The sequence below is a fragment of the Oncorhynchus keta genome, chromosome 11, assembly GCF_023373465.1.
Source record: "Oncorhynchus keta strain PuntledgeMale-10-30-2019 chromosome 11, Oket_V2, whole genome shotgun sequence".
In the NCBI taxonomy this organism is placed as follows: domain Eukaryota; kingdom Metazoa; phylum Chordata; class Actinopteri; order Salmoniformes; family Salmonidae; genus Oncorhynchus; species Oncorhynchus keta.
In genome coordinates, this window is record NC_068431.1 from 14,378,680 (window position 1) to 14,430,163 (window position 51,484).

Consider the following 51,484-nt stretch of genomic DNA (forward strand, 5'->3'; position numbering starts at 1 on the left):
CTTGCTGCTGTTCAAATGGACTTCATCCCTTCTCTCACTTCCTTGGCTTCTCTCTCAAGAACCTCAAGGGGGGCCAGACCCCTGCTTGTTTTATGTTTGTATACACAAGGCATGATGATGTTTGCTCTGTAACAATACAAATGCACTATCTAGAGTTCATATACATGACAGACAGCAACAGTACTATGCATAGAACTGACAAAATGTAATCATAATTTGTGTATGGGGTATGGTGGCCAAAACCTCAACCTACCACATGACCATTGGCTCAACTTACCCAAAGGCAAACATTTTGACTATTAGCCCACAAAGCTTCAAGGATGCACTTTCATGCTAGGTTTAGGACCTCATTGTGAAGCTTATAGAGACCCCAACTGATGTATAAAACAATCTTAAAACAATCTACTTTGGTTGAGATACACGCATCATGAAACCTATAACACAATCAATTCATTTGACATTGTGAAAATCTCTTCTTTTTTTTACCAAACTTGCTTAACACTTTTCCATGGGTTGTCATCCATCAGAGACTCCATAAAATGACCTCTTCCTAAATATTTGGTCACATGATACATTTTGTGTATGGTTTCCTAGAAAAAGGGTTGGCTCAACTCACCCTTTGGCTCAACTTACCCCATTCTCCCATATGTTCAGAGTATCGTGGCTGGGGATCAGGTCTGTCTGACATAGAAATGCCAGATTGACCAGAGTTGCTGGGGTATAGCCATTAGACACCTCCCTGGAATACATGAATACATGAAGAGGGAAAAGCATTAAATCACATTTAGACAAAGGTACACATCCATTACCTACATCTAGTGATGACTGACATTGTTTCTTCCCTGACACACCATGTGAATCTTTCATGGCAGGTCCCCTTCTTCATAACATATTTTCTTGGATCAATCCTATTCTTTACTAACTTTATTGATTTTTATTCCTGAAATGTGTGTTCTTCCTGGGAATGTGCCTTTTTTGGTGCAAAAATAGCAGAGGGAATAAAGTGGGAATGTTGCTTGTTACCTTTGGATTATCCTCAAACACACACAAAGGGTAATGCTCCCTGAAACGCAATGTCACTGGTGCAATTATCTGCAATACGGAATATATATTTTTTTTTTAACTTGCACTGATTGAATTTCTAGTCTATGCCCTATGAGCAGCTTTCCCACAAAATAGAGAACTTCAAAGGGAACCTCCTTATAATAGGATATGATTGAATGAAAATGTGTGACTGAGCAGAACGAAGTGAGCATTATACCCTTTTGAACTGCGCTGCTTGTTAGAGATGTACACTGCAACAATTGGCTTTGACAAGGAACATCCGGAAAGCTTCAGAAGACTTAGTGTGAATGACCCTGTAAATCTCTGGAGAGCGTAATGTATTGTTTGTAGGAACAGTGTGAACAGAGGGGGACTCCTTTCCCACTACCAGGTGATGTTAGGGTCTGACTGCTGTGGCTGTTGCCTTACACTGTGATTTATGGGCCGGAGGTAGATACACACCCTCAGGGGTAGCAAGCGCTGCTACTGTTAACCATCCAAAGTGAAGCCATGTTCGGCACGCTAGAGATCCAGGCTGGACAAATGCTTTGAGCCCAGGAGTCACCACCCGCCAGCAGAAGTGTATCGCCCTGAGTGTGGGACATCCCATGAGAATAGGAATGTGGTAGGTGTGTATATTTTTCCTGCTTCACACATGTCCAAGTGTGTATTAACGTGTGAAATGGAAATATGTTCTTTGCATATCCCAACTCTCCCTGAGACACCCTTGGAGAGTGGAGTTGCGGCCAGGGTCAGCCATTGTCAACGGCGACACTGGAGCAATTAGGGTTAAGTGCCTTGCTCATCGACAGATTTTTCACCATGTTGGCTTTGAATTAGCAACCTTTCAATTACTGGCCTAACGCTCTAACCGCTAGTCTACCTGCCGCTAGGCTACCTAACACGAGTGTAACCGGTGTGAAATGGCTAGCTAGTTAGCAATGCGTGCTAGTCGTGTTTCAATTGGTGACATCACTGGCTCTGAGACCTTGAAGTAGTTGTTCCCCTTGCCCTGCAAGCGCCGCAGCTTTTGTGGGGCGATAGGCAACGATGCTTCGAGGGTGACTGTTGATGTGTGAAGAGGATCCCTGGTTCAAGCCCACGCTGGGGAGAGGTGAGGGATGGAAGAAAAACACCGTTATGCTAGGCTACTTCCCGCTAGGCTACCTGCCTTAATAAGGCAGTAGATAAGTAACATACTAGCCCAAGGCAGTAGTTAAAGCTAATGTTCATACTCCCTTGTGTTGGTATGATGGTCTCATTGAAAAAGGATGTGGTAATATTTTTTAAATCCACGTTTGTATTTGTTCTGTCATTTTTTTGTTGAAGGGTTTATCAATTCATATATTCAGTTTCTATAACATGTATGGGCTGCTGACAAATATTTCCGTCCAACCTCCCTTAAGCTAGCCTACAGGTATATGTATATTTAATATTTTGTTTGTATGTATGTGTTGGACTTTATAGATAGCTGAGATTATTCTTTACAGTGTCAAGTATATTTGTCCAGGCTTCAATTGTTCCTGGACTAACACCATTCATTCTCGCCGTCGATAATTCTGATGTTATAACTTGTAATAGTAACTGTATCCACTGGTTAAATGGGAGAGAGTGAGGTGATTTTTTTTTCAAGCAGTGCTGCCTCCCAGCAGTAATCATCTCTGATTGATTGAAAGATTCAAGGAACTATCATCAAGTAACATAGTAGATGCAACGCATTGAATATTTACATTCATACACTTCAAAATTAATTTAGTAACTTTGGCCCAGAAGCATTTAACTACAGGGCACATCATATGAAGGAACGAGATTTAGGGGAAAAAGTGAACAGTTGAGAGTTGGGGCAAATTTCATCATAAACCTTTTCATTGGTGTGAACAACCTGTATAAATTCATGGTTCAGATTACAGGATGCCAAGGTCATATTTTTCCATATTCTGTTCCAGTTAAAGGGTTGTTCAGATTCACTTAGATCTGTGGACATTACTTTTTTAATGGCTAGCTCAGAATATGAGCTTTCCAAAAGTTGTTTATATATTATAGATGTTAGACCTTTCGAGAAGCCAGATAATTTATTTATAAATCCCATCATTGGATGGTTCAGTAGTTGGATTTCCCAAGGGACTCCATAGGCCAGAATAGCTGACTTATTTTGTAAATATAAAAAGGAGTTGCCTGGTAATGTGTATTTCTTTCAAATCTTGGAATGCTCTCAACCCGTTACAGTCCATGGAATCAGCAAGGGTGTGGATTACATATTTAGACCATTGGGGGGATGCTAAAGGCTGGCCTCTAGATCGCAATACATTATTGTAAAATATTGCATGGGCATGCCATTTTCATTCCCAATTCCATTTTTTAAGCTTATTAGAAATTGTGTGAGCAGTAATAGGACCAAAGTGTAGTTTACATTGTTTCAGGGATATATCAGTGAAGACCACCTCTTTCAGGGCAATAGGAGACACCATACTTCTCTCTATAATCAGCCAGGGGGCGAAAGAATCAAATGTGACTAGTTTTAGAAAACTAGGTGTATATGTTGTGTGTCACTACTTCACAGGAGAGTCATTTGAACATAAACTTTTTTTATTTTTAGAAAAATGCAATTTTGGGGCAGAAGTGCCTTCTGGAACATGTGAACTTTCATGTGCTTTAATAACAAACTTGTATACCATCTATAATATATGTACATATTAGCTGGCTGGCTCGCTAGCTAACGTTATGTGTATGTTCTGTGTAGTAATATTATTTGTATCTCAGAGTCATTTGCTTTGCTAGTTATAGCCTAATGTTTGTTAGCAAACATGAAACCTGGTTGGTTAGCTACCTGCAGATTCATACAGGGTATTAATGTCATGAATTGGGATTATGGTCATTGTTTAGCTAGCTACATGTCTGAAATTCTTTGGGATCGGTGTCCCTTCCATGGGACGGTTGAGCTAACGTAGGCTAATGCGATTAGCATGAGTGTGCCAAAGCGCAAAATACCGGTTGAAAATGGTTGGTCATCCGAAGTCATTACCTCCTTGCAAGTTTTTTAATTTTGTCAGGGATTGCTTACCTTGCCATATACATTTTGAAACTGCTCTATGGATTCTTTCCCCATAGCCAGAAGGGGAACAACAGAAATTCAGCAATGGCAATAAATACATTTTGACAATAGATATTTGGAATGTTAAAGTAATTGGGATTTCTATTGAGGTCGGATTGAATTTGATTTGAGTTTTCTGTTAAAGTTTCTGGCAGTGGTTTTATCTAAGGAAGGAAATATATCTATTAAAACGGGAAAAGATTGGGATTCTATAAGTAGAGATGGAGTCCTCCATCAGCGTCTTGAGAGGCAGTAGGGCAGATTTGGTTAGATGTATTTTATAACTTGAGATGGAGCTGAATTTGTCTATGGGAGGGATTGAGATACATTGTCGAGAGTAAGTAAGATATTGTTCGTACATGTGTCACACCCTGATCCGTTTCACCTGTCCTCGTTATTGTCTCCACCCACTCCAGGTGTCGCTTGTTTTCCCCAGTGTATGTATCCCTGTGTTTCCTGTCTCTCTGTGCCAGTTGTATGTTCCATTTTTTCTTGTGTGTTTCCAAGTCAACCAGCATTTTCCCATTCTCCTGCTTTTTGCATTCTCCTTTTTCTAGTCCTCCCGGTTTTGACCCTTGCCTGTTTCTGTACTTTGTACCCACCTGCCTGACCATTCTGCCTGCCTAGACCACGGGCCTGCCTGCCACTCTGTACCTGCTGGACTCTGATCTGGTTTTTACCTTTTTGCCTGTCCACCACCATTCTCTTGCCTACCCCTTTCGATTAATAAACATTGTAAGACTCCAACCATCTGCCTCCTGTGTCTGCATTTGGGTCTCGCCTTGTGCCTTGATAGTAAGAACTGGCCATGACAGACCCAGCAGACTTGGACCAGCTCTGTCACGCTGTCTCCCTCCAGGGAGCCACCATTGGGAGACATCAGGAGTTGCTACAGGATCTTTTGGAAGGGCTCTGTTCCTTGACGGAATGCCACAACCAAGGCTTAAAGGCTGTTATGGAGCAAATCAGGGAGTTAGCTCAGAGACTGTCTGCCACTTCTGAAAAACTCCAATCACTCTGTAATTTTATCCCTAGCTGTGGTGACTTGGTACAGCCTATCCTGACTCCCTGTGAACCCCGCTTACTTCCTCCAGAGTGATATTCGGGGAATCCTGGTGCCTTCCGGGGTTTTCTTTCTCAGTACTCGCTTATTTTTGAGCTACATCCATCTTCGTTTTCTTCAGACCGATCGAAGATAGCATATATAATTACGGGAAGGGCGCTCTCCTGGGCTACGGCAGTTTGGGAACAACAATCCGCCATTTGCGGGAATTTGGAGGAATTTATGGCAGAGGTGAGAAAGGTTTTTGAGTCTCCGGTATCTAGGAGAAAGGTGGCCAGCAAACTGCTTGACTTAAGTGAAAACTCCCGTAGTGTGGCAGACTATGCGGTTGACTTTTGCACGTTGGCCGCAGAGAGTCCCTGGAATCCGGTCTCTTTTCAGTACTTTTCTGCACGGATTATCTGAGGAGGGGATGAGCTAGCTGCTCTGGAACTGCCAGAGGACCTCGACTCTCTTATCGCCTTAACCATTAAATTTGATGGACACCTAAGGAAACCCAAGAGTGAGAGGAGGTCTGGTCTCAGGCAAACTCGTGCACCCGATATGTTGCATTCACTTCCTATGGAATCCGGAAGTTCCCAAAGGCAGCTCTTCCGAGAGGAGTTGAAGCCTCCCAAGCTCTCTTGTGAGTCTACGACGGGTGAGTTGGATACTCCTGAGCCTATGCAGTTGGGAAGAACTAGGCTATCAGTTCGGTAGCACTCACGGAGGATGAATAATAACTGTGGTCTGTACTGTGGAAGGGGCAGGACATTTTATAGCCAGCCACCTGTCCTATTAGGTAAACCCTTTTCTCTAGTGGGTACCAGTACTATGGTGAGTCAGACTGGGAGTTCCCTAATTCCCATCACCCGCACACCCCTTTTTGCTCTTGTGCTGTGGCGAGACCAGTCTAAGTCTCTCCGAGTGCTCATTGACTCTGGGGCTGATGAAAATCTAAAGGATGCCACAATAGCTTCGGAGCTTGGTATTCACACTCAGCCTCTCTCTGTTCCCATGGATGCTAGGGCACTGGACTGCCGCTCTGTAGGGGAAGTCACCCATAATACTGTGCCTGTTCAATGACGGATTTCTGGTAACCACAGTGAGACAATAAAGTTTCCCCTCATTACCGCTCCCCATGTTCCGGTGGTTTTTCCTGGCTTCAAAAGTACAATCTCATGATTGATTGGATCACAAGCTCCATCCTGGGTTTGAGGCGATTTTGCCATCCCCACTGCCATCAAGCAGCACAGCCATTCTCAAGTCATCTTCCTCTCCACAGAATACCATGACCTCCTGGAAATGTTCAGTAAGGCACGTGCTACTTCCCTTCCCCCGCACCGTCCTTATGATTGTGCCCTTGATCTTCTCCTAGGCACCACATCACCTCAAGGGCGATTGTATTCTCTGTCTGGACCAGAGACCAAAGCTATGGAGGAGTACATAGAGGAGTCTCTGGCCACTGGGGCCATCGGTCCATCTGCATCTCCTGCTGTCGCAGGGTTTTTCTTTGTGGAGAAGAAGGAGAAGACCCTGTGTCCGAACATGTTCTTCATGTCAGACAGGTCCTTCAATGCCTCGTGGAGCACTAACTGTTTGTGCGAGCCAAGAAGTGTGAGTTCCACCACTCTACTATCACCTTTCTGGGATATGTCATTGCTGAGGGCAATGTTCAGATGGATCCTGGTAAGGTGAAAGCAGTGTTGGATTGGCCTCAACCAATGTCCAGGGTGCAGTTGCAACGGTTTCTTGATTTTGCAAACTTCTACTGCCGTTTCATTCGGGACTACAGCACCCTGACGCCCCGCCTCTCGGCACTCACCTCTCCCATGGTTCCGTTCAAATGGTCTCCAGTTGTTGACAAAGCCTTTGTGGATCTTAAGCATCCGTTTACAACAGCTCCCATTCTCATCCATCCAGATCCCTTGCGCCATTTTGTGATGGAAGTGGATGCTTCAGATGTTGGAGTGGGGGCCATCCTGTCCCAGCGATCTGCCCAGGACCAGAAGCTTCATCCCTGTGCCTTCCTGTCCCATCGTCTCAATCCTGCTGAAAGGAACTACGACTCCTGGCGGTGAAGATGGCGTTGGAAGAGTGGAGGCATTGACTGGAAGGAGCAGAAAAGCCATTTCTGTTCTGGACCGACCGTAAAAACCTGGAATATCTCCATACAGCCAACCGCCTTAACTCCAGGCAGGCCCGGTGGGCCCTCCTGTTTCACCAGATTTAACTTCACCATCTCCTACCGCCCAGGGTAGAATGTGAATGTGAAGCCTAATGCCCTCTCCCGCCTATACAGTTCCTCTGCCACACCCTCAACCTCTGAAACCTTTCTCCCTGCCTCATGCCTTGCTGCCACTGTAGATTGGGGTATTGAGAACCTGGTCCGTGAGGCACAATTCTCCCAGCCTGGACCTGAAGGGGGCTCGGATAACTGGCTGTTTGTCCCTAATCCAGTCTGGTCCCAGGTTCTGGAATGGGCTCATTCCTCCAGGCTGACCTGTCATCCAGGGTCCCGTTGTACGCTAGCCTTCCTTCGACAACGTTTCTGATGGCCCAAAACGGTCCCTGACATCTCTGCCTTTGTCACCACATGCACTGTGTGTGCTCAAAACAAGACTCCACGGCAAGCTCCTTTTGGCCTCTTGCAGCCACTACCGGTTCCTCATCGTCCCTGGTCTCATAAATCTCTGGACTTTGTCACTGGCCTCCCTAGGTCTGATGGCAACACTGTCATTCTGATGGTAGTCGAGCGGTTCTCCAAGGCCGCCCATTTCATCCCTCTCCCCAAAATACCTTCTGCCAAGGAGACGGCCCAGCTAATGGTGCAGCATGTCTTCCGGATCCATGGACTCCCGGTAGACATGTTCTCCGATTGGGGTCCTTAGTTCTCGTGGTCTTAACCAACCCCACTACCTGGAGCCGTCAACTGGTCTGGGTGGAGTATGTCCAGAACACTCCTCCCAGTTCTGTCACGGGACTCTCCCATTTTGAGTGCTCCATGGGGTATCAGCCTCCACTCTTCCCTGAACAAGAGCAGAAGGTCAGCGTACACTCGGCTCAGATGTTTGTCCGCCTTTGTCGACATACCTGGAGAAGAGCCAGGGCGGCTTTTCTCAAGACCAACTCCAGGTTTCGTCGACAAGCGGACCGTTGCCGGACCTCAGCTCCCCCTACCACATTGGGCAGAGGGTATGGCTGTCCACACAGGACCTGCCCCTTCGGGTTGAGTCCTGCAAACTGTCTCCTCAGTTCATTGGTCCTTTTCCCATCTCCAGAGTCCTGAGTTCCACTGCTGTCTGTCTTGTGTTACCCCGTACCCTCCGTATTCAGCCTACCTTCCATGTGTCTAAGATTAAGCCTCTGTCTTTGTCTTCTGTCCCTTCTGGCGTCCCTAGAGGGGGTACTGTCACACCCTGATCAGTTTCACCTGTCTTCATTATTGTCTCCACCCCCTCCATTGTATGACTCCAACCATCTGCCTCCTATGTCTGCATTTGGGTCTCGCCTTGATATAATCAGATGACCTGTGTCATGACGTTGGCCTGGGGGGTAGGTTTATGACAGTCATAAATACCTCTTCCCCCTTTTTCCTCTCTAACCTACTGGGGTTACATTTGCAAAACCCTTGGTTAACATAGAGATTCTGGGAACGTCAGAATGTGGGGGGAAATTAACTATATTCTGGTAATCGGAACAATTGAACATATGCGGTGGTACTTATTGAATATGATGTCAGTTCGGTTGTCATCTGAGACATTCTCATCAATGATAAGATGACATAAACTCTACAGTGGAAAGTCTACACATCAGAGTTATCGGATTCACATGGAATTGTTGTTCAATTTAAATGTTTGAATATGAAATTATTTGTGATGGGATGAAATGTGATTTTAGCTTCTAAAATGTGAGATGTAGGTTTTCATAAGATATTGCTGCTCACTCAGTGGCCCGCCCACGTGAAGAGACAGAGGATGTAAACTATGAAACACACCCCTTTTCTCCCTATAAAGCCTTGACGACAACATAACTTCCTGTTCCGAGGATATGAGGGTGACGGTCCTATGTCAGAATGGTTCAGAACGAAGCCAGCATCAGCATGAGCTTTGGTTGCGAATGGTATGAACTTTGAACTCTTATTCACTACAGAAGATATACCTCCTAGCTGTTGAGTTAGCGACCGCAGCTACAAACGCAGGTTAGGAAGGAACAGACAGAGTATCCCGTCTATCACACAACGACGTTACTACAACGTATTCAATTGACAATCAGAGACATTCTTCAAAGGACAGAGGATTCGGTTTGGCAACACGGCCTTCCATCTACCACCAACCTACTGAAGCGCAGCTCAAAGTAAATATTTATTGCATTTTCCTTTTCCAAATGGGCGGTAATTTAGAATGCATAAGATACTGTATTTACGATAGCACAGTTCGCATTTGTTCCTGTCTTCCCGCTCTTTCACTCAACCCAGACCCTTTTCCTTTGTGTAACAAGCTGTCATATCTGTTCCGCCCGCCAGGGATGTTTTCCTTTATGACGTAATTTGTAATCAAGTTGTGATTTAATTATGTGTATGTGTGATTAGTTAGGTATTTAGTAAATAAATGATCAAACCCAATTTTGTATTGCTGATTCAAATTGTTAGCCAGGGTTCTTGCAGATAACCAAGAATTTAAAACTTTCAGATGAGACTGAAGTAAGATGAAGATTAATGTTGACTGCTATGGATGTAAAATATTACTAGGTCTTTAAGAGTTTATTCGGAAGATAACAGCTCTATAAATATTATTTTGTGGTGCCCGACTCTCTAGTTAATTACATTTACATGATTAGCTCAGTAGAAAATAATAATAAAATAACTACATTCTGAGCAAATGTTGTCTGCTAAATGAGTGTAGCCCACAGCCATACGGCATAGCCAGATCAGGGCCTAACAACTCAGAGTATGCTATTCTGTTCTTCTGAAATAGACTACATTTTCTTCACTTCATGTTTTTTAGACCTGTCTAAAAAAAATAATGAATTTATTGTGAAGGTGTAGGCTATATTACATGGATTTATTAGACTCTTTAAAATGTACTGTAGATGTTCCACATGTCTGTAGGCTCTGTGGAAGCCAGGAGATGCCAAATGTGTTTATGTTAATTAGGTCAATTAGACCTGCAGATATTTGCTTGACAGTCACCAACTGATTACATTTGGTAACCACCACAGCCCTACACCTGGCACCTACTACCATACTCCATTCAAAGGCATCTTTTGTCTTGCCCATTTACCCTCTGAATGGCACACAATCCATGTCTCAATTGTCTAAAGGCAAAAAAAAATGCTCTTTAACTTGTCTCCGCAGCTAATGAAGTGGATTTAACAAGTGACATCAATAGTGGATCATAGCTTTCACCTGGATTCTCCTGGTCAGTGTACGTCATGAAAAGTGCAGGTGTTCTTAATGTTTTGTATACTCAGTGTATATTGCCATATTTAGCCCAAATGGATTCCATGTACTGTAGCCACACAAGAAAGCAGTCCCAGTATGTATGACACCTCCATATATGGTTCATTGTCCATTAGTTGGCATGGTGTCATCACTGTGTAAATGTCCTAGAACACAGGCAAAATAATTATAACAAGTTCAATGCTCAGCATCAATAGTTATATTGTTCTTTGTACCCAAACATGAGAGGTGTCCTCATCCTAGTCTTATGCTGAGGGCAGCATCGTAGCCATAGGCTAGGCTGCGTGATTGTGCATGGATAGCATACCTGAATAATGAGCCAGCCATGGGGTACCATCTGTCAGCTTGTCCCCTTGTGTGTTGGGTTTGATGTGCTTCTCAAAGAAGTCTTAAGCCTCCTTGGCAGTAGAAAATGTGTGTGTTGTGTTCTGGAAGGTCATGATTAGTTTTGCTGGATGGATGGATGGATGAAGCCCCATCTCAGGTTTAGCTTGCCTCCTATTTGACAGTTTGATGCAGTGTCCAAAGTGCCCCAATTACAGTGGAAATTAGATGTAACTCCTTTTTTTCTCCACATGAAAGCTCTCACTTGTAATTTAATGGAACTCTATGTTTTCTGATGTAAGCCAAACACATTTCAACTACCATCTGAGCAAATGGATTGTTGCACTGAAAAAGGCGGAAGACATCTGAATTGGGATTAACGACTGGCACAAGGAAACTAAATGAATGTAATGCAATGATTGAAAAATGAGAACTTCTAATTATGTTACATAACTTCTGTTACATAAATGTAGCTGTAGCAGCCCATAAAAACAATATCTCCTAGATGATAGAATTGCTTTTAATAAGGGGAATAGAGAGAGCAAAACAGAGGGAAAGAGCAAGAAGGGAGAGAGAGGATGCACATGAGAGGAGGAGTTGGTGAGCCAGAATAACAGATTTTCCTTCGTCTTTAGTCATGTAAGCTCTGCTGTCGTGTCACACCTCCTCTGAGATGTGTCATATCATTCCCTGAGTATAGATGCCTGTGACATCAGCCGCATGCAGACACAAAGGCGGCAGGGAGCGGTGTAATGCCAAGGTCCTACGCCCATTTCCAGGCGTTTCTGTACACGACAGCCAAATGAGTGGTCATCATAATGCGCGCCCAGTCTATTCCTTCCTATCCACATAGATGGGTATGTCAATCAACCATCAGAGCCAGAGTGATTTCCCACAAATGTAAATATTATCAACCAAAATAGTGGCAATAATATTTGTCAAACACATATTTTTTAAAAACTAACTGACTAAATAGACTCAGAAAAAACTATAACTAAACAAAAATTATTTTCGAATGAGACAAGACAAAATTATCTCTGTGACTAAAATCTGAAAGCTTTTCAGTGATAAGCACAATTAATATGAACAGCACAGATGCGCAGCGCAGTTCTGTTCAGCAGTAGGAAGGATGCACCAAACCCAGCACACAGCCTAAATTAGCTGGTAAGCTGCACACGATGAGTGTGGTCAGACAGGCAGACAGGCTCCGCTCCGACTCCGCCTCCTTTGCTCAGGTGACTCTCTTGCTTCCTCGAAGCTAACCAGTCACCACCAGCCTTCTAGTTAGCTACCTTTGCCTTGTTACAAAGCACAAAATGCTCAACGAACTTCAAAACAATAGCAGCATTGAGTTTAATAATAAAACAACAGTCTTCCTATGTTTTTCTCTCCCTTGAGAGAGAGAAAGAGATATCTATGTAGGCTGAAATAGGAATTTATATGGGCAGATAATTCTTATATATGTTTGTCATATTTCTGCTGTTGGGAAGAGAATAGGATGCTATGGATGTAACGATCGTCTGCGGTGGAAGAAGGTGAGGACCAAAGCGCAGCGTGGTAAGTGTTCATGTTTTTTAATAAAGTAATGAACACTGAACAGAACAATACACGACAAACAGACAGTCCTGAACGGTGCAACAAAACACAGAACAGAAAATAAACACCCACGAAAACAGGTGTAAAAAGGCTACCTGAGTATGATTCTCAATCAGAGACAACTAAGGACACCTGCCTCTGATTGAGAACCATACTAGGCTGAACACAGAAACCAACATAGAAAAACAAACATAGACTGCCCACCCAAACTCACTCCCCGACCATACTAAAACAAAGACAAAAAAAAGGAACTAAGGTCAGAACGTGACAATGGAGGCTTCTCAGAGGAGGAAGGGGAGGATCATCCTCCTCAGTGAATAAAAATACATTTAAAAAGTAAAATATTAAAGAAAGTTACCCTTTAAGTTATTCTACTAAATATATTAATGTCACCAAATAATTGATGAAAACACACTGTTTTGCAATGAAGGTCTACAGTAGCCTCAGCAGCACTCTGTAGCGTAGCACCATGGTGTAGCCAGAGCACAGCTAACTTCGGTCCTTCTCTGGGTACATTTACTTCAATACAAGACTTAGGAGGCTCATGGTTCTCACCCCCTTCCATAGACTTGCACATTAATTATGACAGAGAGAGAGATAGCTATATTTGGTTGTATTTTTTAAAACTTTCACTTAGCTAGCAAATGCAGCAGTTTAGTCTACTCAAACACCTTGCTCAAACAGAGAGGGATGCTATGTTAGCTAGCTGGCTATGATTATCCAACACTGGAGCTCTTCCAAGTCAAGGTAAGCTTTTGGTTTTATTCATTTATTGCCACCGGTGATATGAAGGTTTGGCTTGGAATGTTTTTTTTCCGCCTGGTCACAGACAGCTGATGTGTTGTGCATGTAAGTCCACAAGCGAAGGGAAAAGGTGAGAGCATATAGTTGAGAGAAGGAATTATATATGCAAAGAGCAAAGTGATCATGTTGTTTTTATGTGGATGATATGAAAGTGAACTGTGTTTGCTTGTGATCAGAGGTTTTTAAAACATTTCTAAATGAAAGCAAACAGAACAAAACAGAGATGAACATATCAGAATGTGTCCAATATAAACTCTCATTTGCAACTGTTGGACTAACGATTACACCCTAGATCAGCTAGATGCAGGCAAGAGTGTACAAGGCGGTATTGAATGCATCACTGTCTGGCTCCTTGATTACTCAAAATTCTCTCGACCTGTGTCCCTACGTTGTAAACGTTGATTCATAGGCTAGGATGTAGCAACCTTATGGGTAAATTTGACTATCATATAGTAGCCTAAACCTATCAATATCACATTGACCTGGGTAAAAGGAATATGAATGACATTCATCCAATATGGTGTAATAGAAATAAGGCCATGCTCATAAAAAATGATCATCCTCCCTCATCTTAAGGCTATGTATGTTTGTGCACATGGAAGTCAGTGATTTATGTTTACCATAGGTACAAATGTGATGTGACTAGAATGTGACTAAAATGAAAAGGGCATTTAGTTTACTAAAATGGCCCACAGTGTTTTGATAAGACTAAATTTTTCTAAATTACTAAAATGTGACTAAGGCTTAAGGATATTTTTAAGTAAAAATACTAAGACTAGACTAAATCTAAAACATGGAAAATGACAGGACAGGAAAATAACAACTTAATATTATTAGATACACACACAGGCATGCACGCAACCTTTCTTCTACACAAAAGGATTACCAAAAGTCACCAGTAAGTCCACTTTGAACAGAATGTGAAGTCATCAGTAGGGGACAACTCCTTCCTGTTCTCTACTTACGGCCTGCTTCTCTATAAAATACGTTCTTGTTCTTCATCCCCCCTCTCCTCCATTCCTCTTCCCCTCTCCAACCTCCCCCTATCTCCAGAGAAACATGTCAATTACAGAAGTCGAAACAGAAGCGATGTATGAGCAGAGGATCAATGCGATCTGCCCTGCGGTCAGGCTGACCCAAGTGACAACTTCAAAAACAAACCACTGGCCCCAGAAAGAGAGAGGGCCTGTGGATTCTAATGAGAGGCACCAAGGACATACAATCTGCTGATGATATCATTACGGCCTACTGCCTGGAGGCTTAATTCCTGCTCCTCTCCACTCCGCTCCTCTCCACTCCGCCCCTCTCCACTCCGCCCCTCTCCACTCCGCCCCTCTCCACTCCGCCCCTCTCCACCCCGCCCCTCTCCACTCCGCCCTCTCCACTCCGCCCCTCTCCACTCCGCCCCTCTCCACTCCGCCCCTCCGCCCCTCTCCACTCCCGCCCCTCTCCACTCCCCTCTCCTCTCCACTCCGCCCCTCTCCACTCCGCCCCTCTCCACACCACTCCTCTCTACTCCGCCCCTCTCCACTCCGCCCCTCTCCAATCCGCTCCTCTCCACTCCGCTCCTCTCCACTCGGCCCCTCTCCACTCCGCCCCTCTCCACTCCGCCCCTCTCCACTCCGCCCCTCTCCACTCCGCCCCTCTCCACTCCGCCCCTCTCCACTCCGCCCCTCTCCACTCCGCCCCTCTCCACTCCGCCCCTCTCCACTCCGCCCCTCTCCACTCCGCTCCTCTCCACTCCGCCCCTCTCCACTCCGCCCCTCTCCACTCCGCCCCTCTCCACTCCGCCCCTCTCCGCGAGGCTGACGAGTCTTGCTGTTGGCAACTTTTTGACTCGTTAGCTGATTGGGAGGCGCTGCAAAATTCAACCAAGTAATCTGATATGCCTATTTAGAGGGATCGGTATTGAATGACGAACAGTATCGCTAATGCAACAACCCCCGTAGAGCAGCTCATAGGTTAATGTTGCTGTCCTGCACTGCCCGACACATCCGAGTCCAGCATGTAATTTTTTTGTGGTATGTACTGTAGCATTATTGCCACAAATTCTAACACCTCTGGGGCTTCTTACTATTTGGGCTGCTAACACATTTATATTGGATTTGAAAGGCTTTAATTGTGTGTGTGTGTGTGTGTGTGTGTGTGTGTGTGTGTGTGTGTGTGTGTGTGTGTGTGTGTGTGTGTGTGTGTGTGTGTGTGTGTGTGTGTGTGTGTGTGTGTGTGTGTGTGTGTGTGTCTGTGTCTGTGTCTGTGTCTGTGTGTGTGTGTGTGTGTGTGTGTGTGTGTGTGTGTGTGTGTGTGTGTGTGTGTGTGTGTGTGTGTGTGTGTGTGTGTGTGTGTGTGTGTGTGTGTGTGTGTGTGTGTCTGTGTCTGTGTGTCTGTGTGTCTGTGTCTGTGTGTGTGTGTCTCTGTGTGAATGTGTGTTATTAATGATCAACATCACCTCCTCTCGGGTAACATGGGTGTAGATGACAGTGTTATCCCTCTGGGGGATTTTGCCATTAGTATCTGTTCGATTGGTAGAGAATGAGACATAGAATTAAACAGAACCCCTTCTATTTTGGATCAACTTTATAATCAACTCCCGCCATAGGGAGTCCAATGCGCCTAAATCTACATGGATAGAAATCTACATGAATATAGCACCTGTTTCATGCTTTTTCATACATTTCCAAGTCCATTCATTGGTTTTCTTGTGTGCTATCCAACATGGCAGATGAAACTCCATGAGCTATATTGAACATAAATAAATGTCTGTCCTAATACTATAGATGAAATAGGATCTATTGGACTACCGTATTGGGAGTTTGTATTTCTGTTGTATAAAACAATTGGCATTTCTTCACACATAAAAAGTATAGATAAACACTTTTGCCCCTCAGGCACAAACCGTTTTCAACAGACACAATGCGAAAAGCCCTTTTGTAAGGTGAAGGAATTTAGATACAGTAATGTTGACCTATTCATTTAAATTGATGGGGAAATACACATCACAGGTCCAAATACCTGCCAAAGTAATCTTTGATATGAGTGAACAGGTAATGTCAGAGATAGAGAGAGCGAGAGGTCTGGGGTCCGCTCACCAACCAAGAATTTACAACATGGGACAAACACCAAATTGAGACTATGCATGCAAAATTCTGCAGACTCAACCAAATCATGAGAAAACAACAATATAATTACTTGACACATTGGAAAGAATTTACCAAAAAATTGAGCAAATTAGAATGCTATTTGGCCGTAAACAGAGAGTACACAGTCACAGAATACCTGACCACTGTGACTGACCCAAACTTAAGGAAAGCTCTGACTATGTACAGACTCAGTGAGCATAGCCTTGCTATTGAGAGAGGCCGCCAGACCTGGCTCTGAAGAGAAGACAGGCTGTGTGCACACTGCCCATAAAATGAGGTGGAAACTGAGCTGCACTTCCTAAACCTCCTGCCAAATGTATGACCATATTAGAGACACATATTTCCCTCAGATTACACAGATCCACAAAGAATTAGAAAACAAACCCAATTTTGATAAACTTCCATATTTACAGGATGAAATACCCAGTGTGCCATCACAGCAGCAAGATTTGTGACCTGTTGCCACAAGAAAAGGGCAACCAGAGAAGAACAAACACCATTGTAAATACAACCCATATTTATTTATTTATTTCCCTTTTTTTCTTTAAATATTTGCACATAATATGACATTTGAAATGTCTTTATTCCTTTGTAACTTTTGTAAGTGTAATGTTTACTGTTCATTTTTATTGTTTATTTCACTTTTGTTTATTATCAACTTCACTTGCTTTGGCAAGCCCTTAAATTGAAATGACTTGAATTGAATTGACATAGAGAGTGAGCGAGAGAGAAAGCACTTCTAGGAATCTCAGCACATACCCCTACAGCCGAGTGAATTAAGAGCCAAAGAATTGAATGTGGCACAATGCGGCTTGGAGCTGACAGAGAGATGGCTCATAGTTCCTGGCTTTTCTGGAGCCCAGTACAGGGAGACCATGCAGACAGACAGGCAGGCAGGCACTTCCAGAGAGGGGAGAGAGCGAGAGCATCTCAGCCAACAGCAGAAGCCCCACATTATGTAACCGTCTCATGCTTTTGAGGAAGCCAACGCACGTTCCTCTGCACCTCAATGTGACGGTGGTATGGACAGGGGGAAGAAAGAGGATGGCCCATCACCACCACTTGAAAGACGTAGAGGAAAGCGAGCTACCTCCCTCTCTCTGTCGGTATGTGAGGTCTCAACCAATTAACTTTCACTCAGCATAAAACAGAGAACAGACAATTTCCTACTGAATTGAAATTAACTTTAGACTCCTATCTTAGACACTGCATATAATAAACTGGTGTTTTTTCCAGACTCTCTCTCTCACACTCAGAACATTCATGGTTAGTGAACGAAGAAGAACATTATTTATATGAGTGTCCCCACGGACTGCTTGTATCTTTAAGAAAGAGACGGGGAGAGCTGTGAAAGGGGAAGTCAATAGCCATTGGTTAGTGTGTTTTCTAACTTCAATGTGCATTAGAGAGAGGAAGAGAGTCAGGGACAGAGAGACAGAGACAGAAACAGAGACAGAGAGAAATAGAAAGAGAGAGCGAGATAGACAGAGACAGAGAGAGATAGATAGAGAGAGAGAGAGAGAGAGAGAGAGAGAGAGAGAGAGAGAGAGAGAGAGAGAGAGAGAGAGAGAGAGAGAGAGAGAGAGAGAGAGAGAGAGAGAGAGAGAGAGAGAGAAGATAAGGAGGATAGAGATCATCATTTGGGTAATAGTAGGGCTCTAGGACCTTCTTCTGATTAGGATGTTGTTGGAGAGCTTTACAGTACTGTACATCAGTTTAACCAGGGGACATCACTCTGTTATGTATTGTTATTTATGTCAACTTAGCCTTGTCACCAAACCAAAACTACCCCCTGAGACATACCAGCCATAGAAACATGTGTTATTCCTTCCCTTGCCTGTGCACAATTTCACTTAATGTCCCGTTGAGTCCCTGACACATGTATTGTATGTGTAATAAGCTGCAACGGTCTCACTCTTATGCATTTGAATTGTCCATTCCCCAAGAGACACATACATGTATGAACTGTCAGTTCTCAAGTATTATCTTTGGTTATAAAAGTAACAGAAAGCATAGTACGCCAAGTCATAAAAGAAAGATTTGTTGGCATTTTAATCATTTATTACACATTGATAAAAATGTCAACGTGACCAGGTTTATTTAAAGACGTATGTTGAGAATCAGATTCTACTGAGTCATTTTATAACAAAACCAGACATTTGCAGAAGATGCACCTTTCCATCCAATCCAACAGAATCCTTCCCCTTCTCCATCATCGTTTGTAATTTACCAGATGTTACATATCAGTGTGTGTGGATGCCTTTCACCCTCATCCATTATATATCTGCAACATTTGCGCTTCAGAAAATGTGGTTTTATTTCAGATTTAAATATATTTGTATGCCTGATAAATAAATGCACAAGAAAACAACAAACTCCCACAGGCACCTAATATTGATCAAAGACCCAACTTTGAAAAGCAATGAGGGAGGATTCTCGATGGGGGATCACTTGGTCTCCAACATAGGGGATCGGTTTGAGGTGCTTTTACATGTTACAGCTGATGAATGTAAAAAGGTAAGGGGTTGGAAGCTCATGTTTGAAAATGTGCCACAGATTCCACAGCCAGTGCTATGGAGCAAATACAATGCCTTCCTAAATGATTATGCCAGAATAACAACAAGTGGGATGGGTCCACTTTCCACTATGAAAGGAATTGTAGCTGAGGTTTTCATTTGCTAAATGATAGAGGAACCCTTCAGGGATTTATTTATCTCTAAAACTAAATTGCTACCTATGTGGAAAAGAAAAACATTTATTTATCCAGTCTGCAATTCATCAGTCTCAGATTATATGATCAAATCTGATTAATTTTATCCTCAAATAAAAATATGTATGTTAACTTGATATACTTTAGCTTGAGGTTTTCAATTTACTAACTTTATTACCATAACCCCCCGCCCCCCCCAGAAAAATGCATTCGACATTCAAAGCCATCATCTTTCCATCAACCATCATTAGATTCAGACATGTACATCAAGAAATAATGGTAGAGTAATTCACAATCACTATCAACTTTGTGATTACCCAGCAGAAAAAAATGGTTAAATGGCTAAGTAGATTGCATGGTTTTTTAGCTTTTTACAACACCTTTTTAATTGGACAAACAACGGTCAAAGAAAAAGTGGATTAACGTGATGCAAAGCTGTCCTTGCATAGCACAAAGCTGACTACATACATGTAAAGTATACTTCTAATGTGCAAAAGGCATAACAATAGGTTGGTACAAACAATATTTATCATTATCTTAGCTAGTATCTTTTATGAAATAGTCATATATGCATTATGTATATTATATATATATTTATACTCTTTTCGTCATGATATTAAACATCCATACAATACGTTTGAATTGAATTATCCATGTATTTATATTTGTACATTTCACACGGAACTTGTGTTCCTGACGCAGTTTGAAACAGACTGCTCTGTGCACGGCAGAGTGAACCTGCATACTGAAAGCCCTCCATCTCCAGGAATGGATTCTGTCTATTGGCCGTAATGCAACTGACTCTCTCCTTCTCCCTAGGGAAACACTGACCTTTTCACCCCTGTGCACTGATATACAATACACTCTAGTCTTTCTACAAGGTCCAGAGATGTCATCACCACTGCACAATGTCCAGTACTATAAAACCCATTTACTGTAAAAACACCCCAGCCCGTGCTATGCAATACCCCCACTCTCAAATTGGATCATAGATTTCTGAACGCAAGTCTGGTGCTGACGGCTTGAAAACCACAGAGAAGAAAAAATATAAGCCATTGCTCGTGATCGTTAATCCAAAGATATTTTGGATAACAACAATACACATGGAACTATGACTACAGAGATCAGCATAAAGCTACCATGGATATCATCCCGGACAATGCATGTTTTAAATTCAGATTTTCAAAAAGCCCTTGCTAATCAATATTGCTACATCAACAGAATTTGAGAAGGACAATTAACTTTAACTTGCCACATCTGGGAAAACATTGTCTGTTGGAATGAGAAAATAAAAAGAAAGCAAACATGTTTTCACGTTTGGTTTAGAATCTGTTGGTTCTCTCTGAGGAGTGATTGACATCATGCTACAAAAATATAGATATTCAATACTGTCAAATAACTACAAGACATTTCCTATGCGCAGAACACAGCACTAGCCAATAGAGTTGAGTGCCTCCGCCTTCTCTCTCATCAACATCAAGCAGCAACAGATGCAGTCCAAAAAGCAGCATTCCCCTAACGGCATGTGAGACTGAAGGCAGCGTAGCAGGTACGTTTTAAGTGATGTCTAAAACATCGGAAACAGAAGAAGGGAACTACGGCGCCATCACAGGGTCACGGAATAGAGCAGGATGGAAAACGTAGTGTCATCAATCATGGGAGTAGCCTTTCCTTAGTGGCACTGCTCTTCACTCTCAATGTGTTGGCCACTGCCCGCTCGGTGCAACGCTCACTGCTGCCAGCCATCTTAGAAACTTAACAATGTTGCTGACAGTCCTCTGGGCCCTGTACAAATGTCCCTGTAGGGGCTCATCTCTGCCATAGAAACCAGAAACCAAAGTAAAGAATAATAGTGTTTTTTAATTCTAAATATAAAATGCATTCCGACATTTAGACTTGGACAGTTTTACATTCTTACTCATTACTATCCCAGACCTGACACATTGTTGGTGTCAGTACACACATACACACAGCTATGGAATTAGTTGAATATATATTAACTTATACTTGATAAGTACTTGATAACTTGATAAGCACTGGCAACGTTGACCAGTGATCAGTGGAACGCTGACTTGGTAAGAAACAGTCACTTTGGAGTGAACCAGTAAATACTCTCTTCATACAAACTAATTTCAATGTTTCATAAACAGTTAAAGAAAGAAAATCTTTTTTTTGCCAGGAGTTGTATGTGTATACCATTAGTTACTCTTTGAAAAGCTTAAACATAATGTTGACATCTCTAACACTTGATCATATTTACAAAACAACTAAATTCATATTACTCCTAATGTTGCACATAGAAACAATAAAATCATTTAGCTTCTTGTAAAATCGATGAATGAATGATGTTGTTTCCATTGAGACATGTTTTATTGCTATTGCTGAACCTCTATCTTGATTCTTTCAACAAAAGGAAATGAACAAACCCCAAAAACATCAACTACAGAGAATAGAGGAATATTTGATGAAGATTGAAGGTAGCATTTTGTCACTGATATCAAACAAACTGGTCCATTGGTGAAATAAATGTTGATTGATCTTTGAAAAAGAAAAACGCCCAGTCCATGCAAAAACACACATTTCTTTTACAGTGTTAAAAATGTAATGCAAAACAACAACTGAACATATATCAGAAAACTAAAACAAATAATAGTTAACAATTGTTGGGCTATGTGCATTTGTAGAAGAGCATTCTCTTGTGTATATCATATATTATTTATAGCATATTTTCTTTAGTAGCATAATCCCTCCCCCCAAAAACAATTCCCATGAAATAGTCACCACATTGATCCTAAGACCTTTATTCTTTTCTATTTATTTTTTTAAATCTTGGAAGGTATTTGACATTAAAGCAATGTGGCGACTGGGAATTCAACCAGCATGAAAACCATGTTTTCAGAAAATAAACATTCGGGGGAAAAAGAAAGAGGGATTGAGATTAGTGGGATCCTGGGGTCATACCCTGTAACTTAGGCTTTTTATTCAAGTAAGTTGCCCAGTAGACCAGGTTAAAGGTTCCAAAGAGTAAGGGGAAGGCTATTCTGGCGATCCTGTCGATCTTGCTGACGCTGTTGAAGGTCTTCTTGGCCTCTGGTGGCTTGGGCTTGGGCTCTTCCTTGGGCTCGGTGGGGGGAGGGGGAGCACTTTTGGCAATGGTGGCCAAACCAGGATCTCTGGCAATGTTTGGAGCGAAGGCTGTAGCAGTGGCGGCAGTGTAGGCGGTGGTGTTGTTCTTCTTCAGGAGGGACTCCTTCTTCTTCTTTTGCTGCATGAGAGGTAAACAGACCGTTCCTTGGGTTAGTTTATGAGAAACCAAACCAACAAAGCACATTGACAAGCAAGCAATTTACATTTGGGACAACCTTTACGGATAAGTATAACAAAACATGGCGAAACATTGTGTGAGAGTTTGTCTAATAGCACTCTCAGTGTTGTTCAGGAGAAGCTGAAGACCACATAGTAATGTAGTTCTAACTGCACTGGTGACACAGTGACGACCTGAACACTATGGAGGAACACTAAACTATTCATATTTTTGTCATGTCCCATGAATATCATTTCCACTGAGATGAGCAAATGACATAAAAACAACCCTCGATGTTGTGCTCCAACTAACTGCTCAGGTTTTAGGTAGAACACTCCCGATCTTGATGTTTAGAAACAATTTGAGTTTTTAAAAATCTTAATGTCACAAAATGCGTATTTTTTTTTTTTAAATACAATATATTTTATAAGAGGGAGAACACCTTCTCTGGCACCACACTTTTTCCATCCCAGGCGTAGCCCCTCTTTGTGAAGTAGTTGACTGTAGCAAACTCAATGAGGGCAGAGAAGACAAAGGCATAGCAGACTGCAATGAACCAGTCCATGGCTGTGGCATAGGCCACCTTGGGGAGAGAGTTCCTAGCACTGATACTGAGGGTGGTCATGGTCAGCACAGTTGTCACTCCTGTATGGACAGAGAAGGAGAATGGGTTACATTCTAGAATGGAACAAAGCATGTTCTTGCTTGTTTTGGTTTCACATTGTAGGCTAAATACACATATTACATTCAACAACTACACACTGTCCAATCTAGCACGTGTGAGCATTTACAAAATGGGGATGTTCTGGTCAAATTAAAACACACTGTTGTTGACATATGTAACACTGCACATCTTGAATCAGTAACAACATAATTGGTCACTGGGTAAAATTGCTTAAATGGATGAAGCATGAGCTACCATTATGTTGGCATCCTGAACATTAGATTTTGATTAGCTGCCGCAAAGCTTGCCAACTTCTCCAAAGCATCCCTGATTCCAACTTCATGCATTACATGAAAAACGAGGCTGCAGCCCCAGAGAAATAGGAATTATCATGTAATGCCGGTGGAGACATCATTTAGTTTTGATAAAAGCACCAAAACACATGCGTTTCTTTTTAAGCCTGCATAATACCTGCGCACGAAAGGTTGGATGAACTTAAAAACAGAAAGAGGGAGGGTGTTAAGCCTACAGGGTTATGTGAGGTCATCATGTACTATAGTTGGGGTTTGTTAAAGCAGAGGTGAGAGCAGGGCTGTTGGAGAAGAGAAGCAGGTCAGGGTATGTCTGTCGGTGCATTGCTCACCCCCACGGACTGCTGCAGATGTTTACACCACAAAACAATAACAGCCCAGCGGCTTACACAGAGAACTCAGCTGGGGCCAAGGCAATTCAAGGGACAGAAGGAGAGACTGGTCATGAACTAGCCAGTATACAGTCTTCCTCCACCACCCCTGTTATACTGTTATACTGTTATACTGCAATGGTACTGGCTAAAACAGGTATATAGAAAAAGGATAGTGTTAGCCTTGTCAGCAGGATCAGAATCACTTATTCACTAATTACATTTACCCATACCTAGAATTTGACTTTGTGAATAGGTGCTGCCAGCAATAGACAATGTACAGACAGGATACAGACGCACAGTCAAAAAAGACAACATACAGAAAATACTGTACAAATACAGTGAACATAAAACATAAAACTCTGGAGTATACAGTAAGCTGAACTCCAACATACGCTTCTAAACTACTGTTGTCTCTCCCTACTCTGCTCTGCTTGGATGACTGTGTTGACTGAGACCGAGATGGAGAGATTAGACAAATCAGAGAATCAACCTGGTGTTTTAGAGATAGGTTAAAACTCAGTGACTCCACTGACCTTGGTACTGTGACTTGGTTTGACCTTGGTACTGTGACTTGGAAGGTACTGTGACTTAGTTTGACCTTGGTCCTGCGACTTGGTCCTGTGACTTGGTTTGACCTTGGTACTGTGACTTGGTTTGACCGTGGTCCTGTGACTTGGTTTGACCTTGGTCCTGTGACTTGGTTTGACCTTGGTACTGTGACTTAGTTTGACCTTGGTACTGTGACTTAGTTTGACCTTGGTCCTGCGACTTGGTCCTGTGACTTGGTTTGACCTTGGTCCTGTGACTTGGTTTGACCTTGGTCCTGCGACTTGGTTTGACCTTGGTCCTGTGACTTGGTTTGACCTTGGTCCTGTGACTTGGTTTGACCTTGGTCCTGCGACTTGGTTTGACCTTGGTACTGTGACTTGGTTTGACCTTGGTCCTGCGACTTGGTTTGACCTTGGTCCTGTGACTTGGTTTGACCTTGGTCCTGTGACTTGGTTTGACCTTGGTCCTGCGACTTGGTTTGACCTTGGTCCTGTGACCTGGTTAATGGACAACCTTATTCTAATTAATCATACTTCTTTTTAATTACTTTTGTTGATGAGAATAGAAAATAAAAATGTTTTTCTCACAGTTAAATGCAGAATTATTCTAGACTTCACAAAGATATTACAAACTACATTTGAAAATCATTTTCCATGGTGGTGTGTGAGGCTCTTTGATGTCTATTTAACTCTTATGACCTTACTAAATAAAAAAATACAAATTTCAATCACAAATGAGACAGCACACGCACGCAATCTCAAAGCCACAAAAGCATCTGGCAGTGGAGTGGTTAACGTTCTCCTCTGAGCTCTGAATGTTATTGTTTGCCATCAGAATGATGAATTCTCTCGTTCCGATGATGTGATGATGACTCATAGTCCTACATCCCATTCACGCTCATTCTATTCTGATCTCATAGAGTTACATGAGGCTAACAAAGTGATGCTAATAATACAATCACGTCAGCAACAAATAATAAAATCAATACAAAATTCAAATGTCCCCAAAATATGCATGTTCACTCCATTTGTAGAGGGACCACTAGATTTTGCAGATAGCCTTGTATAAGGCCAAGCTATGATATAATTTCTACTCGACTAGAGTAGTATGACAGGGGTGGAATTACTTTGAAAGATCATACTACTATCAAGATGTCTTTTCACTGCCATAAAAACAATCTTGATCGACCTCGGACACTTTCCTTTATTGTACGGTGTCAAATCAGCTTTCTATTACTGTCATCATGAGGGTCCATCATGGGCTTAGAGTGTTTTTGTGTCTGGACAGGGCTTTACAGTAGAAATAGCTACGTGCTGTGAAAGGCAGCGCCCCCAACATGACATTATCCCCTCAGCAGCTCAGTCACCTCAGTCTGATCATCACTGGCTGGATTTCCATGCTAGGAGATTTGCCAGGGGTGATTAGAAGTTGAGGTCTCCTACACGCTACCCTTTTGTTAGGAGCTCAGCTAGAATCCATAGCCTGCAGGAAAACACATCACAACCGCATCTAACCGTGCCTGAAGATTTGCGCGGGGGGGGGGATTGGATGAATAAGTGGGTTTGGGGAAGTGGGAGGGGCATGCGACAGCCAGTCATGAGGCTGGTTTAAGGCAGCAGCCTCCATCCTTCGTTAACCCACCACAGTCTTTCCCACTATCATAAATAGAGACAGCAAGCTGTGTTGCCATGGAAACAACTCGCCGGCTCTAACTTTGTTACGTCTTCACAACCCTTCCCCCACCCCCCCAAAAAGCAAGTGTTAAAATCCCAAATGATGCATGGAATGCAAACAAAGTAATGTGTTGGGCATGGTAACATTTACTTATAGAACAGAGAAACACTGTTCAGTATTCAGATTCCTTCTCACCTAAATGAGCACAGCGACTGAATCATTACATTACTCTATTTGACCAGTTGGACTAATAGGCGTGGTGGCCCTTACTGAACAGAGGCGCCCATCTAGAAAGTTCTGTGTGGATTTGTAGTTGTTTAGCTCAGTTTTTGGTATTCCTTCCACTCAATTTAGCTCAATGTGCAGAAGCACTGCCACTTGATTCAGATCAACACATCTTCTAACAAGGTTTGCCTCCACACACACAGTAGGTAGCAGGGAAGAACATTTTAGAGATAAAGAGTAATAGTGTCGGTCACACCGGTCACGCCTGTGGCTGATAGAAAACGCTGTCACAAGGAAATCATGGATGAATGATGACAAATAAATCAAGTATATCAAATGAAATCTCAAATAAACTCATATTTAACTTCTTACCACTCCCAGCAGTGAAGTGGTCCTCTCTATTCACCTATCAGAGAAGCCTGCTGTGTCAACCTTAAGACTACTGCTTTATTCATGGCCTTATCAATAACTAAAACGTATTCTGCACATGTCTAACCATGCCAGTGGCACACAGCAACCCAGAAGATGTTGTATAGCGGTACTCTGAGAGTGTTTACTGGGGGGAATGTTGCAAGAAATATGTGTGCCAGCATCACATCTCCGCAGCATCTCCGTAGCTGATTGGTCTACCCACCCACAGTCACACACTCTCTCTCACTCACTCTCTCTCTGGCTGTCTTCACTCTCTCTCTCGCTCTCTCTTTCTCTCTCTCTCTTTCGCTTCCATTGTACCTTAATCAGCAGATACATCAAAAAGCAGCTGGGCACAGCACAGCCAGTACATACACTGTGGATGACTTTAAGAGCAGGGAAGAAAGACAGCTAATCTTCTGAGCACCGTTGATGTCTATGACAGCCACAGAGAGAGAATAAAGGACAGGGTATTTGCTCCAAAATGGAATATAATGTAACATATTCATACAGTTTTCCTTTCAGAGCCATATAATCATTACCATATATGTATTTCATTTTATTGGGATGATAGATAAATAAATAGAAAATAATTTTTCCACTGCAATAATCTGTCTCTGAATTGATCTGCCTTCTTTAATCGTAACAACGACAAATAGATAACCCTACCTAACCCACTGCTGTGTTTTTAAATTGCCTATTTATCTAAAAGGGAGGCTGTGTGCGAATACTGTGCTTTCTCACTCACACGGAACCTATTAACCAGGAGGCAATACATTACAATATCTTATGTTAGTTAATATGACTTGATGAGACAAATACTACTACTCTAATTTCACTCATTATTTCTTAATGTCTTGAACAAGTTACATTTGAAGAGTTGATAAGATATGCTTGTTACAAACATCAGTATAAAACACTAGTACAGATACAGTATAGTACAGTATAGAACCGATACAAGCATGTACAGCTGATTATTGGAATCTTAAATTCAACTGTCTCAACTGAAAAACAATCAATAAGAATAGCAGCCATAAATAAGCTGATTGTCAATAGCCTAGAGTTGATTGAAGCACCGGTGCGTCAATCTAAGTTACATAACAAAACGATCCCCATCAAAATCTTTCAGTTTAAGATAGAGATACGGTGCTTTGCAAAAGTATTCACCTCCTTGTCATTTTTCCTATTTTGTTGCATTACAAGCTGTAATTTAAATGGATTTTTATTTGGATTTCATGTAACCGACATACACAAAATAGTCCAAATTGGTGAAGTGAAATCTAAGAAATAACTTGATTTAAAATAGGAATGATGGATGAAGGAATGATGGATGGCGCTAAACACAGGGAAATTCTTGAGGGAAACCTGTTTCAGTCTTCCAGAGATTTGAGACTGGGACAGAGGTTCACCTTCCTGCAGGACAATGACCCTAAGCATTCTGCTAAAGCAACACTCAAGTGATTTAAGGGGAAACATTTAAACGTCTTGTAATGGCCTAGTCAAACCCAGACCTCAATCCAATTGAGAATTTGTGGTACGACTTAAAGATTGCTGTACACCAGCAGAACCCATCCAACTTGAAGGAGTTGGAGCAATTTTGCCTTGAAGAATGGGCAAAAATCCCAGTGACTAGATGTGCCAAGCTTATAGGGACATACCCCAAGAGACTTGCAGCTGTAATTGCTGCAAAAGGTGGCTCTACGAAGTATTGACTTTGGGGGGGTGAATAGTTATGCACGCTCAAGTTTTCAGTTTTTTTTGTCTTATTTCTTGTTTGTTTCACAATAAAAAATATTTTGCATTTTCAGAGTGGTAGGCATGTTGTGTACATTAAATTATACAAACCCCCTGAAAATCTATTTTAATTCCAGGTTGTAAGGAAACAAAATAGGAAAAATGCCAAGAGGATACTTTCGCAAGTTACTGTATTGCGTCTCAATCCACCGCATCTGGCAGTGTAGCACTTCCGCATCTGCAGTGAAAGGTGGCAGAGTTAGAGTGGTGTTTGTCAGACCGTGTCACCGTCTCATCACAAACATCACGGTGTTCTCTGGGACTCGTCTGAAGGTAACCAGTTCCGGATTCAAAAACTAATGGAAGTATGGAGGTAGTTTTGTTCCTACCTTAAAAATAGAGGTTCAATATGTGGAAATATATATATATGTATATATTTCCTACGATACCTCAAAACTTGCTTCTTATGATTAATTGTTTTACTGTCCTTTTTGTCATTTACTGTAATTTTTGTGACTTTTATGGGCTTTAGTAGTAAAGGCCCAAATCAATATTTTATCAAATATATATATATATTTTTATATACCTAAAGGGGTCCTACAATTCTAAATCAAATAGCTAAATGATCCATAGTATAACCATCTTAAAACAATTCCATATGTCAGTTTATGCATCAAGGTCAACCTCATTCCCCTACTCCTCTCTCTGCCATGTGATGAACAGCACCAGGTAGGCAACAGCACCACAGGAACCCTGCAGCAAACATAGTACAGGCTGGGACTGGTGCTGAAAAACCCTCTTCCTTACACTCACATAAAGGCTGTATTATGGAGCTCTGAAAGCTCTTTTAATAAATACTAGGCCATGGGAGACACTGGGCGATGCGCAGAGAGAGGAGAAGGTAAAACAAGGACAACCCAGCTGGACAGTACTCTGCTCTGCTAAGGAGAAGCTTCAGACTGACCAACAAGAGTCTTCCTTTTGAACGCTGTTGCGTACGAGCTGACACACACACAGCACTCTCTCTCACACACACACGCATATCCACAGTCACAGCACTCTCTCTCTCACACACACGCATATCCACACACACAGCACTCTCTCTCACACACACGCATATCCACAGTCACAGCACTCTCTCTCACACACACGCATATCCACAGTCACAGCACTCTCTCTCACACACACGCATATCCACAGTCACAGCACTCTCTCTCACACACACGCATATCCACAGTCACAGCACTCTCTCTCACACACACGCATATCCACAGTCACAGCACTCTCTCTCTCACACACACGCATATCCACACACACAGCACTCTCACACACACGCATATCCACAGTCACAGCACTCTCTCTCACACACACGCATATCCACAGTCACAGCACTCTCTCTCACACACACGCATATCCACAGTCACAGCACTCTCTCTCACACACACGCATATCCACAGTCACAGCACTCTCTCACACACACGCATATCCACAGTCACAGCACAGTCACAGCACTCTCTCTCACACACACGCATATCCACAGTCACAGCACTCTCTCTCACACACACGCATATCCACAGTCACAGCACTCTCTCTCACACACACGCATATCCACACACACAGCACTCTCTCTCACACACACGCATATCCACACACACAGCACTCTCTCTCACACACACGCATATCCACACACACAGCACTCTCTCTCACACACACGCATATCCACACACACAGCACTCTCTCTCACACACACGCATATCCACACACACACCACTCTCTCTCACACACACGCATATCCACAGTCACAGCCACTCGCAGCCAGCATAGAAGTTGTAATTCCACTGTGAACAGACAGTAACACTCAGCCAGAATAGAGGTTGTAATTCCACTGTGGACAGACGGTAACACTCAGCCAGAATAGAGGTTGTAATTCCACTGTGAACAGACGGTAACACTCAGCCAGAATAGAGGTTGTAATTCCACTGTGGACAGACAGTAACACTCAGCCAGAATAGAGGTTGTAATTCCACTGTGAACAGACGGTAACACTCAGCCAGAATAGAGGTTGTAATTCCACTGTGGACAGACGGTAACACTCAGCCAGAATAGAGGTTGTAATTCCACTGTGAACAGACGGTAACACTCAGCCAGAATAGAGGTTGTAATTCCACTGTGAACAGACGGTAACACTCAGCCAGAATAGAGGTTGTAATTCCACTGTGAACAGACGGTAATAAGATAATTCTACCAATCTGGTTTATTATACTGACTTTAGAAAACCAACCAATGTGATTTGTCAGTGATACTTTTCCTTTGCTTCGACACAAACTCATTAATTGATGGGCGACAGACTTACTCTATCAAAATTGAGATATAGTGTAGTAATTGAATCCAGAGCTACATGTGAAGGGACGTTAGTAAGGCAATGTGATGAGGATCACTCTGTTCCCATCACAATCTCAATGAAAGTGTAGGTCTGCTGTGATTAGTTACCACTGAGTGTATGTCAACCGGTTTACGTTCGGCATGAAGTAGTAGGGACTCACCGAACACAGTCCTGGCTGGGACGGACTCTCTGTTGAGCCAGAAGGACACCTGGGACAGGATCACCGTCATGATGCAGGGCAGGTACGTCTGGATGACAAAATAACCAATCTTCCTCTTCAGGTGGAAGTGTGTCGTCATGACAACATACTCTCCTGTTTTTCAGGAAGGTGGGACAGAGGGAAACAGAGAGTTGAAAAGCATGAGAAGGGGCTGTGTCATCTGAGTTGGAGAGCCACTTCATAGAGCTCTAGTGCTCCTGTGAATCCTAAATATTTGATCTGATATACTCCAAAAATGTGTGAGAGTGCAGTTCTTCTCTGCGTCAACGTACACCCCTTCCAAAACAGAAATAAAAGCCCATTAGAAAGAAAAGATATGGAAACTAATACATCCAATCAGTCTATGTAGTGTGCTGGTGTTGTGCACTCCATTATCTTCAGCTGTCGTGTAAGACCATTAAACCATACCGAACAGGAAGTCTGTCTATGTGTGCTTTGTAGAGGTTAGTCATGTTATGGACATGGAGTAGTTTTATTGCCAGTCATTTATTACTATTGTTTAGGCCTCATTTATCAACTAATTCAATAATGTGGCATGGAGTTAGTTGATAATAACCCAATTCATCAATGCATTTAGAGCAATACCATATTGAATGCTCTGCGACAGCACTGGGAATGACTTATGTCAGAGTTACCCAACTGGCGGCCGCGGGTGGATTTATTTGAAATATGTTGCCAAGTATTCCCACACAGAGAGAAACGTGATTGTATACAAATGTTTGCAAGGTTTGAAATGATTATTTTTTAGTCAAATATTAGATTTGTTTGGGCTTCTTGCAGTCAACTTGCATACAAATGATTTGAAATCATGTTTCCGGCCCCCGACCATCGGCTGAAGAAAACATTGGCCAGTGGCTGAATTGAGTTGATGATCCCTGACCTAGGTAGTAATACATTGGCTTTTTATGTTTGACAGAGATTTAAACAAAGGAATCATTCAATGGTCATGCAACATTAATTACATTGTTTTGGTAAATCAATGGTTCCTCAGAATTAGCATATATAATTGAATGAGATAGGTATTGACACTATCAAACACAGACCAATACAGAAACACTCAAATCTACCTTTCGGCCTGCAGTTAAATGCACTGTTTTTTTATTTGTATTTTTTTATTTCACCTTTATTTAACCAGGTAGGCTAGTTGAGAACAAGTTCTCATTTGCAACTGCGACCTGGCCAAGATAAAGCATAGCAGTGTGAACAGACAGTAACACAGAGTTACACATGGAGTAAACAATTAACAAGTCAATAACACAGTAGAAAAAAAGGGGAGTCTATATACAATGTGTGCAAAAGGCATGAGGTAGGCGAATAATTACAATTTTGCAGATTAGCACTGGAGTGATAAATGATCAGATGGTCATGTACAGGTAGAGATATTGGTGTGCAAAAGAGCAGAAAAGTAAATAAATAAAAACAGTATAAAAACAGTATGGGAATGAGGTAGGTGAAAATGGGTGGGCTATTTACCAATAGACTATGTACAGCAGCAGCGATCGGTTAGCTGCTCAGATAGCTGCTCAGATAGCTGTAAAGGGGTCACCGATTTTACTTTGTCACTACCTTTGCCAGTATCAATGTACCAAAAAGAAAGTAAAGGATGTGATGCCCACAAGGGAAATGACAAATCTGGGACATGTTCTCAGAGTAAGCCTACAAACACAGAGCAGTGGAAGTGAGAGAACAGAGAAGGAAGTTTAATGTAGGTACCCACCACATGACCAAAAGTATGTGGACATCTGCTTGTCGAACATCTCATTCCAAAATCATGGGTATTAATATGGAGTTGGTCACTCATTCGCTGCTATAACAGCCACCACTCTTCTGAGAAGGCTTTCAACTAGATGTTGGAGCATTGATACAAGGACTTGCTTCCGTTCAGCTATAAGAGCATTAGTGAGGTCCAGCACTGGTGTTGGGCGATCAGGCCTGGCTCGCAGTCAGTGTTCCAATTTATCCCAAAGGTGTTCCATGGGGTTGACATCAGAGCTCTGAACAGGCTAGTCAAGTTCTTCCACAACGATCTCATCAAACCCTTTCTGTATGGACCTTGCTTTGTCTCTCTCTGCCTCTGTCTCTCTCTCTGTCCTCTCTGCCTATGTCTCTCTCTCTCCCTCCCTCCCTCCAATGTCTGCAAGCTTTACACCAATCCAGTCGACACTTAGCATCGCGCATGGTGATCTTAGGCTTGTGTGGGGCTACTCAGACATGGAAATCCATATTATGAAGCTCCCGACGAACAGTTCTTGTGCTGACGTTGCTTCCAGAGGCAGTTTGGAACTTAGTAGTGAGTGTTGCAACCGAGGACAGACTATTCTTACGCGCTTCATGCCTCAGCACTCGGCGGTCCCGTTCTGTGAGCTTGTGTGGCCTACCACTTCACGGCTGAGACGTTGTTGCTCCTAGATATTTCCACTTCATAAAAACAGCACTTACAGTTGACTGGGGCAGCTCTAGCAGGGCAGTAATTTAACGAACTGACTTGTTGAAAAGGTGACATCCGATGACGGTGCAACATTGAAAGTCACTGAGCTCTTCAGTAAGGCAACTCTACTGCCAATGTTTGTCTATGGAGATTGCATGGTGGTGTGCTCGATTTTATACACCTGTCAGAAATGGGTGTGGCTGAAATAGCCGAATCCACAAAATTGAAGGGTTGTCCACATACTTTTGTAAATATAGTGTACTTTACAAGGGAAACAGACCTGTGCTGGACTGGACAACCCCAGAGTCCACGCTTTGCCCCATCAGATCATACTGGTTGAGCCGAGAGCCATCTTCAGCCACCACAACAGACTGGGCTGCCCCTCTCGTCCACACGTACACAACCTCAGCCCTGGTGTAAGCATCTGTCAGGAAGAAGAGAGAGCAGTGGTGTGTATTGAAGGATGCCAAGGAGAGTCAGGCTTCCCCCCCAAAATGACCAAGAAATAAACATAAAATAATTAATATTTTGTTTGTGTTTAATAATTTTCCTTCAATTCGCAAGTGGCTGAATGTATCTCACCGGAGAAAAGCATCTGAGCGAGTAAAACAGCGCCCCTCTGTCTCTGTATGTGTAGGCCATCTATTTGATGCTGTCTGGTCAAAAAGAGTATGACATTGTTGCCGCCAGTAGCATTGAATGCAAAATACAAAATAATAGCCAATCAGCGTTGCGCTCAACTGTGGCCCTGGCGCACCAAAAAAAAGCTAGTTGGGATTTGGGATCACTCCAATCACATCACATCGAGAGCAATACGTCATTGACAGAAACATCTTGTTGTGTTGTTGTCCTCCGGTGGCTAGCAGGTTAAAATTGTCTCTTTCCTAAATTATCCGTGTATGGAGATAGGGATTTGGACTTGTGGTTTTACTTAATTCTCCGTACTGGCCAATGATTATAACGACGATTCTGATCCAACCATTAATTGATATATTGTGCCTCTGGCCTGAGAGGATGGAAGTTCAAAATGTAGCTAGATGTAAAAGGCTAATGTTAACTAGCTAACGTTGCCCATATAAGGAAGTTAGGCTGGCGAACAAGCATTTTAACCAAGTAGCCTAGGACAACAAAAACTAAAAATGTGTCAAATATGACAGTCATAGACCGTAGGGGGAGTCAACATGGTTTTTCTACTTGCACGCACACACACAACACACACACACACACACACACACACACACACACACACACACACACACACACACACACACACACACACACACACACACACACACACACACACACACACACACACACACACACACACACACACACACACACCCCGTTGATTAGACAAAATAGTTTTTGGTGCCTTTTAGTTGTCACTGTATTAGACTAATCATAGGTGATTCAATGATGACGAAACATTGAAGTTGAAATGGTTCTGGAATGGTGGAGGCAGATTCTGTTTCCTTTGCGACTTGCGGTAAAACTCTGTGGTTCTAAATCAATAGTTGTTTAGTAGTCAGAAAATGTGGGGAACATTAACTTATCATGCTGTAGTTCATGTAACTGTAAAATGCAATATGCTTTGTGGACTTCACCAGACAGAGGTTGCTCTCCGGTTTAGTGATGAAACAAAGGTGTGGTTGAATTTATTCTGCCACTGTGTTCTTACTGTCTCTGACTTAGGCCTATCTATATATCACAGTGGCAAGGCATTTGAACTAACAGGTTGTAGAGAAAACAACGTAATTATCACAACACATAGGTTGTAATATGGCTTTTTTTCTGTGTTCCCCAGTGATTATACCCACACACCACTACTGAGAGAGAGGGAAAGAGAAACAAACAACATCTCAATCTGACTGACCTTTAAACAACCAGATTTCTTCCCACCTGGTGACCCAGCCAACATGTAAAGTGTTGCTTCAGCACTGTTGAGGATTTGTACTGCAGAGGAGCCTCATCAATGTAATATTCAGCAAGCCAGTTTAAAGTTGAGAGTTGGTCTTTATTCAAGGTGTGTTATTCTGAACAAACTGACTCATTATCGTTGGGCTCCTCCTCTCTCTCTCTCACTCTGTCTCTCTCTCACTCTGTATGTCTCTCTCTCACTCTGTATGTCTCTCTCTCACTCTGTATGTCTCTCTCTCACTCTGTATGTCTCTCTCTCACTCTGTATGTCTCTCTCTCACTCTGTATGACTCTCTCTCACTCTGTATGTCTCTCTCTCACTCTGTATGTCTCTCTCTCACTCTGTATCTCTCTCCCTGTATCTCTCTCTCTCTCTCTCTCTCTCTCTCTCTCTCTCTCTCTCTCTCTCTCTCTCTCTCTCTCTCTCTCTCTCTCTCTCTCTCTCTCTCTCTCTCTCTCTCTCTCTCTCTCTCTCTCTCTCTCTCTCTCTTCAAAGGGGCTTTATTTGCATGAGAAACATATGTTTACATTACCAAAGGTAGTGAAATAAACAATACACAAAAGTGAGAAGACATAAAACATCAACAAAAAACTATTTCTCTCTCTCGACTTCTCGAGGATAATTTGGGGTCAGAAGACCTGGCAGCAATGACCAGCTGGCACAATGGAACTGGAAGTATGACAGGGAGTACTGCCTCCGATAAACAGAGGTCTACAGTATGCTGGTGGGTCTTGGTGGGGCCTGGCGGGCCTGGGAGGCCAGGTCCTGCCTGAAAATAGCTGTTACGCCACTGTCAACTCCTATCAGGTACAAGTACTGGGCTTCCTGTTGGAAGGGAAAGACAAAGAGAGCGGGGGAAAACAGCGAATCACTCACAGCTGCCGAACTTCAGTGGGCAAGCATGGGCATCCATGGGGAAGTCCTCCAGGTGCATGGGACACTCTGCCCTTACAGTCAGTCTGGAGGGAGGGAGGGAGGGAGGGAGGGAGGGAGGGTGGGAGAAAGAGAAAGAGAAAGAGAAAGAGAAAGAGAAAGAGAAAGAGAAAGAGAAAGAGAAAGAGAAAGAGAAAGATAGACAGACAGAGACAGAGATGAGAGACAGAGAAAGAGAAAGAGAAAGCGAAAAAGAGAAAGAGAGAGCGAGAGCGAGAGAGACACACAGAGAGAGAAAGATAGACAGAGAGAGAGAGAGAGAGACAGACAGAGACAGAGATGAGAGACAGAGAAAGAGAAAGAGAAAGCGAGAAAGAGAAAGCGAAAAAGAGAAAGAGAGCGAGAGAGAGCGAGAGAGAGCGAGAGAGAGAGAGCGAGAGAGACACAGAGAGAGAGAAAGATAGACAGAGAGAGAGAGAGAGACAGACAGACAGAGACAGAGATGAGAGACAGAGAAAGAGAAAGAGAAAGCGAAAGAGAAAGAGTGAGAGCGAGAGCGAGAGAGACCAGAGAGAGAAAGATAGACAGAGAGAGAGAGAGAGAGAGAGAGAGAGAGAGAGAGAGAGAGAGACAGACAGAGACAGAGATGAGAGACAGAGAAAGAGAAAGAGTGAGAGCGAGAGCGAGAGAGACACACAGAGAGAGAAAGATAGACAGAGAGAGAGAGAGAGAGAGAGAGAGAGAGAGAGAGAGAGAGAGAGAGAGAGAGAGAGAGAGAGAGAGAGAGAGAGAGAGAAAGACAGACAGAGACAGAGATGAGAGCGAGATAAGATACAACAAAAGCCTTTTGCAAATCTAATTGAAGGAATGGAGGGACACTGCTGCAAAGCTCTGAGCAGCAGCCTTTTCCTGACAGCACAGTGAAAAGGGGAATGTCAAACGAACCATGACATGTCACCCATTCGTCATCTCTACAACATAAATATTAACTCACACTGCGTCCTTATCTGCTAATAAATATGTTAAAGAATGTTTTATGGCCACCCTCTGTGACCCACACGTTAGCTCCATTTTGTGGGCCATGGAAATTCACATCTGGGACCATTATTTATGATGATTCAGCTCAAATGAAAACTCACAGCGAGCCTCCACTCTACCACTCTAGTCTACACTACTCGCTCCACTCACTATGGTTCTTGTGCTCTCCACTGCCACTCACTTTTAAGGATAAATCATTTGCTGGATACCAACAGTATTTTCTAGAGCATAAGTTACAAAAACATTATAATGTACTGGAATCTAACTGGAGACTGATAGATGTATGCTTATTATCTGTAGAGAAAACCACGTTCTGCTTCCCAGTGAGGATTTCCACTTTCAGTGTTAAAAATACCTCTTCCTAAATCTAATATGAAGAAAGCAGACTATATCCCAGTTGGGAAAATGGTTTCTCTCACCTCATAGTATAGAGCAGAGTTCCCTCCTCTGTGATTCGTAGGAGTTTGTTGGGCATAGTCATGTTGTGTGCCACAGACTTCTTGCCATTGTGAAAGAATGTATCAGGGGTCCAGATTTTACTGGCCATCAGGTTGTTCAAACGGAGAACCGCCATTGGCCCTTTAAATTTTAGCCGCTCGTCCTTCCAGCTTTGACGGAAGAACACATCAATGGTGTATTCCTGTAAGAGAGAATGCAAGATCAGCACCTGGAAGAGGTAGGTTGTCCTGCCCTAATCGTCCTATATCTGCCAGACATGTTACAGACCACATGCTGCTGAGTAATGCACACGCCCACTTTTCACCACTTTGTTTCTCTCTCACGTCACTCAGGCTTCCATGTAGCGGCATTGGTCTATTTGTCCTGCTGGTGACTGTCTTGTCTTGTCAAGGAAGAGGCTTCAACAAAGGTAGGTCTATCTAACTGGTGGAGTGGCTTCCGTCTCTGTCTTCCAGCTTGTCCTCATGAATGTGTCCTCCATAAACATGAGGAAGAAGCACAGTGCTCTAGATTTTAGCGCACCAAACAATACAAACACTGGCATGATATATCACTCTAACATGCACTAATAACTATGGCTAAGAATGTCATTGTTTCAGAATGCCTGACAGAGTTAGCTAGCCAGTGAAATTAAAAGGTGCTTCTCAGTTTTCTCCCGACCGTGAGGTAATTAGTTTGAACGGTAACAGAGCAGTGAGTTAATTAGTGTGAATGGTAACAGATCAATGAGGTAATTACTTTGAACGGTAACAGATCAATGAGGTAATTACTTTGAACGGTAACAGATCCGTGAGGTAATTAGTGTGAACGGTAACAGATCCGTGAGGTAATTAGTGTGAACGGTAACAGATCCGTGAGGTAATTAGTGTGAACGGTAACAGATCCGTGAGGTAATTAGTGTGAATGGTAACAGATCAATGAGGTAATTACTTTGAACGGTAACAGATCAATGAGGTAATTACTTTGAACGGTAACAGATCCGTGAGGTAATTAGTGTGAATGGTAACAGATCTGTGAGGTAATTACTTTGAACGGTAACAGATCCGTGAGGTAATTACTTTGAACGGTAACAGATCCGTGAGGTAATTAGTGTGAACGGTAACAGATCAATGAGGTAATTACTTTGAACGGTAACAGATCAATGAGGTAATTACTTTGAACGGTAACAGATCCGTGAGGTAATTAGTGTGAACGGTAACAGATCCGTGAGGTAATTACTTTGAACGGTAACAGATCCGTGAGGTAATTACTTTGAACGGTAACAGATCCGTGAGGTAATTAGTGTGAACGGTAACAGATCCGTGAGGTAATTAGTGTGAACGGTAACAGATCCGTGAGGTAATTAGTGTGTACGGTAACAGATCCGTGAGGTAATTAGTGTGAACGGTAACAGATCCGTGAGGTAATTAGTGTGTACGGTAACAGATCCGTGAGGTAATTAGTGTGAACGGTAACAGATCCGTGAGGTAATTAGTGTGAATGGTAACAGATCCGTGAGGTAATTACTTTGAACGGTAACAGATCCGTGAGGTAATTACTTTGAACGGTAACAGATCCGTGAGGTAATTAGTGTGAACGGTAACAGATCCGTGAGGTAATTAGTGTGAATGGTAACAGATCCGTGAGGTAATTAGTGTGAACGGTAACAGATCCGTGAGGTAATTAGTGTGAACGGTAACAGATCCGTGAGGTAATTAGTGTGTACGGTAACAGAGCTGCAAGGTAATGGAAGAGGACTGGGAAAGGGAAGTGGTAGCTTCTGTAGCTGTTTCTTCTGACCAGACCATTCCGTTACTTACTCTAAGGTAGCGCAGGCCCATATGTTAGAGCATGAACAGTAATTAACTCATATTACATCAAATATAAATGGTTCAACTGCATAAATATTGAACCTTCATCGAGACCAGAGGCGGAGAGAAAGAGAGTGAGAGATTCACACAGAGAGGGAAAGAGAGAGAGAGAAACAGATAGAGACAGAGACAGAGAGAGAGAGAGAGAGAGAGGGAGACAGAGAGAGAGAGAGACAGAGAGAGAGAGAGAGAGTGAGAGATTCACACAGAGAGGGAAAGAGAGAGAACAGATAGAGAGAGAGACAGAGAGAGAGACAGAGAGAGAGAAAGAGAGAGAGACAGAGAGACAGAGAGAGAGAGAGAGAGAGAGAGAGAGAGAGAGAGAGAGAGAGAGAGAGAGAGAGAGAGAGAGAGAGAGAGAGAGAGAGAGAGAGAGAGAGAGAGAGAGAGAGACAGAGAGACAGAGAGAGAGACAGAGAGAGAGAGAGATAGAGAGAGAGACATACAGAGAGAGACATAGAGTGAGAGAGAGACAGAGAGAGAGACAGAGAGAGACAGAGAGAGAGAGAGAGAGAGAGAGAGAGAGAGGGGGAGAGAGAGAGAAGAGAGAGAGAGAGAGAGAGAGCGAGAGAGACAGAGACAGAGAGAAACATACAGAGGGAGACATAGAGTGAGAGAGAGAGAGAGAGAGAGAGAGAGAGATACAGAGAGAGATACAGAGAGAGAGAGATACAGAGAGATCCAGAGAGAGATACAGAGAGAGAGGGATACAAAGAGAGAGAGATACAGAGAGAGATACAGAGATACAGAGAGAGAGAGATACAGAGAGAGAGATACAGAGAGAGAGAGAGATACAGAGAGATCCACAGTGGTTAAAGAAGACGTCTCAACCAAGAAATCACGAACAAATCAATCTCACATTAGCCATTGCCATTCAATAAAGAGGACCTATTGAATATTCTACATTATTTTTCACATGGTAGGTACGCTCACTTATGCTAAATTAAATTACTTTTGTCTCATTTGAGGAAGACTAGCCTAATCATTCCTCTGTCAATTGATATCTCAGTGTGATTATGATATCCATCCAATCACATTATCCAGTCATGATAGACATAGGAAGGGTAAAGTCTCTAGCCATGACAACAGCATCTGCTCTCTGTGTTGGCATCCCAAATGGAACCCTATTTCCTATATAGTGCACTTCTTTTGACCAGGACCAAGAGGGTGCCATTAAAATTAGTCAAAAGTAGTGCACTAAGTAGGGAATAGGGTTCCATTTGGAACACGGACTGGGGCTTTGCAATCTAGTCCCAAGCACCTGCTAATACACTGTACATCATGGCCACGTCTAAAGACCAAGGCTACACAAGATCCAGAGTCGTTATACCCACATCAATACCAAGCCTCTCCGCTTGGGTCATGCCATGCAATACAAACTGACATACACGTGTACTTTCATTTAAGACTACAAGCGGCATTTATCTAGGAAATGACTGAGCCAATTGGTCTAATAACATTTCCTTGCTTGTGACATTTCATTTATGTCCAAAAACTAATGGGGGGCTGATCAAATCAATAAACACTTTACCTTTGAAACCACATGAAAATAGGTTAAGGGGAGAACAAGGACACAGAACTGGTGACATTTCAGAGAGGGGAATAACAGAGAGGAAAGACAGGCATACCATGTCATGGTCCGAGACGGGCCCAATACTCGTCACGAAAATGTCAGTCTTGACTTCAGTTACACGCTCTGTTGAACCAAGAAATTAGGAGAGTGAGTGGCGATCAGGGCTCCTCGTTAGCTCTAACTGGCTCGTAATCCTGGGGAGCATTTCTAGCCCATTGATCGTTTCATTCCCCAATTCTCACAGAGCCCCCTTCCAAAATGACACCTTACAATCCCGATTTTCACGTCAATAACCATTTCTGCAGTTCTCCATTTCAGTGGCAGGACCTTTACCCGGGGACTGACTCAATCTCTCCATGAATTTTCAAATCTCTTGGCTGAGATCAAATTCCACCTGGTCTTTATGTGGCTGATGTATTTACAGTAACTTTGTCTGCTGAATAGAGTTATGTTTCTTGAAGTGAATAATGGAAACATGATTTACATCAGGAATGGTGTTAATCATAATGTTTCATTTCTCTCCATTTGCCACTGAAAATATACTAATCCCCTGCCTGTTTGACCTTCCACTCAGTCAATTCCATAAAAATCCTCTTCACGTTCCAGTAGGCCTACATATCTCTCCAAAACTCTGTACAGCTGAGTCGGACATTAATCAGTATCTGCAACAACTGTGTGGCACACAGTGCACTTCCATGAAAAGTGACAAAACTACCCAAGGTTCTCAATGAGAGTATCCTACACCATACACTATTCCTCAAAAGGTTCTCAATGAGAGTATCCTACACCATACACTATTCCTCAAAAGAACGAGGGGAGTTATTTACCGGGGAGCTGTAATTTAAGTTTGCTTTAGTTTTCAAAAGATACTAGTTCTTGATATCATGCTTCTAAGGAAACAAGCTAACAGTAAATCACCCTCCTGTAGATTCCTCTGATACTAGTGCAAAGGCAGAGAAAACAAGATATGAGCATGCTTGTGACGATACGCAAACACATTGCAGATTTATTTTTCATGAAGTAGGACAAAGGACTCCAGTCTGTAGTCAATACGCACGACTGTAAGTCACTTTGGATAAAACTGTCAGCTAAATGGCGTATATATTATATTATATAAGATTATAGTATATTATATTATATTACTTTAAATCCTGTTTTGATGTGCTCTTGACTGCTATCCTCCAAGTAATGGTTTTGGCAAACCATCAATATTAAACCAACAGAATGCTGCAACCTGGTGCCAACAATTCCAAATAACACAACAAATGATTCAGGAAATGACTAGCTTGACAGCATCATGCAATAAACATGTTATTGACTAAATCAAAGACACTCATCACCACCCATCTATCTCCCATCACCTCTATTTCCCTAAACTTCAGAATGATATGAGTTGGTGAGAAACCATTGTACAGTACTGTACCTCCCAACCCTGGTCTGAGACGATTGTCGTAGCCATCTAGAAGACTGTCTAGGATCCGGGTGAACACTGTAGTGTTGTCTTTCTGCTCGTCCGTCTGGCCATTCTGTCCAGAGCTGACGAAAAGGAAGAGCAATTTTGGAAAGTGAATTCGGTGAATCGATGTAGGAGTGTTGGAGAAAAATCCCACCTGAGCAACTTCTCTTGATCCTTTAAAATCTACTTCCTCTGATGATACAGATTTGTAATAAAGCCATATGAATGTGAGAAATAGGTTTATTTTATCCACAGGGCATGAAATTGTACACACACACAGGACTCGTAATTAATTATTTATACCTTAATGTGGTCTCTTAACAGCAAAGGACTCATTGAGTGTGCTCTTTGAGCAACATGAAACAAAATAGTTAATTCATACTCAGAACACCCACAATCAGTAATTGTGTGAGTGGAGAAAACATCTCCACTCATTAATATCTCAACACAATAATCAACAGCAATATAGATTTCATTATGTTGCAAAATATGTATTTTAACAAGTGGAAGTATAGATGGAGAGGGAGATGGTCAGCTTGGGAAGGAGGGGGGGGGGTTATTTTCTCTCTTTCAAAAATAATCACAGAAAAGCCTTTCTCATAGATAATCACAGGACAACTTTTCTCGTAAATAATAGTTTGCCTCTGAGCAATCACCTTCTCTTTTTACACCCAATCGCGGACCACACTGGTTTGATTGCATGCTAAATAAACAGTCCCCAGTGTTTGGAAACAATCTCTGCTCAGAACGTAGCTTCAAGGAGAAGGGGAGGTCATCAAGATAAGTTTAGCATGGACTTGCAAAGGGAAGGGAATGGAATGGAAGGGAAGGGAAGAGGGGGGGAAGGGAAGGGAAGGGAAGGGAGGGGAAGGGAAGGGAAGGGAAGGGAAGGGAAGGGAAGGGAAGGGAAGGGGGAATCTGAAATGGCAAGTAGCAGGAGGAGAGAACAAAACAGCTGAGAGGACATGCATGGGGGCGGCCGCAAATGAGAGAGAGAGAGATAGAGAGTGAGAGAGAAGGTGGGGGCGGGGGGTCAGATCACACGGCTTTAAATGTGAGCAGGTAAACGATTCTTCTAAATAAGGACATGCTACTCACATCACTGCAGGAATGATATAGTTAATGTGCCATCAAACACACCTTTCATTCCCACATAGGCTATTTGTTAAAAATGCAGCTTCCTGACAAAAATACTATTAGGAAATATAAATAAGACAAATAATGAGACAAACAATTGGAACAAGCTTCTGATATCAAACCAATTCCACAGTTATGAATCTCTATTTTGTGTGAAACTTTAAGAAATGGCCAAATCTTCCATGCCATAGCTCAAGAGCCTCGGCCACCAAAACAAATATCTAATGACCTGCCTGCAGGGTCATGTGAGGTTGAAAAACTCTCATCTGAATAACACACACACATACACACACATGTATGTTCTGCTTGCTTGGCTTGCTGATACAATGAGTGAAAACAACATGCCGAAGCTTTTCCATTTTCCCCAGATACAGTAGATTAGTTCATTATATCCTCCTCACAAAAAACACAACAGGAAACGTGCAAGGATGCCTCTTTTTTAAATTTCACCTTTATTTATCAATTAAAAACAAATTATTTTTTACAATGATGGCTTGGCCAGTGACGACTGGGAAGTGCGGTGCAATTATTATTATTGAAATCACAGGACAGTACAGACATCATAACGCAGAAGGACAGGGACATTATGACAAACACAAACGCCAATACAGAACACTTACAGCAGCAGGAGAGCTGATATCACAACACAGCAGAACAGAAACACATGGCAACGACATAACATTTTGTAAAAACAGTAAGCGAAGCCGAGAGGTAAACGAACAAACAGAGCACACGCAGTACATCATGCTATGCTCACTCCGTCACACTAACACAGACTTACACTTACATACACGCCTTGGAGTTCTTTCAAGTGAGGAATAATTCAAATGCGCTTGACATAGAATATATTTGGGAATGGGAGGTGGGGACAGAGGATGGGAGAGGCAGAAGGAGAGAGAGAAGGGGGGGTACAGATAAGCAGAGAGCAATGGACTGGATGTTTAGGAGTTGCAGGGGTCACTTCCTCATAAAACATTATACATCTCTCATACACATGCCTCTCTCCCTCCCTCCTTCCCTGCCTACCTCCCTCGCCTCCCTGCCTACCTCCCTGCCCCCCTCCCTACCTCTCTGCCTCCATCCCTACCTCTCTGCCTCCCTCCCTCCCTGCCTCCCCTGCCTACCTCCCTCGCCTCCCTACCTCCCTACCTCTCTGCCTCCCTCCCCTGCCTACCTCCCTCGCCTCCCTCCCTACCTCTCTGCCTATTCTGTTAAAATATCACAACACCAATATAAACATGTGCTAATGATTATTGCGTTTGTTCAAAAACCCTCCATGGTTTGTTTTTGAGTTCTAGAGGTCAATACAGTCAATCACAACGCAGTAATTACATTGCAGTTTATGGTGACAGTTGTAAGGTGGAGTAATCAGGGAAGGTGTTTATTGGTTAAATGGGCCATCCTTGAAGCAGTGCGGTTAAGATACATTAAACTGTCTGTTGATTAATAGGGAAATGTCACAGCTCACAGAAAATAAATCCTTAAATGGCAATTTCATTAGACTGATTAGATGTGGATGCAGCTCAGACAGTTCTACTGATTTATTTAGGCTAGCAGAATAGAAAGAGAAAAAACTTCATTCATTTAATAGTCAAGCATCTTCATGTGATTCCACATGATCATATGCACACAAAGTTAACTAGGTATATGCGGCTTTATTTGCAAATAGTGAATCGTTGATATTTGCATATTTTTAGTTCAATGTCAAACTTCTCAATGTTAATCCTGAAGACTGGATTAGCATTGAGGTGTAAATGCAAATGTCTGTCATTTCCAATGGTGGGATTAGTAATGTAGTAATCACAAGTCAAAACCTATCATCTCTCATCCCATCTCACTGTGGTACTGAGTGGGTGGTCTGAGCACAGACACCATCTGTATTCCCAAGTCTGACTTTTTATGTTGGACTAACCTCTACTTCAACTGTCACTTGAAACACATACATCTTTTGAATAAATGACAGAATGTCTGAGACATGCACTTCTCTACTCTGGTTGAACATTTAGTGTTATCCTATGTGGTTGCTTAGCATATCGAAACTGTAACACAGTATTTGCTATTTTGGGGAAATCCGCCCCAGCTCCTCTTATTATCGCAATTACAGTGTGGAGTCTTGAAGTGATGCCCTAATTACTGCCATTACAGAGTCATGCACAACATAAAATATGATCAGTTGGCAAAACATGATCATTACAATCATACCTTCTTCTCCAGGATAATCAGGTGTTTGCTCTCAGACTGGCAGTGAGGGATGGATTCCAACATGACATGATTGCAGATCACAAAATATATTCTAATTCCACACTGTTGGGGACTTAAGAGACGAGCGAGCATATTGTCTCCGTAACTAGACCCTAGAACAGAACACAATGATTCTCTTTTCTGGGCCAAATCTAGCTTGACAGTGAACATTTTGTTTGTGTGGTCGAAGCCCACCTTACCTTTTCCCACAAAGCACGTTGGCCACCAGCAAACAGGCCCACACACATAGCAGTATGGCCGTTCCTGTCCGTCCACCCATGGTTGGAGAGTGGTTTGTCACTGAAGAAGGAAGACAACAACTCCACATCAGAAAATAAAACAAAAGATAAAATACCACATCAGAAAATAAGCAGTACCATTGACAAGACTGGCTCAAAAGAGAATCAAACAAGACACAAATCAAGAGGTGAGTGATTCTGAAACCAACAAGATCAAGGAACATAAGAGGCAGGCACCGTTCTAAGACCAGCCTTTCCCAAGAACTATGTTGTATCTTTCAGTTCATATTAGTATCCAGCTTTTGTACACACAAAAAAACGACTTACATTATGATGTGGTGATGGGTCGAACCTCAAAACACTAAATATTTCACAAAAACAGCCTATATAGGCTATCTTAAACCGTACTTTAACGGAACTGCATCCGTAAGCTCATATGTCACAAATCAAACCAAGCGTTCTCGTCACAAGTCAGATGTCAGTTGACACATAAACACACAGCCGTTCGAGACATCAGATATAATTTAGTGTTTTCAGTTTACTATATATTACACTTAATATAATTACCTGAAAAGAAAGATAGCGAGAGCTCGTCTGAACGAATGTGATACACTGGCTGCGATGTATTGGTTTCTTTAAAAAAAAGCTACATTCCATGAAGAATCGATTTCGGATGATCCGTCGACATACATTACATTACGCATGCATATTGCATAAAGAATCAAACACGTTACCGGTTACATAGTCTTGTATGTCATTTGTTTTCATAGCACTTGTATAGCCTACTTAGTTTATTCATAGCCTGCAATTAAAACGCGGCTGAAACCGCATATTAAACCAAATCCTCTTAGATTCACGCATTTTCACCTTCGTCCGAAATCATAATGTCAACCCACTTTCAGAGGATGTAAGTGGTAGGATAATGTTATTGCGTTATGAAAATACAATTGTTGGCCAGATGCCCGTTTAACTGAACCATAAAAATAAAAAAAATGTATATATATATATATATATATATACATAAAACGATGTTTCCCACGGCAGCAGCAATTAATTACCCACGCAAAGATATTGTAATCAATAGCCCCACCATTATCAAACAAACGACTAGAATAACCTGTAAATTAAAGATACATACTGTAGAAGATACGGCGCCGAATTTCTCCAAACTGCACTGGAATATACCGCAAACGAAGCGTATTAAACGATGTGCAATATTCTGTTCAAATATCGTTAGTTGACAAAGGATTTGATAAACCAGGGATAATGCAGCTTAATGGGAAGAAAAACATCATATACACCACACTTTCTGTATTATTCCGTGAAATGTGTCCCCAGTACAAACATCTTGAGTTCAGGGAGATATTGATATTTCTCAATGCTCACCTTAAACATTCGTGTGTGGCGAGTAATTAAGCAACTGAATAATGCTACATTCGGAGCGCTGTCCAGGGATGAAACAACTTGGACAAAACCATGTCATACCACAGCAGATGCCAGTAAATCGTCTTCATTTTCAATAGCTAACTCCACATCATCCACTCCCCGACAGTTGCAACTCATATGTCATCTATTTGAACTGGATTCTGCCTCTGTTAGGCTGAACACAACTCACTGCCGTTCGAACTGCAAGTCAAATTCCCCGACTCCCTTCTCTGCACCGAAAAAGACAAGTCAAATTCCCCGACTCCCTTCTCTGCACCGAATAAGACAAGTCAAATTCCCCGACTCCCTTCTCTGCACCGAATAAGACAAGTCAAATTCCCCGACTCCCTTCTCTGCACCGAATAAGACAAGTCAAATTCCCCGACTCCCTTCTCTGCACCGAAAAAGACAAGTCAAATGAAAATTCACTTACAGCGATATGCCAGAGATGTTCGAGGCTGTCGTATTTTCAAACTTTTATGGATATATTTTCTACACGGATTCGATGAGAACAATCCTCCGAGATCTCAGATCTGACCAAATTTAGCTTGAGTCTCGAGAAGCGGCAGCTGACGATGCTGAGTATGCGCAGGATTCGCGCACTGTTCAATGGTGTGGTTGAGTGAAACTCTTCTCAGTCCCCAACAAATTGGCAATCTAACTACAAAATCTACTCTAAATACCGAGACTGCAGCCAAATAAAGCTTTACTTTACCAGGACAATGGTAAAATATCACTGGGTAAACCGGATATGAAATAGGCTGTGACTTCAAGCCAAGGCGGTTTTATTTTAGAATGGAAGGTGGTACCAACGTCTCATCTGAAGACCAATCCGCCCATTGTTTATATTCAGCATAATGGAACTTCCACTGCTCGAGACTTCATCTCTTTTTCAGTGGCTGCAAAATCAAATCCTCTTCCATTTTCAACCAGCTCCGCTCCCCTTTTCTTCCTGATTGATGTTTCATGTTCTCGGATAAAAGCGGCGTTTTACATTTATAGAATTGGTTATATCAACCAGCACGAGATTTCGCTCTGACCAAAACGAAGACTCCCAACCGATTATTACATTATTATCTCATATCAATGAACACACAATGCAAATAAAAATAACACATTCATACACACGAAGACATTCTTCCCAATGTTAAGAAATGCATATTCCCTCACCCGATATATTTGATGAGACAAGCCTCACTGAAAATGAACTTTAGTCACTCACTGTACCCCAAAAGCCCAGGATTCGCATCGAGATAACAGGACAGCCTGTTTACTGTCAAATATTATGCCGCTATCGCCTGCACTCCACGACTGAGCACAGACAGAGCTGTGCTGTGCTTCTGCAAAAACCGCCTGATGATACCAAGCTTATATTTTTGTAGTCATCTGCGTATTTCAAGTTAAACTACAAACCAGAAGACATTTTAATCATGATGAGATATGTAATAACGGAACATTTATGTAGCCGGTTTATTGACCTCAAAGCAAAATACACACTGATCTTATTGGTTTGTTTGAATACGTTTACAACACACTATGATGACATCCAGACTACTCGTCCTTCATGTACAAATCATAACTCACCAATGCAATATTGGCATTGGGTTTAATTTAACAGACTACGGAGACTGTGATTCCTCTCGTCTGAAATGGAACCGGACATATGTGTTGCTTTACATGTGGTTAATATAGTGCATGTATGAGTTATGTGTAATCAGTAAGGTTTCTGTCGCTCTCGCTCTCTCAGTCTCTCTTGTGCTCTACACAGATAGTGAGGTTGCCTAGTCTACATGCATCGACCTTAGCCTGATCCTGCAAGTGCATAACTCGTTATTCAAAACTAAACGCCGAATTCTGACCAGACGTAATGTTATTGTAACGTAATGTCTTCGCAGACATGCTTCTTCACTGTCCAATGAACAGTGAGTTCATTTGTTTGTGTGTGCGTGTAGGAACGTGGGATATATATATATATATATGTGTGTAACTTACTCTCTTTCTCTTTCTCTCTCTTTCTCTCTCCCGCGTCCCCACACGCACACACAAACAAATGAACTCACTGTTCATTGGACAGTGAAGAAGCATGTCTGCGAAGACATTACGTTACAATAACATTAAGTCTGGTCAGAATTCAGCGAATATATATATATATATATATATATATATATAGAGAGAGAGAGAGAGAGAGAGAGAGAGAGAGAGAGAGAGAGAGAGAGAGAGAGAGAGAGAGAGAGAGAGAGAGAGTGAGAGAGAGAGAGAGAGAGAGAGAGAGAGAGAGACTTCAGTGCAGTGTATGGCGAACTGTCATTTCAGCACCATGGGCAGTTCAAAACCGGACCGCTTGTGGCCAATCAAGTCTATTTCCAATGAAAATCACACCCTTCACAGAGTTCGAACAAAACGACAATGGCCTTTCATCATTTAGATTTGCTCACCTCCTGCATCATCTCTCCTCTGTCTTCTCTGGCCTGCTTTTGAAAAGTTCAAGGGCAATCGAGGAGAGGCGGCGAGGACAGGGAAAGTGGACGAAAATGCGCTTGCATGAAATGACACTTCTTCTCCAATCGCGCGTCATCGGGCAAATGACGTTTACAGGGTGGAATGCAAAAATTAATGTATAAAGTGAGAAAAACAAATGTAGCTAGATGTACAATACATTTTAGAGATAAAAGGATAAATAGCATATCGTTTAAATGTTTGCATGCTTTTCTCCTTCGAGAAAACAATAGCTGATTCAAGGGGGGCGGCAGATTTCAAAACTTTTTAGTGAAGGACTCACGTAGGATCATAGAGATAGATAGATTACTCATATTTTTATCTGTGCCATTATAGCGTCTGTGACAGCATGGGCAGTGCCACTGACACAATCTGCATTTTGAAGTAGCACATTTTCTTCTTCAGTATTGGCTGATCCCTCCTGATGTCCGGTTGAACATGACTCCAACAGGTCACTACATTAAAATGGTACAAGCCCTCAATGGCGCTGACCAGCCTTTTGGCCACTAGAGGCCTCTAATCATTCTCTATGGTTAAAATACATTTGCGCTTCCTCGCCAAAAGGAGGCTATAGAGGAAGAGACACACCCTTTTCGTTTGCAAACTAAGGAATTGACACAATCCTGCACCACTCGACCACTTATGGGTTTTCGGGCCATGGAGGAGAGGACAGACTTTCGCCCAAACGAGAAACCCCAATCTCTGAGAGTTGCATGTTGTTACCTTCAATAAAGGAGGAGCAGTGGTGTAGTGTGGGGATAAAGTAGGACTAAACATCAATGTGATGGATGACTAGCATTTATGTAAGTGCCTTGTTTGATGTGCGGGTTACAGAGATGTAATCACTGCTTCTAAAGTAAGGTTTTGAATGGAAAGTACATGAGTATAATAATCTACTACCCAATAGCCCTAGCCAGTTGCCCAGTGCATTATATCATCTTTCGTTGCTGTTTATATTCCATCATCTACATTCCCCACATGTCTTTTGTACAATATAGGCCACCTAACAGCATTTTCACTATCATTCACTATCCATATATCTTGTGTGTGTGTGTGTGTGTGTGTGTGTACACTGTATGTATCTGCGTGTGTTTCCCTGTATGTGTGTGTGTGTGTGTGTGTGTGTCTGTCTGTATCGTGTGTGTCTGTATCTATGTGTGTGAGTGTGTATATTCATATTAACCGCCTGCTCACATTGTTCCTCGAAAGTGGTCACCATTGTATCGTTGAAAAGCACAAAGACATGCGCATGTCTTCTGTATTAAAGGATGTTGAGGAAAACCTACATAGCTG

At 42.4% G+C, this 51,484-nt stretch overlaps 2 protein-coding genes across 7 annotated transcripts; both read right to left on the reverse strand.

Moving 5' to 3' along the window:
* Positions 1–14,557: 14,557 nt before the first annotated feature.
* Positions 14,558–20,955, reverse strand: LOC127906222 (chromatin target of PRMT1 protein-like). Its single transcript, XM_052457509.1, has 2 exons — positions 20,892–20,955; positions 14,558–15,180 (listed from the first exon to the last, which is right to left on the reverse strand). The coding sequence occupies exons 1-2, from the start codon at positions 20,953–20,955 to the stop codon at positions 14,558–14,560; spliced, it is 687 nt and encodes a 228-aa protein (XP_052313469.1).
* A 94-nt stretch (positions 20,956–21,049) lies between these two features.
* gabra1 (gamma-aminobutyric acid type A receptor subunit alpha1) lies at positions 21,050–50,258 on the reverse strand. Of its 6 annotated transcripts, none has more exons than XM_052529471.1 (10): positions 50,131–50,258; positions 46,232–46,331; positions 42,621–42,733; positions 41,253–41,320; positions 37,735–37,955; positions 36,281–36,363; positions 33,767–33,910; positions 30,999–31,151; positions 22,956–23,158; positions 21,050–22,474 (listed from the first exon to the last, which is right to left on the reverse strand). In XM_052529471.1, the coding sequence occupies exons 2-10, from the start codon at positions 46,309–46,311 to the stop codon at positions 22,148–22,150; spliced, it is 1,392 nt and encodes a 463-aa protein (XP_052385431.1). In that variant the 5' UTR covers positions 46,312–46,331; positions 50,131–50,258; the 3' UTR covers positions 21,050–22,147. The 6 variants fall into 6 exon arrangements, with proteins under 6 accessions (XP_052385431.1, XP_035614844.1, XP_035614843.1 ...); XM_035758951.2 differs by lacking the exon at positions 50,131–50,258 and adding an exon at positions 48,866–49,034; XM_035758950.2 differs by lacking the exon at positions 50,131–50,258 and adding an exon at positions 48,129–48,627.
* Positions 50,259–51,484: the final 1,226 nt, after the last annotated feature.

Coding starts and splice junctions, on each gene's coding strand:
- gabra1 (XM_052529471.1), bottom strand. CDS start 46,311: ATGGGTGGACGGACAGGAACGGCCATACTGCTATGTGTGTGGGCCTGT. Junction 41,321..42,620: donor TCTCAGACCAGGGTTGGGAG/GTACAGTACTGT, acceptor TTGGTTCAACAG/AGCGTGTAACTGAAGTCAAG. Junction 33,911..36,280: donor CCCACTGAAGTTCGGCAGCT/GTGAGTGATTCG, acceptor TCTTCCTGACAG/ATGCTTACACCAGGGCTGAG.
- LOC127906222 (XM_052457509.1), bottom strand. CDS start 20,955: ATGGCTGGCAGCAGTGAGCGTTGCACCGAGCGGGCAGTGGCCAACACA. Junction 15,181..20,891: donor CACATTGAGAGTGAAGAGCA/GTGCCACTAAGG, acceptor AGTTGCCAACAG/CAAGACTCGTCAGCCTCGCG.